Source organism: Haemaphysalis longicornis, unplaced genomic scaffold, assembly GCF_048455015.1.
Source record: "Haemaphysalis longicornis isolate Haplotype H1 unplaced genomic scaffold, Haemaphysalis longicornis Haplotype H1 scaffold_1, whole genome shotgun sequence".
NCBI classification, from domain to species: domain Eukaryota; kingdom Metazoa; phylum Arthropoda; class Arachnida; order Ixodida; family Ixodidae; genus Haemaphysalis; species Haemaphysalis longicornis.
In genome coordinates this window covers 403,406,995-403,479,083 of record NW_027526203.1, presented here as the reverse complement: position 1 = coordinate 403,479,083, position 72,089 = coordinate 403,406,995, and the positions used below count along the sequence as shown (strand labels likewise).

The window sequence follows — 72,089 nt, the reverse complement described above, 5'->3', positions numbered from 1 at the left end:
AATACCTTAGCCAAACATTACACGTGCACGTGCATCGGTGGGCGCGCAAATCGCTGTGAAAGACGCGGAAAAACCAAGCGCGCTCTCTTCAACTTTCCTCATTAAGCACCCCTGGCATGGCCTAAACGACGTCATTGAGGCCATGACTGTCCTATTGGCTGTCGCTGGTCATCTTCGCGGCTTATTTCTCACAATTCCGGTGACGATCCGCCGTCGTGGGCGCTGTGTACCAACCTCTTCTATATCTGAACCTGCACGCACAGTGTTGGCGTTTCTTTTGTGTTTTTTAGTGCGCGCGGAGTTTGAGTGACGAACTGAATACTCCCCTTTCAACGAGACTAATCAACAAGAAACGCTTATTGCTTCAAAAACGCCCCACCAGCCTGAGCGCTTGCTTGCGAGGAGGCAGCCATGCCTGCTTTTTTTGCGGCAAGGCCGGGAAGACACTCCACTTCGCGGCCTGTGATATATCGAAGGCCGGTTAAGAGAACGCCGCGAGCCGCCCCCCTCTCCGGGAGAGAGCGCGTCGTGTGGTCCGCGGTCGAGTTGAAAGGGCACAATTATGCGCGATTTCTTATCGCGCGTAGTTTCGGTGATAGTGAACGGATTTTTTTATTTTTGCGGGTGGAGATTGCTGGGACAATAGACTATACCCCAAAAACATGCCGAGTAGTCGATTGTAAGTGCTTCAGGGTCCCTTTAATTCAGGGCTGAAGCTAGTTGGGGTCCTTTGTAACGAACTTTGTGTTAGTAGAAGAACTCTTGAGGAAATATAACGCATTAAAGCTGCTTGACGTTGGGCTAGTTGGGTGCACATGACTTCTTCGAAAACAGCGCGGAGACTAGGACCAGCGCTCGTGTTGGCCACTTCTTTGGTCCTAATCTTCGCGCCGGAGCTCAGAGAACAAGTTGGTGCTTTGGTAGTAATTTCTAGTGAAATTTGCAACGACGTTCTCTAACATTTCATATCATGTAAATATTAGTGAGACAGGGCGGTAATTTTCCATTAGTAAACTGCAAGCTACTATGCGAGCAGCAACAATGCGAGCTATTCTACTCACTTCGCAAGGGTGCTGCAAATTTAAGTGTAAGGTGAAGCTAATATTTACTGAAATTATTGGTTCGCGAAAAAAATGATCCATTGTAATAGTTGATTGGTTCCTCCTATACCCTTCGGTATCCAGTATCTCTCGGCCTGTATTGTTGGTGCTTCTTCCGACGGCAGAATTGACGCACAAAATGGGAAATCGGGCGCAATGGGAACTTTATTGCGCGAATATCAACTCGCTTACAGGCTGTCCAATAGAACAGGACGCACATTTGTGTCATTGTTGACCAGGTAATACATCGGGCGTTAGGGCATTGAGGACCAGGTCCTCTCCTTCGACTCCAAGACAAGCTTCGTTCTTCAAGCTTGTTCCCGCCAGGTAAACTGCTCAATAGACGATTGTTACAGGGTTAATCTTCAGCTCAAAGCAACAGTGCGTGGTCGTTCCACCGTTTTTTCCCCAAGAACCGAGCGCTCACTCGTTTAGCGATGCCGCAGGCTGCGCTGGCGGCCTTATGGCGCAGCCTAGGATTCGATAGAGTCACCTTTTGCCTAGGAGCTGTTTAGCTGGAGCTGTACGCACACTGCTGACGGAAGTTTCCGCCGCTGCGCGCATTCAACGGAGCAAGCGGGTAGAGAAACGGAGCGCCGGGAACGAGTGCGGGCTTGGCGCGGCCCGTGGCAACCGAAGCGTCCGGACAGTGCCCGCCCCGCGCGCGGCCAATAACGTCGTGCAACGTCGTGCTCAATATCGCGTGCCGCGTGCCGGCGAATCCAATTTGCGAGGCCCTCGAGCGACGCTGGTGACCGAGCGCCTGGCGGGAAAGCGCGCGAGCGGAACGTGCCGCCTCCCGCTTTGAGGAGGCGCGGCGGCCAAAGCGCACCTTGGCTCGGCCCCGAGTCCGTTTGCCCGAACTTTGTAAGTGGCCGCGACGGCGAGCGCGCCCATCGCTGCACCCAAGTTGCTCCTGCAGCGAATGTGTTCGCACCGGCAACTGTGCTGACAGCGAGGCTATATACTCCACAGGGGCACCTGCTGTCGCGAGCCCTTTCAAAGACCCATTGCCGTACTCCGTCGTGCGCGTGCACTGCCTGCCTTTCGCCCACCAAAGCGAGTGTTGTAAATTGGAAAGCAGGACTGTGGGTTGGCGAGGGAGGGGCTGTGTGTCCGATTCACCGGAATTTCAGGAGAGACCCAGGCCACAAGGATGCTCTACTTTCCGAAATAGGCACGCCTGCCCTGCGCGGGTGTCTTCAATGCATGGCCGCGGTATTCTTGTTAGAGGCAAAATACATATGTAGCCCTGTGCTGAATTTTCGGCTTTACGTTGAGAACGCCAAAGCTGAGGAGGGAGGGGGTTATTTTTTGCTTTGAGAATTTATAGCAAATTAGTCGAGCGTTTTTTTTTTTTTTTACGTGGGCAAGGCATTTTTGATCTAAGAGTTCGCATATCGACTTCTGAATAAACGCTGTGTACTCTGACTGTTACATAGCTTACAAAAATTACTACGAAGGGCTATTTTTCGTGCAAAAAGTTAGCAACACTTGGTACGCGTGCTAAAAATAACGACAAAAGTTAAAGCTTTCAAAATAAGCTCATTTTTGTAGTAAAGGTTTGCGGCAGTAAAACTAATTCATGTGGTAACACTGGTCGAAGTGCGAGTGAACGGAGAGGGAAGACTCAGGGACATCACAAAATCTATTTATTGATCTTATTTTGTTTTTTCTTTTGTTTTGCCGGTTTTCTGGTGACTGCCTAGGCTGTCACCCGCAGCAATATGCTTAAATAATAACTTGCCAACTATGGTAACGTAAAAGCTTGGGCAAGTCGGTGCGACGTCATGAAAACAAAAAAAAAGATAGCGCGACATGCGAGGCACTAAAAAAGTGCTGGGCACAACTACAGCGCTGATTCAGAACAAAACTTTGTTCATCGTAATCGTGCTGTATGTGCTACAACATCTGACAACAAAAGAAGGAAACAGGATGAGCTTTAAAAATTAATTGAAAACCCCCCGACTTTTTCTGAGCTGTGTATTCTCCCCTCTGTCCCCTCTTCATTTCGGCCTTTTTTTTTTCGTCCACGTTGTCCACACTCCGCATCAGTGTAGTTGTATGTCAAAACAAAAATAAGAAAATTATAGATAAAATGAAAATGAAAGATGTTTTCTCGCAAGCTGCCTTTCCTTTTATGCTTTTTTTTGGCCGTGTCTAGAGTGCCGTCCGACGGTATTATGAGCACTCCACTATATCGACGTCCACCGGCGTTTTGTAACAAAATTGCCGCATGTGGCACTACGTCGCTTTAGATAACGTAAAGCTAGGCAACCCACATAACATGACCTAACGCACACAAAGAAATCATTTAAAACACCAAAACTAACCTGAGCCATAAAAATTATAATTCAATTTAAAGATGAAAAAAAAAAAATCAACCGAGGCAAAAGCCAGTCACGAATCACCGTCCTTGGGATCAAAAAGGCAAGGCGGATCCGCTACACTACAACGACTTCTTTTTCAACACGGTAATGATTGCACTACATGTCAATGTAGGAAACGATATGTACAACACAAATTTACAACTATGCACACATAGAGATGAGTTGATTACAAGCTGAACAACAAAACTAAACACAGTGAACAATTATTTACATACAGTTTAAAACGGTGTTAACATTTACAACTAATAATGAGGGGATACTAATCAGGGCGAGAATCATTTTGGTCATAGACGTCTTTAAGATTAATGATCATATGGCAGAAGTATTCTCTGGAAGAAACCATAGGCTCAACGTGCCTATCCAGCATTCGCGTTTTCCATAAACTATGCAGAGCGATTAGAGAGAAACAATCATATGGCACATCACCGTCTGCGGGTGATACAAGATACCGTATACCGTGGGGAGTCAGTTCAAAGTACTTGTTAAGAGTTCTTCGGAGGACATCCTAAAATAGTATGGCATCCTTCCAATTTATGAAGCAGTGCTCAATAGTTTTCGGTACATCGCACAGGTGACAGCTGACAGAAGACACAGAAATGTTCCGGTTGTGCAGCCACGTCTTAACAGGCGAAGTTTCGCTGTGTAGTTTGAGGAAAAACGGTTTTGTTGAGGGAGAAAGCGGCATTTTACGGACACGTAAGAGCACATCTTGTCCAGCCAAGTTAGAATAAACAGTTCTATGCAGTGGTGCTGGGAAAAGCATGTAAATTAAGTCCTTGTAGAGATTAACACGAGACACACTGAACATATAATCTTGGGAAAAACAAACCAGCAAAAACAGTATTGAAGTGTACCCTTCATACATAAACCCCCACAAGCAAAGTCTGGTCGAGAACAGTGATGAGACAAGAAGATTAGGCGAAACCTCGGCGAGGTTAACTTGCAGAAAAGCGCGAATAGCAGGGTGGGTGGAGTCCCGTAAAAAGAAGAACGGTGCAGCTATTTGCCGTACAAAGAGATGGGTTAAGCTCAGCCTGCCAGCGCCAACCGGTCTAAAAAGGTTGTCGCGCCTCATTGGCTCCATGGTAGACGACCACTAAAAGGTGTAGAAAACCGGATGGAACCGCTGTATGTGACTCCGAGCACAATGAAGAATTTGCATCACATAGACCAGTTTGGATGCCAAGAACATGTTACATGCCTCGGCCTTTCCAAAAATCGACAGGTTATGCGGAACGAAAGCCTGCGAATAACTGCGAAGGGACTCAGTGTGCCCCCGCCAATAGTGGGTGATTTGTCGGTGGGAGTCCAGCAGAGCGCCGAGATATTTAGGTGGTACACAGGGCCATTGGATGCCGGCATACTCGGCTGGTGTTGTTGCCCATGAGCCGACCCAAAGTCCAGAGCTCTTCTTGACTTTAGCACCAGAAACTAGTCCGAATTCGTTTGACACAGAAATAACCTTATCAATACTTGGTTTATCGCTACAGAAAAAAGGCCAAATCGTCAGCATACGCCAGTAGTTTGAGTTCGGTTCCGAGCATATGAAAACCCCGAATGCTACTGTATTGGAGCACGCTCCGACATAAAGGCACTAAGTAGAGTGCAAAAAGTAAAGGCGATTGCGGGCAACCTTGCTTTAATGACGAATGTGTAGGTACGTCACGGGCTTAGAAAGGTGACCATTAACAATTAGGCGGGTAGGGCAGTTACTATAACAGAGACGTTCTCCCTTGAAAACGACCGAACCAACGTTGTCCCGCTCTAACAAAGAAAACAAAAATGAGCAGGAAACACCATCAGACGCTTTTGAAAGAACTATCTACTCGCCGCGGTGGCTCAGGGGCTAAGGCGTTGTGCTGCTGAGCACGAGGACGCGGGTTCGATTCCCGGCCGCGGCGGCCGCTTTTCTGATGGAGGCGAACAGCAAAAACGCCCGTGTGTACGAGATTTCGGCTCACATTAAAGATCCCCAGGTGGTCGAAATTAATCTGGAGCCCTCCACTACGGCGCGCCTCATCGCCTGTGTTGCGTCGGCGCGTTAAACCCTAGAATCAAATCAATCAAGGATCTATATGCAGGAATGCGAGCTGCTCATAGGAATCTACAGAACTGAATGGCTGTTGGAGCAACGTGTAAATTGGTCTGTATTGATCGGTTGAGCAGCCCACGTGTTTGATGCTGGCCATTAAGTATGGACATGGTAGACTGCAGACGATTAGATAATATCTTCGCGAAAATTTTGTAGTCATCATTCGTCAGAGCTATCGGTCTGTAGATATATATATAGGTCGCAATTTTCCACGGTCTTTACCTTTGGGAATGAGCACTGTATGGCTTTTCGGGAGTGACGGCGGAAGAGAATTAAGATACAGATAGCAGTCAAAAACTCCCAAAAGAACCGGACATAAAATAGTCCTAAAAGCCTTGTAAAAAGCTCTCCGGGCAGTTCATCGGGGCCAGGGGTTTTGGAGACCGGAAGCTGATCGACTGCGGCCTCAATATTTTCTAGGGTAATAGGGCCACTTATAATGGAACTGTCGACATCTGTCAATAAGTCTACTATAGGGAGAGAAAATGTCCGAAAAGGTTACTATCAATGGGATCATAAGCACCGCTGAATAGTTCTTATAATAATTTTCAAATTCAGACGTAATCTCTTCCGTGCTAGTTAAAAGAACACCATTTGAATTTATATCCGGGATGAACTAAGTGGCAGACTGGCAGTGTGGTGGCGCTCGTCAAGTAAAGCCCATGGCGTGTCAGATTCTAACAGTGCATAGCATGATTGTTCCGGGACCGAACATGTGCTCTACGATATCGGTGCAAATAAAACTCCTGAAGCTGACATTTTACAGTAGCAATTTCTTCCACACAAGTGCCAGGCATTTCGCTTTCAATTTCATGGAGGTTATACAGTCTTTTAAGCAATGATATTTCCTGGTAATGCTTGTAGAAAGTATTAATCGACCCACACTCAACTGTTATACCCCGAACTTCCAACTTGAAGAGCTCCCGTGCTGCAAGGAAAGGCATGCCTGGAATGTTTCCCGAAAGCGGCCACAACAGCCCTCATCCCGTAAAAGAGACAAATTAAGTTTCCATAGAGCCCATTGGGGTCTGAAGGTACTGCGACCACCTCCGCCCAGGCTCACAACGACAAGCAATGATCCGAGAAAGAAAGGGGTTTGACGTCGCATACAGGACGGTCGGAAATAAGCGCATAGGAAATGTAACTCCTGTCAAGCCGAGCATGGGAGAACCCTGGAAAATGTGTGTATAAAGAAGCCGTTCGTCCTGTTAACCCCGTGTCCACTAGCCCGGAAGCCTCAATGACAGATGACAAAACCACAGTGCTCCTATCTTTAGATGATAGATGCTTGGCGCAATCATATTGTCACGAAGACAAGGACGATGCAGTTGTCTTGAATGAGAGACACGTTTATTGGAGCGAACTTGTTCTCCCCTAACAACTCAAAAGAATACAGAGGCGGCGAAGCAGCGGTCAACAAAGTGACTTGCGTCGGCGAGCGTCGCAGAATCGAATGCCCCGGCGTCCGCACTGCAGGCTTTTTATCTTTCGGCGCGCGTGGTTCTCGAAACGTCGATTCACATCGAGAACATAATAGATCCAAGAAGATTATTCTGGGCTGTTCACGTTAGATCGGAATGCTCTCCCTATCACAACAGATAACACATGCGGCACAGAAAGAAAGGAACACGCGCTTTCCTTGGCGCAGAGATAACACAGACCGGCGCAGCCGGGCGGTAAAAGCAAAACACAAATAAACAAACCCAATGTATGGTTCGCGGCATTACCCCCCCCCCCTCTAAGAGTGCATCGACCCGATGCTAACATAAGCGACAGTCCTCACAAATGAAAATAAAAGTTCGTCATCGTCCGTAGAAAGGTTTTAAGCGAACCACGTGGACGACTTCAGGCCGCGTGCGTTGTCGTGATGTGCCGGAGTCACCATCGGGGATCACTTCATAGGTAAGCTGGCCAACACGTCGTAGAATCTAGTAGGGTCCGAAATACCGTCGCAGGAGCTTCTCACTGAGTCCGCGTCGTCGGGTGGGAGTCCAAACCCACACACGATCCCCTGGTTGGTACTCGGCATCTCGGCGTCGGAGGTTGTAGCGGCCCGCATCCACCAGCTGCTGGTCCGTTATACGAACTTGAGCGAGCTGGCGGGCCTCCTCCGCACGTTGAAGATATCCGTGGACGTCGGCGTTGAGGTCGTCGTCTTCTACGTGCGGAAGCATGGCGTCGAGCATCGTAGTCGGCCTTCTACCGTAGACAAGCTCGAACGGCGTCAGCTGCGTCGTCTCCTGGATAGCCGTGTTGTACGCAAACGTGACATACGGGAGCACTTCGTCCCAAGTCTTATGTTCAACGTCAACGTACATTGACAGCATATCTGCGATTGTCTTGTTCAGACGTTCTGTTAGTCCGTTCGTTTGGGGTGGTACGCCGTCGTTCTTCGGTGATCCGTGTTGCTGTAGCGTAATACTCCTTGCATCAGCTCCGCAGTAAATGCCGTTCCGCGGTCTGTGATTAGGACTTCTGGGGCTCCATGTCGCAGCACAACTTGGCTTATAAAGAACTTCGCCACTTCTTGTGCAGTCCCCCTCGGAAAAGCGGCGGTCTCTGCGTAGCGCGTCATGTAGACTGTCGCTACGACAATCCACTTGTTCTGTGATCGTGACGTAGGGAACGGGCCTAAAAGGTCCATTCCAATCTGTTGAAATGGTCTCGATGGGACGGCGATCGGTTGCAGAAGCCCGGCGTGTCTTGTCGGCGGCGTTTTTCGTCGCTGGCAGTCACGGCAGCTCCGGACGTAGTGGGTGACGTCAGAGGTAAGGCCGGGCCAGTAGTACCTCGCCTTGATTTTTCCAATAGTGCGGGCTGTGCCCAGATGTCCGGAAGACGGGTCGTCGTGGCACGTTTCCAAAATTTCGTCACGAAGGTCCGCGGGGATGACGAGAAGGTAATTCGCTCTTGTTTCGGGGCTGAAATTCTTCTTCACGAGGACGGAGTTTCTCAGGCTGAATGCTGGTAAGCTGCGTTTGAAGGTCCTAGGAACGGCAACGTTGCATCCCTCGAGGTACTCGATTATGACGCGTAAGTCGGGGTCGGCACGCTGCTGGGCGGCTAGGTCGCTCTCCGTCACGATCCCGAAGAACGCGCTGTCTTCATCAGAGTCTTGTGGTGGTGGGTCGACGGGGGCGCGGGACAGGCAGTCGGCGTCGGAGTGTTTCCTGCCGGATTTATAAACGACTGTACGTCGAACTCCTGCAGGCGCAAGCTCCACCGCCCAAGACGGCCAGAGGGGTCCTACAAATTGGCGATCCAACACAGCGCATGGTGGTCTGTTACAACCTTGAATGACCTTCCATACACGTATGGGCGAAATTTTGAAATTGCCCATATAATAGCCAGGCATTCTTTCTCAGAGGCAGAATAGTTTTTCTCCTCCTTCGACAGACCACGGCTGGCATAGGCGATTACCCTTTCGCAGCCGCTTTGCTTTTGGACAAGGACGGCACCCAAGCCTATATCACTGGCGTCCGTGTGCATTTCCGTTTCGGCATTTTCGTCGAAATGAGCGAGCACGGGCGGGCTTTGCAGGCGTTTTTGCAGCTCGCAGAATGCTTTTTCTTGGTCGTTTTCCCAGCTGAAAGGGGTGCTATCTTTCGTCAAGCGCGTGAGTGGCTCTGCAATGCGTGCGAAGTTTGCGACGAAGCGCCGGTAGTATGCGCACAGCCCGAGAAATCTTCGCACGCCCTTCTTGTCTTTCGGCCTTGGGAAGTTCGCAATGGCTGAAGTTTTTGCCGGGTCAGGTAGGACTCCCGCGGCGTTGACGACGTGGCCCAAGAACTTGAGTTCCCCGTATGCGAAACGGCACTTTTCAGGCTTCAGCGTCAACCACGACGTACGAATGGCCTCGAGTACAGATTACCAACCTTGCAAGGTGTTCGTCGAAAGTCCGGGCGAATACCACTACGTCGTCGAGGTATACGAGGCAGGTGTGTCACTTAAGGCCAGCTAGCACAGTGTCCATGACTCTTTGAAACGTCGCTGGTGCTGTGCACAGCCCAAACGGCATCACCTTGAACTCGTATAGGCCGTCTGGGGTTATAAATGCAGTCTTCTCTCGGTCTCTCTCGTCCACTTCAATTTGCCAGTAGCCGGTCTTCAGGTCCATCGATGAGAAGTACTTCGCGTGGCAGAGGTGGTCGAGGGCGTTGTCGATTCGGGGGAGGGGGTACACGTCCTTTTTCGTCATTTTGTTCAGTCGCCGGTAGTCAACGCAAAACCTTAATGTGCCGTCTTTTTTCTTTACGAGTACGACGGGCGCAGCCCAGGGGCTTTTCGATGGCTGTATCATGTCGTCGCTGAGCATGTCGTCGACTTGAGTCCGGATGGCTTCCCGTTCGTGTGAAGAGACGCGGTACGGTGACTGTCGGGTAGGTGGGGCTCCATCTTCGGTTATTATTAGGTGCTTCGCTAGAGGGGTCTGACGTAGTTTTGCGCTCGACGAAAAACATTCGCTATAGCGACGAAGCAAAGCCAATAATTTGTTCCGTTGTTCTTGCGGTAGCGCCGGATTCACGTCGAAGGGCTGCGGGAGCTTGAAGGTTTCTACGGGTGTGCGTTCAAAGTCGGCGACCGCGATCACGTCACTTGCTTCTTGCGTTTCTTCGAGGAAGGCAAATGCCGCGCCCTTGTTTAAATGCTGGTACTCCTCGGTGAAATTAGTAACCAAAATGCGGGATTGGTGTTCCTTGAAGCGCGCAATGCCTCTTGCGACAGACACACCACGGTCGAGAAGCACCCTTTGATCAGTGTCTACGATAGCGTCGACGTCAGGAGCAGCATCTTCACAGTAGACTGCGACCATCAAGCTTGCGCGGGGTGGCAGGGTGACATGATCATCGGCAATCCTTACAGCAGCACGTCGTTCGGGGTTCGGTTCCGGCGTCATGGAGTGATGGGGAAAAAAAGTTATTGACTTAGTCTGCAGATCGATTATTGCACCGCTGTCCATCAAAAAGTCCATTCCAAGAATTACGTCGCGGGAGCAGTTAGGCAGAACGACGAACGCCGCAGGGTACGTTGTGCCGTCTATGGTGACGCGCGATGTGCACGTTCCACTTGGCGTCACGAGGTGGCCTCCTGCTGTGCGTATGTGCGGACCGTCCCATCTGGTCATAACTTTCTTCAGTTTAGACGCAAATGGTCCGCTCATTACCGAATAGTCAGCTCCCGTGTCTACGAGGGCGACTACGTCAAAGCCGTCGATGGACACCTTGACGTCAGATGCAGTCTTCCTCGAGTTCCGGGTTTCGGCGGGGCGTCGTATCTCTGCTTGTATGTGTTGACGGTCGGGCACTGTGCATCGTCGTTGTCGTCGTCTTCTCAACGGACGTCTCGGTCAGGTCGGGTACGCGTCGCGCCGTGTAGCTGTCGTCGTGTTCGGGAGTCTCGTCAGGGTTAGGTCGGGTCGTCGGGATGAGGGCATGTCGTGAATCAGCGCGTCCTTGCGTCGTTGGAGGGTTTCCAGTTTTTCGCCGTAGAGCAACTTCACCTCCAGAAGTTGCTGCTTTTAGTTTCCCCCGCGTGGGCTGGGGGACCTTCCACGTGCGAAATCAGCATTGCTACGGCGGTTAGGCGACTGGTATGGGTAGGGCGACGGCGATCGGTGTGAGCGGGCTGGTCCTCGGTTTGTGTTGGACAGGTATTCGTCGATCTCGGTAGGGCGCTGGCCGGGTCGGGGGCGTGGGGCGTGGGGCGTCGACGGAGAAAGTACGCAGTCCGAGTCTCCTGTACGGGCAGCGACGATAGATGTGATCGGCCTCTCCGCAATGGTAGCACAGCGGACGATGATCTGGCGTTCGCCAAACGTCAGTCTTCCTCTGCGTCTGGGTTTGGGCTGTGTACGGCGGTACGGTCGACGGCGGCGACAGTGGGGACGGCGGCGAGAGTGGACGGCGGTACGGTGGAGCTTCTTGTAGACGGGTTGGAGCAGGGCGGGGTCGACGAACAGCCGCGGAGTAGGTCATCGCCTGTGGCTCGCGGGGTGCCTCGGATGGCATAGAAGTGCCCAAAGCGTGTTGGACCTCTTCGCGGATGACGTCAGTCAGGGAAGCCACTTGAGGTTGCGGCGTCGTCGGAAAAAGCTTCCGAATCTCCTCCCTGACCACTGCTCGGATGGTCTCACGCAGTGTGTCGGAGCTTGTAGCCCCGGCACCGATCGTCTCGGAAACCAGCACGTTGACCGGGCGATCGTACTGCCTCGTTCGAACTTCCAGCGTCTTCTCCATCGCGGCCGCCTCAGACGAAAATTCGGCCACCGTCTTGGGAGGATTGCGGACAAGGCAAGCAAAAAGCTCCTGCTTTACCCCTCGCATGAGAAACCTTAGTTTCTTTTCTTCTGTCATCTTCGGATCCGTACGTCGAAACAACCTCTTAATCTCCTCAACAAAGATCACTACCCCTTCGTTGGGGAGCTGCGTTCGAATTTCAAGTAAAAGCGCTGCGCGTTCTTTTCTGACCACAGTAGTGAAGGTCTTAGTGAACTCGCTTTCGAACTGAGCCCAGTTTGTCAAGGAGCTCTCGTGGTTCTCGAACCAAGTGCGAGCCGAATCTTCCAAGTAAAAGAAAACGTGCCGGAACGTTTCTGCGTCGTCCCACCTGTTGAATTTCCGGACGCGCTCCAGTTTCTCCAGCCATTCTTCTGGGTCTTCTGCGGGGGCTCCTCGGAATGATGGCGGTTCCAGTGGCTGCTGCAGAACGACAGGAGGATTGGCTTGGTTGAGCATGGTGCTGGTTGCGACGTCTTTCTTCTTCGTCTTCTCCGGTAGTAGACCGGACTCGGGTGGTAAATCTTGCAGGCGGAGGCTGGCTCTTGTTGGACTGGCTTGGCGGCTTCCCGAGGTTTTAGTGGGCATGAAGGGTGCGTACCCCGCACCTTCACCAGATGTCACGAAGACAAGGACGATACAGTTGTCTTGAATGAGAGACACGTTTATTGGAGCGAACTTGTGCTCCCCTAACAACTCAAAAGAATACAGAGGCGGCGAAGTCGGCGAGCGTCGCAGAATCGAATGCCCGGGCGTCCGCACTGCAGGCTTTTCATCTTTCGGCGCGCGTGGTTCTCGAAACGTCGATTCACATCGAGAACATAGTAGATCCAAGAAGATTATTCTGGGCTGTTCACGTTAGATCGGAATGCTCTCGCTATCACAACGGATAACACATGCGGCACAGAAAGAAAGAATGGAACACGCGCTTCCTTTGGCGCAGAGATAACACAGACCGGCGCAGCCGGGCGGTAAAAGCAAAACACAAATAAACAAACCCAATGTATGGTTCGCGGCAATATGATTCACAGACGCCATTAAAGTCACCCATGAATACAACATCCCGGTCACACCTCAAAAACTGATCCAAATTTCTAAAAAAAACTACCTCGTTGGCTACTATCGTTGAATGCATAGACATTGATTAATCGCCACGGTACACCGTACAGCAACAAATCGCAACAGATGAACCGTCCTTCTACATCTACCTGATGTGTGAGGGCAGAGTACGGGAATTTCCTTTTTAGAAACAAGAGACAGCCTGCCAACAGGCCAACTGAATGCGTGACAATTACCTCGTAATTAGAAATGAAGGGCCATAAAGCTCTTTCGATCACGTCATCATTACCGAGTTTTGTCTCTTTTACACCAACGAGCCAAGACGGTAGTGCTGCGTGGCTGCCCCTACTTGTTGCCAGGAAAAACTAAAACAAGAAGCAAAATAACGGCTCGTCCGAGATTTGAACCCGGGACCTCTCGCACCCTAAGCGAGAATCAGGTATGATTCTCGCTTACCTAGTCTAGGTCTAGGTACCTAGGGGTACCTAGACCAACGAGCAAGGTCGGCAGTGCAGCGTAGTTGCCCCTATTTTTGGCGAGAAATAAACGAAAACAAGAAACAAAATATCTGGGCTAGTCCGGGATTTGAACCCGAGACCTCTCGCACCCCAAGCGAGAATCATACCTATAGACCAACGAGCCCGGTCGGCAGGGCAGCCTGGTTGCCCCTATTTTTGGCGATGAATAAACGAAAACAAGAGAAAAAAAATAACGACACGCCCGCGATTTGAACACGGGGCCTCTCGCACCCTGCGAGAATCATACCCCTAGACCAACCAGCCAAGACGGTAGTGCGGCGTGGCTTCCCCTATTTATGAGAAATAAAACGTCATCACTACCGAGTTTTGTCTCTTGTACTGCAATGAAGTGTAAGTCAGTTCGGAAAAGCAATCGGCGGAGTTGTATCTAATTCTGCCCGGACCGTAAACCGTTTATATTCAGTGTTGCGAAGCTTAATCTGTGGTAGATCACCATGGAGCAGATGGCTGTTTCATATGTCCATGGATTCTCTCACGGGACTTGAACGAGGTGAATCACTAGAACTGGTCCCGGACCGTGTCGAGCGCGATTGGGAACGCCGTCCCTTTTTCCTGGTCGCCTTCCGTCATGGGTGCTGATCCCGAGACCTTGAAAGCCCCCCATCTGCGGAGTTTCCCACGGTAAAGGTAGCCGGGCGCTTTGGTGCTGGGCTATGGCGGCAGAGGTCCGAACTTTGAGACATAGAAGGTGCCACTGTCTGCACAGCAGATTCCCCGTTCGCGGGCACTTCAACTTCAGTAACAGTAGTAGCAGCCGACTCCTCCGGCTCGTGCGAGGATGGGCACTCTGGAGTAGGTTGGACGATGGGCTCACAGGCTCTAAGGATGAAATGGACGTCTCGGATGTCACCTTGGGTACCACAGAGGCAGCAGTTACGTCCGGTGCAGCATTGCTCGAGGAACCATTAACTGCACACGTCGAAGGGTTTGGTAGGCCGCTGGTGCGGCCTACCAAAGCACTCGGAAGTTCGCCTGCCGCATCAAAAACCTCAGTGGCGTCCACTAAATGCTCCTGCAAGACTTCGTCAGGAGGACGCTGGCACCGCCGGAGTTTGTCTGCAAAAGTAACTACACATTCATCAGCCGAATGTCCGAACCGGTGGCAGTCCCCACACCTGGGCATGCGGCACTGGAGTCGAATGTGACTAACCCGGTTGCAGCGCAAACACAAAAGTGGTCTTCCGGGAATGAGAGCAAGAGACTGTACGCCGCTTACGAAGAGCTGGTGGGGAATATCGCCAATAGCCACTCTGTCAGCAAGAGCCAGTACAACGTCGCTGTTAAGTGTCTGCATATTTTTCATCCCAGGAACTCTCCACTTTTCTCCCGATATAGACAACTTTGCCGTAAGGCTGCAGTGTTTCACCCACTTGACATCTTCTAGGAGTTCAGGAAGCCAGAGAAGCTTCATGCGGACTTCTTTTAGTTCCGGGTCAATCACAACACAGCGGCGCTCATTCACAACCATTTCTCTGGTGGCCACAAGTTTCGCTTTTGCAGACGAAGAACGGCACGTGACTATCCAAACGTGAGACATCTGAAATTGTCCTATAGAGCTGATCTCATGGAGATCGATAGCTTCTCTGAGACCATCTCTGAAGTCTTGGGCCCGGTATGGGCGCCCTTCGAGGTCCGCGTGAAGGAAAACAGAATCTTGAACGAGCTTACCCGAAGGGAGGCGGGGCAGGACTGTACAACGGCAGACTCTTTGGCGGGTGCTAGCCTAGTCTTAAATATACGAATGTCGTAGGACGGCACTTCAGCTGATCGCTGCAGGCGTGGCTAGAGTACCGTCGGACGGTACTGTAGACACTGCGGTATTTTTTTTTCTTTTTTTTCCGGTGGTGTATATCACCTCCCGAAAAAATATTTCTGGCTACACCACTGGCCGTGCCTGTTGCGCCGTTTTTTTAACAACGGATGTGTTGTACAAGCTGTAAGTTCTGTGTTGCAGGAAAAACAATCGGAGAAAATTCGGAGCGCTCGTGAGCGCGTGCCTCGCGGAGACCGCCGAGCGTTCCCGGCACGCGCAGTGGCTTTAGCAAAAAAAAAAAAAAAAAAAACTCCAGCGTTGTCGTCAAGCGCTACCGCGCATGTAATGCTTGCCGTGAGCGACAGGACGATATCGATGTATATGACTATGACTACTATATATACTAGCACACTGCAAAGAAACGACGGAACATGTAAATAAACAATTTCAAACTTGTACAAATGCGTGTTGATGTGTCCGTCCGTGTTCACGTATATGTATGTATTCTTTCTTTCCACGGACAGTGTCTGATTGGCACAAATTGCATGAACCCCATTTATTGTGATTTACGTAGAAGGAAGTGTATTATGTATGGTGTATGTTCTTCCTGTTGTTTTTTTGTATCTGTTTTATGGCGCAAGGGCAACGATGGCCAAAGAGCGCCAACGCAATGGTTTATCATTTTGAATGATGTTCTAGAAAAAATGGTGCTGTAAATGTGACGATATTAAAAGAGGTTAGTGTGGGGGTGTATACAGCCCCTTATTTAAAACAACAATAAAATTGGGGAAACGGGAATGGCAGGGTAAGAATGTAAAGAATAAATAGACACTCATAGCTTCCTCCCACTCTGAGGGGCCCTGAGGTTACACGTGGTATGATATGCGGTTTAAAAAGCCAATGTCTCCCAGGTAAGCAAAAAGGCGTTTACTTGGAATTAAGGGTTGATCAGCTAAAAACATCGAGGGATGAAGTGGAATCATGTGAGTGTAGAGTTCCCGGAAGTGCTTTTTCGTTGCCTTGTGGAAGTACCCACACTCAACTAAGACATCGGATAGGCGATGTCCGCACCTGTCGCATTGTGGTGGTGGTTTTCCCTGCGGAAGGTGCGAGTGAGTAGTGTGTGTATGGCCTATTCGTAATCTACACATGTATACTTCCGTTGTTCCGTTGTGCTTTTCTGTGTAGTAGCTGCCTAATTGGGGTTTTATAGTGTGGAGTTTGTTATCTGTCTGAGTGTTCCAGTGTCGCTGCCAGCGTTGTCGGATTGCCTTTCGAATGAATGGTTTCCAGTCAAGAAAGGGAAGCTGCTCAACGTCGACGCTACAGCGAAGTGCTGCCACAGTGGCACTCTGGTCTGCGAGTTCATTACCAAGAATGCCACTGTGTCTAGGCACCCAACACACGACTATGACCTGTTTTAAAGCGTAGGCTGCCATTATCTCTTTAACTAACCTGTTCAGCACAATGTTCCTACTTGGTTTTCCATAATGCAATGCTGTCACAACATTCAATGAGTCTGTGTATATAATGGATTGTTGGTTCTTTGTTTGTATGATGTGTTCTAGCGTAATTAATATAGCACGTGCCTCAGCCGTAAATATACTTGTGTTTCTATTTAGTGTCCTTGTGCTGGCAAAGTTGGGACCGTGTGCAGCACATGCCACAGCAGTGGCAGCTTTGGAGGCATCTGTGTAAAAAGCCGTGTATGGGTATTTGTTTTGCAAGTGCAGGAAGTGTTGTCGGATGAGTTCTGTGGGTGAATGTTTTTTGTAAATTTTCTTGAACGACATGTCACAGGTGACAGGGCGCAGTTGCCAAGGTGGCATGAACTCAACGGAGTCGGTTTTGTAAGATTCAGATAAAATAACCCCAAGTTCCTCTGCCTCCACCTTCACTCGGATAGAGAAAGGCAGAGGAAGCGACGGACGGCTCAGAAACAGCCTTTCGGACGATTTGTTTTTAAGAATAGCATTTAGCAGATGACTAGTTAAGGATGTCGCCCTTACGCAGTACAAAAGTGCCATGTATGTACGCTGGTTCTCTAAGCACCACTGATCAGTTTCGACATAAGAGGTTTTCAATAGGACTCGTCCGGAAGGCCCCGGACGCCAGGCGGAGCCCCAAGTGCAGCACTGCGTCTAGGATTTTTAGAGCTGTTTTTGAGGCAGACCAATACACTACATTTCCGTAGTCCATACGGGACCTGACAAGACTGTTAAAAACACGTAAAAGGCATGTTGTATCTGCACCGTATGACTGGCGAGAAATGACTTTTAAGATGTTCATAGTCTTCATGCATTTCATTTTAAGTTGTTTAATATGTGGGATGAATGTAAGCTTATCATCTAAAACTACTCCAAGAAACTTGTGTTCTCTTTTTTCGGGTATGTCAACTCCCTTAAGTTGTATGGTCGGTTGCAGATGGATCCCACGCTTCCTGGAAAAGAGAACACAAGGGCTTTTCTGCGGATTTAGGATAAAACCATTTTTGTCTTCCCACTTGGCTAGTCTGTTCACAGCAACTTGGATCCGCCGTTCACAGATAGAGGAGTCATGACCTGAAGCTGATGTGAACATCGTCTACATAGATTGAATAAAAAATGGTGGGTGGCAGTGCTCTCCCTAACGTATTCATTTTTACAATGAAAAGTGTGCAGCTAAGTACTCCACCCTGGGGAACCCCCTTTTCTTGTGTATACGTCCTGGATAATGCTGCACCAACTCGTACCCGGAATGTTCTATCTGATAAGTAGCTTTCCAGTGTGTTTAACATGTTTCCACAAATGCCGACAGATTTAAGGTCATGCAGGGTGCCATACCGCCAAGCGGTGTCATAGGCCTCTTCAATGTCAAAAAATACAGATATACAGTGTTGTTTATGAGCAAAAGCATCTTTAACATAAGATTCAACAGCTATAAGATTGTCAGTTGTTGACCTGCCCAAGCGAAAGCCTGCCTGGCAGCTATCAAGGACACCATGGTATTCCAAGAAATAGATAAGCCGTCTATTGATCATCTTTTCAAAGAGCGTGCTCAAGCAGCTTGTCAAAGCAATAGGGCGATAGCTTGTCACAGAAGAGGCATCTTTTCCCTCTTTAAATTTAGCTAACACAATTGCCTCTTTCCAAGCATGAGGAAAGTACCCAGTACACCATATCTTGTTGTACAAGAAGAGAAGAGTATTGAGGGTATCTATGTGCAGGTGCTGAATCATTGTGTATGTTATTTTATCAACTCCTGGCGCCGAAGCACTCATGTGTTGAGGGCTACCATAAGATCCTGCTGCGAAAAATTAGAGTTATACCCGTCATTAGATTTCTTGTTGTCACGAATAGGCTTTCTTTCAACAGATTCTTTGTATCGCCGGAATATCTCGGTGTAGTGGGAGGAGCTGGAAATATGTTGTTCAAAGTGTTGTCCCACGGTGTTTGCTTGGTCTTCAAGTGTATCGCCAGTGGTGCTGACAAGAGGTGTGACATATGTTTTCTGCCCCTGCAGTTTCCGTATCCTGTTCCAAACTTTGCGCGCATCTGTATAGGAATTTATTGATGATAGAAAAGACCTCCAACCATCTGTTTTTGCCTGACGTCGGATTCGCCGTCCCATGGCTTTTGCGCGCTTGAAGGAAATTAGGTTTTCTGTAGTAGGATACCTGCGGACGACCCCCCAGGCCTTATTCTGAGCATTTCTGGCCTTCTTGCATTCGTCATTCCACCAGGGCCTCTGAAGATTAGGTGTGGTACCGGAGGTCTGGGGAATGGAAATGCTAGCAGCACCAAGTATATGTGCTGTGATGAAGGAGCATGCTTCATCAATACCTAAGTGTGTTATTGATGTGTAAGTAAGTTTCGACATCTCTTTAAACGTTGCCCAGTCGGCACCAGCTTCTTTAAACTTTGCATGTGAAGTGTAACTGTAGGGGCATTTTTCTAAATATCTAAGGGTGACTGGGAAGTGGTCGCTTCCGTAGGGATTTGTATCCACTTCCCATTCGATGGACGGAAAAAGAACGGGGGAGCCTATAGCCAGATCAATGTGTGAATATGTGTGGTGTGCTGTATTGTAGTATGTCGGCTGCTTTTTGTTAAAGAGACGAGCTCCGGATGACCGGATGACAAGAGAAAGTTTTCTATCAAGCGGCCCCGGGAATCTGTGCGTTCCGATCCCCATAGTGGGCTGTGCGCATTAAAAACAGTTCTGGCAGTAGATCTATAAGGGACTCAAATTCGTAACTGGACAGACGATATTCAGGGGGAATGTACAGTGAGCAAATTGTTGTTAACTTGTTGAAGATAATTGCCCGAACAGCAACCGCTTCTAGGCCGGTGCGCAAATGAATAGATTGACAAGGGACAGCTTTTCGCATAACGATTGCCACGCCACCCGAGCAGTGCGAGCATCTGTCTCTGTCTCTTCTAAATACTGAGTATTGGTTTAGGAAGTTGGTATGCTTAGGGTTCAAGTGAGTCTCTTGTAGACACAGGACGGTTGTTTTAGTTTTGTGTAGGATTTCATATATATCATCTAGAGAGAGAGAGAGAGCTCTTTATTAGATGAAAGCAGAGAGGTTTGCCGGCATGTTCCCGCCTGCATGCTACTCTGCGGGGATGGGGAGAAGGCCCTAAAAGAGGTAGGGATGAAGAAAGAGGGGAAAAGAAGAGATTAAAAGAAAAAGTGAACACGAGGCTTTGCGTGGTGACTTAAAAGTCCACACGATCTCACACGAAAGTTCTAAGTCTGATTTCCCTCCCTGGACTCTCTCACCCCTTTGCATAAACATTAGCATACCTGGTCTCGACTCCAAGAAAACTCTGCCACAATTTTGCCTCCTACAACTCGCGCTTGCCCACATCAATGCCCGATATTCACATATGGCCCACATTTTTACTGACGGCTCAACTACGCCTCACGGTAGTTCTTCCGGCGTCTTCATTTCGTCGACCGGCAAAACCTTGTCCTACCGCCTGGAACGAACAACCTCATCCACGTCTGCCGAGCTCCATGCACTTAAACAAGCCCTGCGCTACATTCTTCGTCAGCCACCAGCCGAATGGGCTATATTCACGGACTCGAAGGCGGCGTTCAAACCTTACGGCGTGCCAGCTGCTTCTGCCTTCACGAGCATGTATCCCGTGACGTCACGTACCTGCACCATCTCGTCTACGTCGCCGGTCACCGAGTGACCCTACAATGGATACCTGCACATTGCGGCATTCTCGGCAACGAGAAAGCAGATGAGGCAGCTCGCAGAGGCCTACAGCTGTGAAATGTAAGAAAGATTTTTTTCACAAAACACGAGGCCGCGGCGCTAGCGAAGGAGCTTGCCTTGAAGGAGCGAAACCGCCTCTGGTCTTGTTCTGAAACTCGGCACCCTTTCCTGCACCATATAGACCCTGGACTCAGAATGAGGCTACCAGAGCGGATTCCACATAAGCTTGAAACCTTTTTTACCACCGTTTGCGTCTCAACGCAGCGCTCACGAACTCTTACCGCCATCGCCTCGGTCTAACTGCAAACCCCTATTGTGATAATTGTGGATTGCCCGAAACAGTAGAGCACGTCCTTCTAGAGTGTCCCGCATACATCCGAGAAAGAAATCACCTGGCAGAAAAGATTGAGTGCCTCAACAACGCATCTATATCTTTGAAAGGTCTCCTTGGACCCTGGCCCTCTCCATCGTCCCAGAGAAAAGTGTTGGTTTCTTTATTTGACTATTTACGCGGAATCGGCCTCGCAGAGACAATTTATATATCATCTAGGTTTTTAATTAATCCCCTACAGTTCCACTGCATAACTATTTGTGCTACCATAAATGTTTAAAGAAGATTTTGGCTGGTGATGAGTAGGGATGGATGTATCACCTACCACACTCAGCTATGATTTGGGCCAGTGACACGGGGGGCTGCTGGCTTTTTTCCCCGCCCCGCCATGGAGCGCTGTTCTTTCACCGCCTTTGGCGCTGGCCGAGACGGTGTCATTTCCATGTCCTGGTCTGAGTGCTGGGACAGCGACGCGATGGAGTCCTTGCGGCCTCCGACACGGAATATGTTCGAACTGGAGGAAGGAATCCCTCCCACCAGAGTTTGTTGCGTGTTGGACGCAGAGGTGGTCGAAGGACCCGCCACATATACATCCATGGCCACCTGATGTCTGGTAGCCGGAGGAAGGGGACCGATGGCAGAGCCGTCACTCCTGGCATTCGTGGCCGACGCAACACTTGCGGGTGCCACAGGTGTTGTGTCAGCTGGTTGGGCTGGCTTAGGCAGCACCTCGGGGGGCTGGGGCGGCACCAAGTCTGCTTCGCAGTACTGGGTGGCCGCAGTGACTAGACGCCGCTCCGCCCCCCGGCGGGGTACGTCGGCATACTTCGCAGAACCAAAGGCGCTGAGCCTTTTACGCGCTTCTAGGTAAGAGATGTTCCCATTGACTTTAAGATTGATTATTTTCTTCTCAAGTTTGAATGCTTCACGCGTCCTTGAGTACGCTGTGTGCGGGCCACCGCAGTTCGGACATTTGATCAAAGTGCTGTTGCAATTCTCTTTGGGGTGGTCGTGCTCTGAGCACTTTGCACATGTTAAACGCCCACGGCAGTTGTTAGTACTGTGCCCATAACGTTGGCACTTAAAGCACCGACGCAGGTTGGGGACATATGGTCGGACGGTACAACGAAGAAAGCCTGCATTCACAAATTCAGGTAAGGTACTACGGTCAAAAGTGAGGACATGTTTGGTTTTGATTTCCTGATTTTCTCGACGCGTAGTGATCCTTACTGCAATGACGCCCTGGTCGCGCAGGCCCTCGAGGATGTCAGAGTCAGCTTCATTGTAGAGATCAGATTCGGATATGACACCTTGGGATGTATTTAGCGTTCGGTGGAGAGTGACTTTGATTTTCAGGTCGCCAATGAGGTTCAAGGAGCTTTTTTGATTGTGTCGGGTTGTTTACTTCTACAACGATTTCTCCAGAGGTCAGTTTCTTGGCTTTGTAGTGTTTTCCTACAACATGTTCAATGCACTTTGCTATTAAGAAAACGGATGTAGATGTCACTGGCTTTGTACTGTCTTCGGATGCGATGATCAAGAACCGTAGGAAGTTGTCAGGTATTTGGAACGATAGGGCAGGCAATGGGGGAAAGTTCGCTTCGGTGCGGCCCCTTTTGGGGGGCCGATCAGTGCGTTTAAAAAAAATTTGAAAGAACCATGCAGCATGGAAAAAAAGCAGGGAACGGGGGTACTTCCTTCGCTCGGTTTACCTTGATGCCGAAAGAGGTCCCGAAGCTCCCTGCCTGGTAAACAGACAGGGAGCCTATCCGCCGGAGCTTGACCACGGCTCCGACGGCCACCGTTTTAGGTTTCTACCCTTCACCTTAAAACTCCTAGCCACGGTAGGATACAGCATGAGTATGGGGGCTCGGGGTCCGCGGTGTCGCCAATACCGTCACCAAGATTACTCGAGGCGCCGCGTGCGGGGCTGTTTTCTTTTTTTTTGATGTGATGTGCCCTTCCTGCTTGAACCGCTTATGGTCCGCAGTATGTACTAAAATAAAAGCATAAATAAATAAAGGAATCATGAAGCTTCGCTATGGTTCAAGCCTTGCGCGACTTAGTGCAAGCTTCGCCAGAAGAGCTGGTGGAAGTCTACAATGTTGAGGATGACTTAGCATCCACCACTCGCCGCGAAGACGACGACCTCTTCGATGCTCATAACGACGATTACTAGCAACGCAACGATGCAAATAAACAATACTTAACTATGTGTCCGGCAACGCTCACCTACAACAGCTTGGCCATTCAAGTCCTGCGCGTGAGTGCAAGCCTCCCTGAATTTTCTCTTCTTTTTTTTTCTTAACTGCCAGGTGTGTTTGCATTATCACATTCTTGGACATTACCATCGCCAAGCTGTCATTACTTCAAGGCGCGCACTGTGCATGCCGCGGCCATCGGTTTTTAGAGGAGGTGGGAAGCGCTTTGTGCGATAAGAGAAAAGCATCAAGGCACTGCGAATAGGGTATACGTTTTCACGTGTCCGTCGCGGTGACAGAGGCCAAGGCTTTGTGCTGCTGAGCCCAAAGACGCGGGATCGATCCCGGCCGCGGCGGTCGTTTAGGCTAAAAACGAAAGCGCCCGTGTGCCGAGATTTCGGCGCACGTTAAAGATCCCCAAGTGATGTAAATTAATGTTGAGCACTCCACTATGGCCCTCGTGTTAACTCAGGTGTAGGTTCGTCGTGAACCTTAACTCAGGTGTAGGTTCGTCGTGAACCCCCCTTGCCCTCCCTGCCTCAATTCTAAGCGAAAAAAATAATCGCTTTTCGCGCTCACAACGATGAAAGCCTCCCGCACCCTCATCCATTTTTCTCCCTCGTCTGGGGGCGATGTAGGGGAAGCTGGCTACGGGATATATTTATGCAAATGTCCCACTTCCCAGTAATTTTGCTTGGGGAATGTTCGGACTTCTTATTACGGTATTCATATTTATAAACGACAACCCGTAAAGGGTGCGCTACGCCACCACACGGGAGTACGCAAGTTGCGCAGGGTTGCGTAAGTTTTGTGGGCGCCGGCGTGCGAGCTGCGGTGCTGCTCACGCTCTATCCTGCGGGGGCTGCTTGGGCGTGCCGGGGGATAAGACACGCTGGAACCAGCGCGATCTGGGAGCGATGATGGTGACGAGATAACTGTTTTGTCGAAACTGGCGGAGGGAAGGGGATGGAGGGGAGCGCTCGACAGTCCTTCCCCATCAGATGGCAGCCAGGAGCCCATGAGCTCTAGCGGCATCTTCGGCCAGTTAGACAAGGCTGCGTTTTGTCTCCTGGTCGGAGCTGAGCAACACGGCCTCTGATCACTTTTGTCTGTGATGTGTGCTGTGGTTTCTGGGGACAGACCCATACGATGTGCTGGAGGTTAGCTCGTTCTGAGGACCATCTACATTGCTTGTTGCAAAAGTATGGGTATAGGCTGCTATAAGCTACGGGGTTAGGAAAGGGTGTTGGACTGCAAGAGTAGCCACGCCGCAAATTGGCACCGACTGAGGGAGGGATGGGCCGCGGGGTAAGCCGTAAGCGATAGTGAGCGGTTATGTTCCTCTATGTCACAAGCCTTTCCCTGCCCCCCGTATGGAGCGACTACTTATCAAGATCGAGGCGATAGAGGGAGTGAGCCATCATTTCCCCCGTGCGTTCGTTGTTGGATGGCGTCGACGTCACTATCGGCATAGTGGAGCGAACGGGGAACACAGAAGAGGATAAAAGAGAGCGCGGAGCGCAGCTGGAAATGGATAACGGTGCCAGCGAATAGAGCCAGAAGATGAAAGCGGAGGAAAGTACAGCGGAAGCATGAGAAACAAAGGAGAGAAAGAGAGTGTGGGGAAAGAGTTTAGAGTGCAGCTCTTAAGCCCCGTTCTTTCGTTGTGCGGTGTCGGCGTCGGCTTCATCGGTAAGGTGTGCGGCCGCGCGAACGAGTTCACCGATTCCTTAATTGGAACCACAGTGCTGCATGAGCGGTGGTCTCTCTGAGGCGGCTAAGAGATTTCGTCAAAATGATCTTTACATACTCTGGCTCAATGTATCGCAAAATTAAAACACCCAAAGAACTACGCTCAAATTTCGCATTGGAGAATATCGTAATCTTCGGTTAGTTTTTTTTTTTCTTCCCCTCTGTGATTTTTCAAAAATGGCACTCTCAAGCCTAGGTGTCTGGGCAGGTGCAACACGCTGGCTTTGTAAGGAACAGGATATACGTACGTATATATGCCACCTAGAGATATATTGCTTCAACTATGACCAGAACAATTTTATAACATGTCAAAATCAAAACATCAACATCTCTTTACGCGTTCAAGCTTTTTTGGCTTTACTTTATTCTGCAGCTCGAGGAAAAACTGCCTGCGGCCAATTCCCTGTGAATTCACAGCATCAAAGGCCGATTGAATTTTTCTGCACATTTTGAGAATATGGCGACCACTGGCGGCTCGCTCTGACTCAAAACGAAGTTACATTTGCTGCGCAACCAATGCTTCCTAGCGTCTGACGCAATATTTCTCGCCAAAGGTATGAATACGCTACGACTGTTCAGCGAACCGTAAAGAGAGCGTGGGCGTTCATTGGCGTGGCCCACGCGGTAGTTTTTGTCGAAGAGAAGATCAAACCATGCTGTGGGCTGTGTTCTTTAGGCTTAAACCACGCGGTATTTCAAATTAAAGCGCAAAAAAAAAATCTGCATTGCGCCTTAGGTACCCTTTGCCAGTTTTTTTGACGATATGCAGCCATAAGTTTCGTACACTGACATTGCTGAATCGAGGCCGAGAAATAAAATATATGAACTTGCTGTTTGCTGTTTACTCAATCAATTTGTGTGAGCAGTTATTTTACCTTATGTGCTTTCGTTGTCCTTGTTCTGCCCTGTCATAGTTCTTGGCCTTTTCTTTCCTCCATTCCCCCGCCGAGTAGCATGTCGGTGTTGAGATTACGACAGACGTCTCGGCTTTCTCCTGTAATAAAGAGGTTTCGCTTTCTAATCAAACTACCTTCGCCTGTTCCACGCAACTTATAACAGGCTTCACCCAATGTAACATACAAGAAAAGGACGCCTTTAGGTCACCACAATTTTTGATAAGATAAAAGAAAGTGGAATATCTGCGTACCCACAAACAGAAGCTTCGGTATGGTCAGCAGGCGTTTATTGAACAGTTCAAGGTTGTTAGTTTGCGGATCATAATTCTGACTTGGAGATAGTAAGTATTCAATTTTTTTTTCTCCTTTTCCTTTTTTTTCATATTGGGACGGATGTCGACAGCCTGATAACGCTCAGGCGTGGCAAATAACTGCGACAGTAAAAAAAGTAATAAGTAAAGGTAGTTAGTAAATTGGGTTATTAGTATAGCGTGTGCAGTAACTTACAAGGGGGATCTCATTTTATGTTGATTTATCTATGTGTTTTTGCGGCAGATTATATAAGCGAGAGATCTGCCCCTTTTTTATATTTGCTGAATTTGTTTTGAATTTATACATTTTACGGAGTTTTCTAATGGCCTGATATCTTTGTGGTCTTTTTAATAAAATTTCCTGCTTGACTTCTGGCAAGTTCTGTTCGTATTTTCGATCTAATTTTGCGAATCCTTCTGTTGTGGTACTGGAGTTAACCAAGTAATGATCAAATTTACGTGCTGGGTTTTCGCGTTTACATTCCTCGTTATTAGTGATATTAAATTTGTACGATAAAACGGGGATCTTTCGGTTTTAATATCGATTGGGTGGTGCCGTAATTTAGAGTGTACAGGTCTGGGAATTATTTAATGTTCATGATTCAATTATAAGCTTCTGAAATACTGTTTTTTTTTTTCATACACTGTTGCACTCTTCATAAGTTGTAGATTTTAGTGGGTGTGCAATAAAATGTTTTGTTATTAGGGTGTTCAAAAACTGCCAATATATACGGCGTTTTCTTGGCTTTCTTTTTTTTTTTTCCTCCAAGTTCACCGGCGACTTTCCCGCCTATGATATACTATTTTGAGCACTTGCGGCGGCTTGTGCTACGTGGCATTTTAAATTTTGGATAAAATATTGAGCAAAGCAAGGGCACTTGCTCAGGGCGAGCACTGTCGGGTAGTCTTTCTGTTTTACATAAGTGACACAACACGATGAGGGCTAATCAGGAGCGCCACTCAGTTTGCGTTGCGAATATGCAAACTAAACGAATATGCTAATTCCACCAGGATTGCCGCGATTGACCCGAAACGGGAAGCCGCCACACCGGCTGTTGTAGGATCGCGAACCAGTGACGAGTTCTCGTGCTCGGCGCACGAAGCTCAGTCATGCAAACTGGGAGCGATATTTGCCACGGGCTACACGTGTCCTTTTTAGCTTCCTGTTTTTCTTTTTTTAAAGACGATAGTCTTTCTCGGGCTACTTAAACCCAGAAATTTTGGTCTGTCTGTCTGTCTGTCTGTGACTCAACCTCCTCTCAAAACATATTTTTCTCTGCGCTTCTCTAACTTCAAGGCTACAAAGCCGAACCACGCCGCTTCGCTGCGCACCTGGAAGTAGTTCAACAAAAATAATTGGCTGGCTGTAACCTAAGCAATTCAAAAATATGAAGTTATATTTTAGCCCTGGATTGATAATACCACTAAATTACTACCCGGAATATACAAAACACAGAACATTATTTTTGAGTTTTCGGATTTTTAGGGCGCAGCCCTTTGGCGCCCGTCTCAGGGCTGAGCCGCGTCGCCGTCCTAACCGAGTGAACGATTGCAAGACCGAATAGAGAAAGAAAGCACAGGAGGAGAGTGTCGCGAAATTGTGAGGGGAGGGCTGTTCGCCGTGGCGGCGCGAGCGCTCTCTGAAAGTGTGCGGTGGGGGAGGGTGGGGGCAGTATGCTGCAAGGAGGAGAGTGTCGCGAAATTGTGAAGGGAGGGTGGTTCGCCGTTGCGGCGCGAGCGCTCTCCGAAAGTGTGCGGTGGGGGAGGGGGGCAGTGTGCTGTGCCCACACGAGACGCTCGTCTGCGCGACGCTGGCGAAAACGTGAGGGGGGCGTGCACGTGACGATGGTGTGCGTTACCTGCCTAAGACGCGGGTCGCGATCCCTTCCTGGGACGCACTTCGCGCCGCCGACGCAGAGGCTCATCATCGCTGCCGTCGAGAGAACCCACGAGTGAATGCTGCCTCAGCGAACTGGTGCTGCGCCCAAATATCGCATTAGGGAGTATCGTAATCGCCAGCCATTTTTTTCTGGTTGCGAGTGCCCCCACTGGCGTCGCAGTGGTTCTCTTCCGAAAAAAACCTGCTGTCTTCGTCGACGGCCTTCGGCAGCTCGCGGCAGCTCGCCACTTCATTCTCCGCATAGGAGTTTTAAGAAGCTTGAGAAACAAAAGCTGTCAAATCAAACGAAGCACGTGGTTTTGCAAAGTGTACGCCCAAGTGAGAACGATGAAACCGGCACTCTGCGTCGTTGGACTCTGCGTCGTTTCCGCATTTGGTTAGCCAGTTTCCTGGCGTAAGCGAGCGGGTGTGTAAGCGTGTGTGCGTGCTGCCTTTTCGGTATACTGCGCCCACGCTATGTATGTAAGTCGGTAAAAGGCTTGTCTATAACAGCGGTTTCAACTTCAACCAGCTACATCCGAAAACGGCCGAAACATACTCGTTCCATATATGGCGAAGGCAAAAGCGAAGGGCTAAGACTTCAGAATTCCGCAGCAGTTTTATTCAAATCCCGCTCCGGCGGGACAGGATAGGGCTGATAGTACGAAAGCTGTGTTATAGACAAGCCTTTTACCGGCTGTACGTACGCTACACGTGTCGGCGGTGCTACCGAGTTTTGATCTCCAGAAGAGTTTACAAATTAGTTCATGCCGTCAATACTGCGAAATTCACTTCACTTCTGAACGATACAGAGTTGGGCGGTGTAGTTCACGGTCGGTCTGAGTTCTCCAGTCAAAGCGTTGGCTTGTGTTTACAAACGAACGAAGCGGAGGGAAGGAGACGCCAGTATGCCTGCATGCTCGGTGATAGTGGTTCAGCACACTCAACCACGGAGCTCATGCGAATAAATGAACTGGAGCAAATGCGCAACTGTCACGCCCAAACTTCAAACCGAAACCAGTTTATTGGGAACTACTTTGGCGCAGTAACACAGAGCAGTTAACTCCCCCTTCCCCATCCCCCCATAGCTTTCTCCCCATTGCCACAGAAGGCTGTCCCCGATCGTTCAGTCGTGTTCCTCGGCTGTGCCTTTGGTAAGTGGACGCCAATCGCACGAAGAAGATTCTCGTTTCCGGAAAGTGGCTGTGGTGTCGTCATTGCTTCATATGTCTTCTTTAATATTTAGATTATCTCTTTGAAGTTTGCGATAGCATGGTATCATTGTAGTCGGTACAGTCGTTTTAACGAGACAACTTTGTCTTCATGGCCCCTTTAAGGAAAAACACAGGTAGATAACGGAGTCTCGCAGTGGTATTTCATTTAAAGTTACCATTGAATTGGTTGTTAGGAACACAAGCTAGAAGAAGCGGCGACAGAAAGAGACGCGCTAAAGAAAAAAAAAAATTGGCCACGTATCTGCTTCTTTCGTTGCAAATGTCGTCAAAGGACGATAGTCTTTATCGACTTTTGCCAAGTAAATGCTCACCTCTCATGTTGTTGGTTTGCTTAAATCATTTTAAATTTCCCGCGTTCCACTGCTACAAACCGGGTGTCTCGATGCCAACGCTGCCGTACGGCGAAGACGCGCGTGAATCGAGGCGCCCTACTTCAACGTTTATAGAACCGCGTTTCCCTACTTCACGTGCGTTGCAAGCAGAACGTGCAACATATCTAGTGGAACCTTTCGTAACTGTTGCCGGTTGATTTCCTAAAATGGCGCCAGAAGCTATAGTGGCGCGGGCGACAGCAGGCGACGGCGGAGCGAATTCTTTTTCTGCAGTTGATGAAGTATTTAATTTCGCAAAAGTCAAGCATGTTTGAATTTTTGATAAAGGAACACTGCAAATATCACTTCTGTATTGATTTGTTGTCTCATATTTGCGTAATGTTGCGTAATGTTCGCGTAATGCGTAATGCGTAATTTGCGTAATGTTCTTCTTCAACAATGTCCGGTGTAATGTTCATACTTGTCAACATTGTTGAACAAGAACAAGACATTACGCAAACATAAGACAACAAATTGATACAGAAGTGATATTTGCAGTGTTCCTTTATAAAAAATCATACATGCTTGACTTTGGCGAAATTAAATACTTCATCAACTCCAGAAAAAAAAATTCACTTCGCCGTCGCCTGCTGTCGCCCGCGCCACTATAGCTTCTGGCGGCATTTTAAGGAATCAACTGGCAACAGTTACGAAATGTTCCACTAGATAGGTTCCTCGTTCTGCTTGCAACGCATGTGGAGTAGGGAAACGCGGTTCTATAAACGTTGAAGTAGGGCGCCTCGATTCACGCGCGTCTTCGCCGTACGGCAGCGTTGGCATCGAGACACCCGGTTTGGAGCAGTGGAACGCGGGAAATTTAATTTAAGCAAACCTTTGGCGTTTTTACCTTGGGAGGAGCGCTACGCAAGAGGAACAACATGAGAGGTGAGCGGGAAAGCGAAGGGAGGCATTTACTTAGCAAAAGTCGATAAAGACTATCGTCTTTTGACGACATTTGCAACGAAAGAAGCAGATACGCGGCCAATTTTTTATAAAGGAACACTGCAAACATCACTTATGTATTAATTTGTTGTCTTATATTTGCGTAATGTCTTGTTCTTCTTCAACAATGTTGACAGGTATGAACATTACACCGGACTTAGACGGGTAGATTTAGCTGTGACTATATAAGACTATTGCGCAGGCATTGTTTTACTTTGGCCGGGTGGCTGAATCGAGTCACAGACAGACAGACGGACAGACATACAGACAGACCAAAATTTCTGGGTTTAAGTAGCCCAAGAAAGACTATCGTTTTTAAAAGAAAACACGCTAGCTTTGCCACGTCAGGCGCAGCCCCGGATGTGGTTACGAGGCGAAAGGCACCGGCGCCGCGGCTAGCCGCAGCTTCGTCGGCTGGGTAATGTGCGTCTCCCTCGTAGGCGGGAGTTTGTATAGCCATCGCGCTATTTTGTTTCAGAGCGCACGACGCGTTCGCGTGTATGTAGAATGTAAGGTCGCACACCTGAAATTTTTTCTGGCCATTTTGTCGCCGTGTATTCAGGTAGAGCCCTGCAGCCCAGTACGAAAGAACAGCCTTAAAATGAAGAACAGAAAGCGCGTCGGAGACGATTAAACTATAAATAGTGATTTCGGTCCCTATTTTTATTGTCTTTTCTCTGTCTTCCGCATTGTTGAGGTCGCCTGCGCGAAACCTGTTTTGAATTATTGTGTGCTTGTCTGGTGTACCACCACGTCCGGGAATATACAAAAATTGTGTAGGTTACAGAGAAAAGCGGTTAGGATAATTACTCACTCTACATTTGATTTTCCTGTGCAAACTTTATCCGGAAAGCTTAAAATAATGAGCGCTGAACAGTTGTACAATTACTACCTTTGTTTAACATTAATTAAGTACTAAAAACAAATAAACGTTTTGAAAAAGCTTAGCCAACTGAACCAGAAGACACCGGCACAATATTATACACGTAATCCCGAACACTGGACCGTGCACGCATATCGAACCAATTACACCTTGCAAACCTTAAAGCACCGAATTCCCACCCTTCTAAACAATAATCTCCCAAGAAAACATTGATATTCTCCAGCTTACTGGTAGACAGTTGAAAAGCATCTTTTTTGACATCCGAATCCCTGTGATATTCTCCTGTAAGTTGTTCTAGATGCGTACCGACAATCCTCCATGTGTGTTATATGGCCATTGATATTTATCCGACGAATATGTGGATTTCTTTGCAGAAGCGTAGATTATATATATATATATAAATATAAATATATATATATATATATATATATATATATATATATATATATATATATATATATATATATATATATATATACACAGGGTGTCCCAGCTATCATGCACCAAGATTTAAAAAAAGAGTAAAGGCGCAACTCGAAAGACACCAGGTGCATAATGTTTGCAGTACTGTGAAGAAGTGGACAGTATTTTTTTGTTTAATGGGACTTAATTAACTAGTTGTAATTAATTATCTAACTCGAGAAATACTGTCCTAATCACTAAAGTGTCAATGAGGCGCTTGTAGGTAACCATGAGGGGCATCTAACTGCGGTATTTTCAGCGATGAACTAATTGCGTACACATTTATTCTGACTGATAAAGGAAACCCGCGAAATATGAAAAATACCACGTGACGGCGCCTCCGCGCGCACCGTAAAGCAACGCCCTCAAACAGGCTGCCTCTGAGTTATCCAGAATGAAATAGACAAAAGAAAGAAAGAAGAAATCGCGACCGAGTTTGTTCCTTATCTGCACGTGCGTCCCGCGAATCTTGCTGCTGCTGCTCCTTCCATGCATGCTATTATCAAGGTGATGCGCTGTCTCTTCGGGCGGGTAACACGTGAAGCAGTTGCTTTCAATCAGCTTTGTTTGGGGACGCTGCTTTACAATGCCCGCGTAAGCGTCGTCACGTGGTATTTTTCATATTTCGCGGGTTTCTTTTATCACTCAGAATAAATGAGTACGCAATTAGTTCGTCGCTGAAAATAGCGCAGTTAGATGCCCCTCGTGGTTACCTACAAGTGCCTCATTGACACTTTAGGGATAAGGACAGTATTTCTCGAGTTAGATAATTAATTGCAATTAATTAAAAATTAAAAATTAATTAATTAATTAATTAAAACTTACAATTATTAAAAAAAATACTCTCCGCTTCTTCACAGTACTGCGAACATTATGCACTAGGTTTTCTTCTAGTTACGCAATTTCTCTTTTTTTAAAGCTCGGTGCATGATAGCTGGGACACCCTGTATATATATATATATATATATATATATATATATATATATATATATATATATATATATATATATATATATATATATATATATATATATATATATATATATATATATATATATATATATGTGTGTGTGTGTGTGTGTGTGTGTGTGTGTGTGTGTGTGTGCGTATATATATATTGTATTCATTTGTTAGTACGTAGCCCATATACCTACCCCGGAACAATTCGTATCAAACTATTATTGCAATGCCTGCTATGCGTACGCCTTCTGTTTATTACGGCTCCGTAAGCCCACGATTTTCTGAAGGTTATACTATTATTAGTTATTTCTCTTTGTATACCGCATATTCAAAGTGGTCTTTATTACATGCTGTGTTGCGAGTGCTATGCAAATCGCTGTAGCCAGAAGGGGGGAGGGGACTTGTCAAGCTGTTCACACAGCTTTTTTCCTCTCCTCCTCCGTCGCGGATGGAAATTGAACCAATAAAAAAATAAAAGAGTGTTTGGACGTCGTATTCGGATGACTGAGGCCTGGGTGCATATTTGTAGGATGTGGGGGGAAAGTTTTGTGCGTTTTAATGCTGGGCATTCTCTGTTTCCCGTACCAGCTAAAAGGAACGGTGCTAAAAGGAACGGACCATTCATTTTCACATTTTATGGACTCTGCGACTTTCTCTGAGGAAAGCGAGCTCTCGTTTAACCACATGCAAAACCCGGAACCGGAGCGAACGATTTTTCTCAGCTGAATGCGTCAACAACAATGCCAGATGGAAGGTATTTTTATTGAAATGAAACCAAAAACGAAAACCTTAACACTAAAATGTTCTTCAAGACATTATCATAGCAACGTCTGTAGCTGGATTTTCAATTTTAAAATATAAAAACAGATTTTTTTTTTTCATATTTCAGAATTGTCTAAACTTCTTCATCCCTGCGTCCGACGAGGCGGGAGCATCGTTTTTAAAATTGTGCGGGCACAGTTTTGTTGTACCTCACTCACTCACTCACTCACTCACTCACTCACTCACTCACTCACTCACTCACTCACTCACTCACTCACTCACTCACTCACTCACTCACTCACTCACTCACTCACTCACTCACTCACTCACTCACTCACTCACGCACGCACGCACGCACGCACGCACATACGCACATACGCAAGCACGCAAATACAGCCTGTAGCGCCAGCGTTACCACTGCGAGGGGCGGGATCAATAGCTCCAGCTCCGTAGGATGCCAGCAGCCGTACGGCGCAACAGGTTAATATATGCCGCGGTGTCCTCTTCACATGCATCATTAATTTGCTAGTACTGCTCCTGTGTTTGTAAATGACAAAAAGGCCGGTTGCTTCTCCAGCTTCAGAGACTGCTGCTGTTACTAGTGTGAATACGAATGAGAGTGGCGAGTTAGTTTCTGAATTCCAAGAAAATGGCACAACTCCAAGCTATGCAGCCTCGTAGTATACAGCAGGGTTACGCCATCAGAAATGGAAAAAAACTAAAAGAATTGCCCTGAAGTTTGCATGCGGGCCTCTTTTTCTTTTCTTTTTTTTTTTTTGGTGCAAATGTGTGCGTGGGCGGATGATAGAATGTATAGCGGTGTTTTATCGCCCATGGTCGTACCCTACGTCTGGCTTACGACGCGGCAGCGTCGTACATAGAGCTTGGAATAGTTTGATCCGTTTTAACTACAGGCAAAGTTGCAGTATCCTGCTGACGATACGATACGTCATTAAAACGATGCCTTGTGCCAGATACATTTGTTAAGCATCGTTTAATTAACAAAATTTGCGTTGCATGATTGAGTATTACGTTGAGGCCGTTTAACGTTTGAAGGGTGCCATAAAAGATCCGAAATACCGAAGTGTCGTGACAGGTTGCAAGCCAACCGACGTCGGTATGCAGCCGGCATATGGGAGGAAGAAAAGCCTATCGTCCTGTTTTGGCTGTGGTGAAATTACGAAAGGAAATTACTGGGGAGCTTGCGTAACGAAACGAAATAGGTAAGCAACTAGTTCAGTGAAGCTCTTGTCTAGACGCAGTCGCCGAGCAGGCAGGGCGTCCTGGGAACTTGCAGCGGCTGAGTTTTCAAACGCAGCCCAAAATGTCTGAAAATCGCGGGATTTACGGGCGCTTTGTAATTGCACTGAAAAGCGCTTGAGAGCTGTAGTTGCGAGCATAAAAGAAAGCGGTGAATTTCTCTAACGAAGACAACTGGAGAGCGATGAGAATTAGAGAAAAGAAAACTGGGACTCTCGTAAGGGGGGGGGCAGGCCTTAGCAACAGCCTAACAAGGAGCCGGCGGCCGCTCGATGTCGCTGAGGCGCGTTGCGGCCGCGAGGGTCCATCTCATTACGGCTGCTCTTCGTCGCAAAGCTGCCGCCCCGCCGTCGTCCACTGGAGAAACACGCATCTTATTAGCTACCCTCCCTTGCCAAATTAAGAGAGCGGGATGAGGGAAAAAGCGCAGGACCACTTCGCTTGCGTTTTCCCGTGAGCCGCCGGCATTACCGCTTCGTTACCGCACGTTCTAGCATTTCGCGAGCGAGAATACACCACCACGCTGCTCAACGCTGGGCGATCAGTGCTGTCATTATTGATCCTCAAAGGTAGCAGCACCTGTCGAAGAAACGAACCGTGCTACTGCGAGTCGGTCTGGACCGCTGGCGGCACATTATCGCCTGCGAGAATCTCAATAAGCGGGCGTTGTTAACTCGAAACCAGTAGTTAACTCGGTAGGTCGAAAATACGGCGTTGTGGCCAAGAGATGAAGCACGAAACTGCCGACGCTTCACACGCAAAATGGCCGACTGTTCAGCGAATGAAAAACAGGTGAAAGAATGCTCGGCGGATTGACGCTAAATGTTTTGGGGAAGCTCCTGTGAACAAAGTAATTAAGTTTTAAAAAAGAGGGTAAATTTTGGTCTCGTTGGCAATCGAACCCAAGACGAGTTGAGCATGCATCCGCAACAATTCCACTGCTCCATGATTCTGGCCAACTAAAGGTAAACTTTGTGGATGCGTTGGGTGCCTTGGACTTGGAAACGTGTAGGGAAATGTACTGAGGTCTACGTGAGTAATATGAGCATGCCACCAAACCACTTATATTTACGACAGCACTGCGTAGAATTGGGCTAAGAGAATATTCAAAGTAACAAAAAAAAAAGATTACGGGTCTTCCGAAAAAAAAAAAAAAAGTAGCGTTGCTGGTGCTCGAACCCATGGGCCGTTTTTTTTTTTTTTTAAATGAGAAACTTTATTCATAAAAACACGAAGTATGTACAGACACTGTTTGGACCGATAGCTGCATAGGCTAGTGGCCGGTCCAATATAAAATTACAAGCAATTCACAAGCAATTCACAAGCACTTAAACGTCAGAGCGTAGAGGGCTCAAGAAAAATTGAGATGTACACAGGGCTACATGTCATACAACTGGAAAAGTACATATTCACAGATAGACACAACAAATACAACAGAAAAATATTGTCACTAAAAAGATGATTCACCTAGCAAGAGTTTCAGATAAAATTATACAAGACTTGTAATGCTGTTTAGCGGCCATCTTCAAATTTCTCGCTGTTTTCACCTCTATCGGAAGGTCGTTCCATATTTTGACTCCACTGAACTCGATCAGGCGTTCACCATATACATTGTTACATTTGGGAAGGTTGAAATTGAAATTCGAGGCTTGCCTTGTACTACGAGAGGGTAAGGTGAAAAGGCTTAATGGAAAGGGAGAATTGGTGTTTATTATATTGTTGATCACGAGCGAAATTTTGTAGTTACGCAAGGACCAAAACGACAGTACGTGATTATCATGGAAAACGTTGTTTCTGAAAAGACCTGAATCAGTTATCAACGCAGTCAATGCTCGTTTTTGCATACGAAGTAAAGGCGACAGGTAGGTTTTATACGTTTGCCCCCAAGATTCACAACAATAACTGATATGTGAATGACAGAATGCATAGTAGAGTGAGCGTCGTACATCGTACGGAAAATAATATCTCGCCTTAAAGAGCGCGTGGCAACCAAAAGCTAGTTTCTTGCATGTGCTATTTATTTGTTCTTTCCAGTGTAAATGACAGTCAAAAATTACTCCTAGGTATTTGAAATGCGATACTTGCTGTATTAATGAGCTGCCGAGAGTAAGTGTAAAATAATTGTGGGTGGTCTTGTACCTAGAGTGAAAAATGACGCACTTAGTTTTGTCTGCATTAAGTGTTAAGCGGTTTTCAAAAAACCAAGAAGATAGGTTTTTCAGCTCACTGGTTATTCTGGTTTGAATTTCCTGAAGAGATGTTCCGGAAACAACAAGAGCGGCATCATCTGCATACATTATTATTTGTGAAAAGGAAAGAGCCTTAGGGAGATCGTTTATATAAAGTGAAAACAATATGGGACCCATAACGGAGCCCTGTGGTACACCGCAAGTTATCTCTTTAACGTCTGACAAAAAACCATTAATAAGAACCCTTTGCTTCCGGGAGGATAAATAACTATGAAAGAATTTAAGTGTGCACTCTGTAAAGCCATAACTTTCTAATTTCTGCAGCAAGATTGGATGATAAACCGTGTCAAATGCCTTTTTAATATCCAGAAAAACAACGACAGCTATGTTATTCTGATGCATCGCGGAATTGAGAGCCTGTGATAAAGTAAGTACGGCTGTTGAAGTAGATCTATTTTCTACAAAACCATGCTGCTGGGGTGCAGTAATATTATTTTCTTTAAGAAATTTTTTAACCTGTTGCGCAATTAGTTTTTCGAAGAGAGTGTTGAGCGCACTCAGTACTGATATCGGCCTGTAACTACCTGGTTCGTTTGGATCTCCATCTTTGTATATGGGGACCACTTTTGCAACTTTGAGTATATCCGGGTAACAGCTATTTTCAAGGGAATGGTTGAACAGGTGGCATAAATAAGGACCAATGATATCAATGTTTTCTTTTATAACCCGCATCTGGATGCCATCAAGGCCCGATGCTTTATTTACTGCCATTTTACTGACACTGGCTCGCATATCCTCTATAGAAATGTTATGAAAACAGAAGTTATTATTTACAGTTCTAGGTGCAGGAGTAGTAGATAACTGTAAAGGAAATTTCCGGGTGAGGCCAGAACCAACATTAATGAAGTACTCGTTAAAATTATTAGCAACGTGTTGAGAGATATCTTTGGGTGTGACTTTGTTTTGTCGATCTATTCCAATTACGTTTTTGACAATCTTCCATAGTTGTTTCGTGTCACCTTTGTTTTGTGTAACCATTTTTGCGTAATACAGTTTCTTCGATTTTCTAATCATTGCTACTGACTTGTTTCTGTAGTACTTAAACTGCTTGCGGTAATACTCATTTGTTTTGTTTCTTTTCCATCTGTTGTAGTACGAATCCTTACTCTTCAGAACAGCAAGTATGTCTCGAGTTATCCACGGGCACACAGGGTCTTCATAATTATGTTTGACGCATTCGCGCGTAGATTGGGTAATTACATTTGTGATGTAAGAAACAAAATTTTCAAACTCAATGTTTACATTGTCACTACCCAGGTTTTCGTCCCAAAGCCCGAGATTCACCCCCTAGGCTGCTGAGGCCGAACAGTGGAGTCGTTTTAGCAGTTCTTCGAAAGTATAAAGCGAGTGTTTCAAGTGAACCGGTAGGCGGCGCTGGGTGCGCGCAGGAAATGCCTCTACCCACGAGGAAACGGAATGCCGCCCGCTAGATTTATCCGTTTTGTTCGCCGATGCGAACGCGGGTGTGCGCCGAGTCATTGTACTGGGGAGACGGGAAAAAATACGAACACGGAAACGTATGATGAAGATAATGAAAGGACACGCTCATCAATTTGAGTTTCATGCTTTCGCATTGCGACGTCATAAGGAATACTTGGGTGTTCTCATCATTTTTAAACCCTTTTAGAGCAATTTAGCTGACATGTGAATGGGTGAAATAGAACGCGCGCAGGAGAGCGGTATATACTGCTTCGGACTCCAACAGCTTCTCTGTAGTTCCCATCCTCACTTGCATATTGGCTGTAATGGGCCTAGCAAAATGAACTTTCGGCTGTCGTCATCATCCTCAGCAGCAGCCTGCTCAGGTCCACTGCAGGGCCTCCCCCATTGACCTCCAACAGCTCCTGTCCTGCGCCGCTCGAGTCCACTGATGGCCGCCGGATTTCCTTATTTCATCTTTCCATCGTGTTATTGGCCTCCCCCTTTTAGATGCGTCCCTGGGTGTCCATTCTGCTACCCTGGTGGTCGACCAGTTGTCATTTCTTCTCAATACATTGCCAACCGAAGTCCTTTTTTTTTTTTTTAACACGAAAGTGTTTTATGCCGGGGTCCAGCTAAGACCTAACTGACGTCATACCCGTCACGGAAATGACATCGCCAGAAAAACTTCGATTGAGGCGGCGGCGCCGGGATTCGAGCCACGAACTCTTTCGCCGCAATGGGAGGTACGAAACGCGCTCCCGACTGCGCTATGAACAGACGCGTGAATAGGACGACAAACGCGCCTTATAGCCTTCCTTTCAGATGGTACTGCCATCTAGGAGAGGCGAATCAAGTAGTGCATCATGACGCTAATGAGCGCTGACAGTTGGCGTCTTGATGCCAGCGCCTACGTGTATACGGGGGACGCGAGCGTAAGCTGCGGAGAAGCCGACTTGCGGATGTCGCGCTCGTGACACGGTCCGCTGCTCCGCGTGCTGCAGCGGACCGTGTGTTCACCATACGATTCGCTGACAACCGGTTTGGTTTCGTTCGCACGGGTGGTTTGCGAGCGCCTGTGGTTTCAGTGGGATTTACGCAATGCTCCCACGCGTGCAATCCAGTGTCTTACGTTGATGCGTCTAACGGTGCCATACCGACGAAATATAAATAGCGACGTGCAAGTTCATATCGATGCACAATAAACATTCAACTGATCCTGTGACGGCACATTTTACTTTCGTGTATTACCGGTTCCTATGGAAGAGGGATCAATCACATTTTTTCTTTACTTGAACTATGGTATCTTCTACTCTTGTTTGTTCCCTGATCCAGGAAGCTCGTTTCCTGTCCCTGAGTGTTACTCCTATCATTATTCTTTTCGTTGTATATTTTTCTTTTGAGTGATAGAGGTAGCTTAGTTTTTATTATTTGGGAGTGCTTGCCGAGTGCTCCCCAGCCCACACCTGTTCTGCGCCGGATTTCTCTCTCGTGATAGGAGTCAGCACTGCCGTCATGTTGTGTAATAAGTTACTGATAACAAGGTTTGGCGTCTCGTTGCGTATCTCAATGAGAAATTGCAAATAAATGTCCGCTGGGTAATATTTGCCCTTGTGAAGCATTTCCAAACATGGACTTAAAAAAAAGAACGCTAGTGATTAGTGTGGCTGAAATTGTAAAAAAAAAAAGTACTGAATGAACAGATGTGAAGTTTAATCTCGTCTGCCGTTTGGACGCAGCTTTCTACGTACTCTCGGCCTATTGAGTCTCCCATGAACAATATTAGCCACGGCGGGTGCTCCGCGCGCACTCGGTTGTTGACGCACCCGAAATGGTCTGGGCACGTATTCGCGTCGAGCAGACGGCGCTCAAGAACGGTGACGTTGCCGCAATGGCGCTGCAGCCACATATTTAGAAAGCCGCAATAATTATTGGCGCTGCTCTCCCGGCAAAGCAATGAGTCGCACTTGAATTTGTGAGAGTTGTCCCCGATTTTCAAATGGCGTAATAGGTGACCTAATTAACTGCTGTTTAGTATTTACCACCAACGTTGCCAAAAATGATAGTCCCCCCACACATGTAAAATCAAAATTCGGACGAGAGACGAAGGAGGTCGACACGAACAAGCGCTTCTCTGTGGCGTGCTCCTTTGCCTGTCGTCCAAATTTAGCGCTTTACACGTGTGGGACTGAGTACCAACTCGCCCAAAAGTCCGTCTTAATGACATTAATAGCGAAAGGAGAGGCGAGTAGGTCAATTCGTATTTGTCACTATAAGTGTGCCGTGGATGCATTACGGCTCTTGGGTAGAGCAAACAGGCGGGTAATAAAGTTTTGAGCTAAGTTCGAACTTCGATCTCAGTTTGAAGTAATCTTCTGTCGCGTGTGGTTGTAAAAAGCATTGCAAGCTTAAAGAAAATAAACAAGAGTTACAGCTGTTTTCTGTAACGACACTCCCTCCGTAGATGGCCATACATTGGCAGCAGACGGTAATTCTGGAACGTTTACAACTTAGCTGTGAAATAACTAATTATGACAAGAAAATGAAACTCGGCGAACGACAGCGGCGTCGTAGCGGCCAATTTCGATATGATTTTTTCAGAGATACTTACATTAGATAGAAAGCTACCGAGCATTCACCAGGAAGTTGGCTTTGCCGCAAATATTCAAAATTCTTTATCAACGCGATTCTATCTGCGCTCAGAAATGTTTAGAAACTATACATAGACAGCTTCGCTCTAAAAACGAAAAAAGAACATGGCAGCGCAAGCGCACGTTGCACCGGACAGAGCCCGCTGTGAGCGCAGCACTTTTCCTACTAAAGTTGTCTGTAGCGCACGCTAGGGCATCGGTAATAAGGGAGGGGCGATTCCTCGACCCGTTATCACCCACTGCCTGCCGCATGCCGTGCCAACGATCTACGGGGTTGACCCTGAGACACGGTGAAAAGAAAGACGGCCGTGATGAATGAATCGGCTCCTCCACCCTCCGCGGTGGCTCAGTGGCTAAGGCGTTGCGCTGCTGAGCACGAGGTCACGGGTTCGTTTCCCGGCCGCGGCGGCCGCTTTTCTGATGGAGGCGAAAAGCAAAAACACCCGTGTGTACGAGATTTCGGCGCACGTCAAAGATCCCCAGGTGGTCAAAATTAATCCGGAGCCCCCCGCTACGGCGCGCCTCATCGCCTGCGTTGCGTCGGTGCGTTAAACACTACAGTTATAAAGAATCGGTTCCTGCATGCCATTTGTATTATTTGCCATCTGACTGGTCGGCTACAATATCGACAGCTAACGTATTTTTGTCACGAAAATACGCAGGCTGCGCAACTTAAAACTGTTCCTTCTCCTCGGCCTTGTTATCATGACATTACCTTAGATGCCTTCTTTGTGTGGGCGCCCGTGCGTGACTCGCGATAATCCTGGCTGTTGCTGTCTAGGACAGGGCGCCGATACTTACGTAATATGAATGCTACGAACCGAGCCCATGATATGCGTGGCATCTTTCCTACAAGAAATGCCCCCCGGAACGAACAGGATATAGAAAACGGCGCTGCTGCTTGCGAGGCAAACATCAGCGGAACTAGCCTATACTGGCGCGCCTGTTACACTCCAGAGAGCATGTGATCAAACCGCGTGTATCAGTGATCAAAGAGTCTAAAAATAGAGCACGCCACGGTAATCTAAGAAGAGCAAATATCTGTATGCGCGTTGCGTGCTTATTGCGCCGGAACGCTGAACTGCGTCCCGAACTACGCCCACCGCGCACGCAGTTGGTTCATGGTTTACAACCCGAGACACGTCGGTAGCCGAGGTTTTATAGTAAGTAAATGCGCTTCGACGTGCACTTACACACAGTGCACTCGTAACGCGCTCCAAGCTTGGGTTGAGCGCTGGGTGGAGATGGATCTTCGACGCTGAGCATTCTCGCGGTGGTTGTCGAACTGCGACTGGAAATTAAGAAAGGCTTGTGAATAAAAGTCGTACATTGTATACAACGTTCGCCTTTTATTTAACAAAAAAAAATCTCGTCTTTTAGCGGTACTCAGATCCATTGCTAGAACCTGTGAAATTCGAGTGCTTACGTTTTAGGATGCTGTGCTTAGAATACATTCCTGATAATTTACATATATTTGCTTCGCACTGTGCACCTGGTTAACAAACCGCTGCGCCGAAGGGAGCGAATTTGAAAAATAAACGAGGCCAGACATACGACTTGAGCATGAAGTGATATACGCATTGAAAAAGCCCCAAGTTTGCATTAATCGTCGCATCAGAGTGCAAGCGATAATGTTTTAGCCAAACCGTATGATGAGCCTCGTCAATGGCCCCTTTCGCCCTCTTTACCGCGAGGATTGGGTATCCATCTGCGTTATCGTAAACCAGACTGCACGGGCATCTTTAAGAGTGTGTCGCTGTACACAGTCGCCATCAACTTCATTTTGTTTATTAGTGTAATTATTTGTGGCGAGGTTAGACAACTGCTTCAGCGCTTTAGAGCAAGCGCTGACAAAGTTTTTCATTCATCTTGATTTCAAGGCTTGTTTTGAAAACGACGCTTTTTATTTTTGAGAAAGGAAAATACTGAGTGTACACCTTTGTGAACGGTATAGAAGTTATTAAAGCGCGACCGTATACCGGAAGCAGTATATAAATGTGGTTGTTCGTTTTCGTGTAAAACCCTATTTACCCTATTTTTCCACCCCGAATATCTTTGAGGAGAATCGTGTGAAACCCGATTTCTCCCCGAATGAACCTTTTCAAAGTAGCGATCTGAACAATCGTTTCCTGGCGGTCCGCCGTTCTCAACCAGTACTTGCTGGAAGCAAGCCCCGCAAACATCGCTGTCGAAATCATTGAGCATTTGCATGACTCTGCCGCTCGCTACTGCAGGCTGGCAAATGCTGCACTGGTATTGCTCTGCCTATATAATGGAAGCCGTGATGTCGAGAGAACTTTCTCCCAGCTGATATATGTTCAACGAGCGGACAGGTCTCGAATGTAGACCGACATGCTGCGCATGCAGATGATAATGTGTAAAAAAATCGAAGACCATCTTTTTGTGAATAAAATGTTTCATTTCTTAGAAGTTATCAATGCTCTTTCTGCCAACATTAGTGATTCATTTCCAAACGAACGCCAAATTTCGGAATGTGTTTTCTACAAAACCTTGATATGCCCCCGATTACCAGCTCGAAACAAACAACCATTTTAATAAAGCCTTAGAGTTAAGAAACTCGTGGTACCTACTGATAAAATAAACGGAGTCTATTACTTAGTACATTTGCAGATTTGACTCGAAAAACCGTGTATTTTGGAATGGTTTTACAAAATAAAAACCCTGTTTCTCTCCGGTTATAAGTGTGAAAAATAGCATCCGATTTTTATCCTCCCCCCCCCCCCCCCCCGATTTAAACAAAAGTATAAAACCCGAAAACGAACAACCCTGTATATAAATCCAGCATTTCTGCGTTGAACACTACAATTTCTTATGTTAAGATAAAGTCAGTTTCGCTCTCGTGACATATTTGGGCTGGTTACGGCGTGTCACGGCGGTAAGGATGTTGCGTGGGCCAGAGTTGGCTGCCGTGGAAATAGCATCCTCCAGCCAAACGCACTCAGGTGTGCCCGTGGCTTTAGCAACTCGGTCATGTCGTGTTTTCCCGCTGCGCCATATGACCTGTGTTGCCTCGAAATCCCGCACCTTCACAGCCGCTAGGTTCGCTGCGTCCCGGACTTCGTGGCAAATTTCATGGCCCGTCGTCGCCTCTTATGCGTCCACGAGCTGGTATCGCGCTGTCGACTACAGTCTGAGCGCCTCGGGGGGAACGCCGTCTCGCGTGAATCGCTTTCGCGGTTTCCACATCCGTGAAGGCTTGTGCTTGGCGCCGCGAACTATCTGTTCCTCACGCGGTGCCGAAAGCGCGTGATGCCTCGACGGAGAGACTGGAAAAGCCAAGTTGCTTTCCCGGGGGATTATTCACCCCCGAACGTCCGCGCGCCGCTCTAGCTGTTCGTCGCGACGTTTTTGTGGTGACGGCGTTGAACACGCCGCGTTTTGTCGCTTCTAGCGAATGTGATTCCTTTGCCAAGGAACGTCTTCGTCCACCGTTCTTCATTCTGATGAAGCGAAGTAGATGGTGAAGACGGTTGGTGAGGAGGAACTTGATTGGGATTAGCCGTAGAGTGCGCTGTCCGGTGTTTCTGCAGTTCATGAGGGAAGCGGGTGAGCTCTTGGCAGGACCTTTCGTCCAGAAAGGCGCAGTTAAGGATACAAAAATGGATTTGATGGAGCAAGTGGTAGCAATTGAGTTAATCTACCAGATTTAAGGACAGGGTAAGTGAAGGACAGTAATCGACCAGATTTGGGGAAATCCCCAAGGTGGAGTCCAAATCTGTCCTTCACTTCGAGTTGTAGGTCAATTCGCTCTCGCGCTACAAATGACTAGCCTCCTGGTTAGCTCAGTTGGTAGAGCGACTGCCCTAGATAGGCGGTGGTCCTGGGTTCTAATCCTGGACCAGGACGAATTTTTCTTCAACTGCGAAGTTTCTGAGAAAGCTGTATAGCTTTCCTTTGAAGCCGTATGGCTGTAATGAGGTAGATGTCAAATTTTCCATCTCAGAAACAATTGAGTAGCGCTTATGTCGATGTTGTTAATAGCAGTAATTGTGGTGAATATGGTATTAGGGATGAAGGGGCTGCACATACCCCCGGACAGCTTGACGGGATCTTAGCGGCCACCGAAACGGTCTTAAAATGGCTACCGCGTGCTGTAAAGTTGATAATTGTTGCGTTCTCTCTTTCTATACCCATTGCTTGTCTGTGCGGGCGTTTCACGCACGCATGCACGCGCACGCGCACACGCACTCACTCGAGCCATTTCTTTTATTACTCCCCTTTGTCCTCGTCGTTTAACGTTTCTCCTGCTGTTCGTTTCGTCGGGACAAAGGGCCGACTCCTGTCTTCCGTCTTCACCCTCGTTATGCCTTTTATGCAAGACGTCCAGTTTCCGTCGCTCCCGAGGTGACGACGCCCATCTCCCACTTCCTTTTTTTGCTCTGCTCCTACCACTTTCTTCGCGTGAGAAGCTCGGGGAACACGGAAACCTGGCTGCCATTTGGGGCCCACAGGGTCGACCGCGCCCTGAACGATTTAGCTAGCCCGTGCATTCCTCCACCGGATCGTCGATGCGCCGTATCTGGCTGGTACGGATCATTAAATTAAGCCCGCCCCCGGTGTTTTTATTCGGCGTGACTGCGACGCCGGTCCTTAGCGTACTGCCTCCCCCCCCTCCCCCTCGGGAGGGGGGGGGGGGGGGGCTGTCGCATCGCTCATTGTTCGGGAGCGGAGCTCTCCGGGAGGGTGCGCTCGATAAATAAATACGGCAGACGAGAGACGTGCAGAAAACCAGAACTGCCATGATGGGTCCCCTGTTTCGGGTTGTCACCTGCGCTTGTATGCTGGCCGCTCTCTAGGTCAAACGGTAGGAGAAATGGAAAATGTTTCATAAAAAATAATAATGCCCAGTACTTTTCCTGAACGTTAGGATCCCTGATTGATTGATTGATTGAGGGGTTTAACGCGCCGACGCAACGCAGGCGATGAGGCGCGCCGTAGTGGAGGACTCCGGATTAATTTTGACCACCTGGGGATCTTTAACGTGCGCCGAAATCTCGAACACACGGGCGTTTTTGCTTTTCGCCTCCATCAGAAAAGCGGCCGCCGCGGCCGGGAATCGAACCCGCGACCTCGTGCTCATCAGCGCAACGCCTTAGCCACTGAGCGTTAGGATCCCTGATTCGAAGTGCAAGAACATGTTTCTGTCCGCTATGTACCGTTAAGAACGCGCGAATGTCTTCCTCTCCCTATCGAGGCCATGCTACGAAGTGCTTGGAAGCGCACTGACCACCACGGAAGATTTCAAAGTCATCCGAAGGTAAACACTACCGCGGAGGTCTTCGACGGAGATGCTGATTCCACCTGTTAAAAACACTGACTCAGATAACTCATGAATGACCGTGGCAGGAAAACGCTGGCCCAGCGACTTCCCGTCTCGAGAAACGCCGGGGGAGCGAGAAAGAGGAAAAGCGAAAGTTTTTTTGAATACGCTGACTGACTGACGAGGCTGTTCCCGCTGTGCGCAGGAACGGGCAATTGACGGCTTGGAGAAATCAAACCAAATAACGTCACGCGGGATAGAAGAACGGCAACCCTCATTGGGCCGTACGCTCGCTACTTTGCCCCCGTCTCCGTAAGGCGCCAGAAAACATGCTCGTTGAACGCTAGTAAGCCCATGTGTCCTCCCTGTGGGGATAAGGGATCAAATTGGCGCCCGCGGCAAAAAGTAAAGCAGTCGACGGTTTCCCGATAGAGGCGTCGGGCGAGTGAAATGTGAAGCTGAACCTTTTTTTTTTTTTGCAGCTATGTGAACGGCATAACGCCATGACACATGTGGGTATAGACATGGGGCAGCTATCTTTTCGTGTCAGGTGATTGCCCTTTGTATCTATTTCGGCAAATCTTACAAACCAGGATGAATTATTTTTCCACCTCCATAGAACTCATAGGAATTGTCCGTTGAACCGCGTCATATTGGCAAAGAAAGCGGTGAAAGTGTAGGCACTCACGCCGCAACATTGCCTGTAGTTTTGGAGACGCGGGAATGAGATAATTCTACGTCGTTTCTAGAACTATAATACATTTTATGTTATTGCGTTTTGATTTTGTTATAGCACACGTGTTTGCTTTTGTGTTGCTCGCTTTTGTTATTTTGACTGCAGTCGCTACAGAAGCCACAGGCTCAATATATCTTCTGAATCCGACTTCAGCTCTTCAAACCGCAGATAACGAAAACATTTTAGTAAAATGTGAACTGTGAATGGAAAGAACATAAGTTTTAATACATAATTCTACACATAAGCGTCACTGAAACAAAAAAGAAACGTCGAAAAAGAAACGTCGAACACGTTTAAGGCAAAACAAATACATATGCGCAACAATGCTGCGCGAAATTGTTTTATGAAGTATAGTCGCGAAGCACAGAGGTTTTGTCTCTGCGTTGCAGCAAGACGCCGTCCACACGCGATCAATGACGTTCAGTGCGCCAGTGAATCCTGTAGTTTCAGGGGTGTGGAGCAGCACGGTTGTAATGCTTCCAGTCGAAAGACTCTGCCTTCATTTCGGAGTTGTTTTCTCAGTCGATGCGCACTTCGCGCACCTGCATACGCTCGAGGTGTCTTTCTCAGGCGCCGCCGCTCGGGAGGCTCCAGTTACCGGAGACGGTGCCTGTATCGTATTCTTATTTTCACCGGCGCTCTTTTTGAGAAACATCGACTCGGTCGCCACAGAGGCATAGTCTCAGTCAGTAGCTTGCGTGGAGTTGTCGATGCAGTGGTCGGTAGCCTGCAAATATTGCCGGGCAGATTGTTGCAAAAATAGCGGGATAATTGCTTCTAGGGAACCTACTCCGAGAGTTATGGCGTCTCGCGTCTTGCCGACAGAAATGATCCTTTAGCATGCCAAATTTTATTGAGCCTAGTACGTTAGAAATTACTTCAGTTGCGGTTCGAAAACTACTTTTGCTTTATGGGGGAACGTTAACGTTCTCTTGACATGTTCGCGCAGAGGAGCAGCGCATGTGAGGTACCGCTATTTATGCCACTCGTAACTACCTCTTCTGGGTTTTTACCTCTTTTGTTTTGTCGCTGCTCTGTCCTGTGTTCGGTTATGTACCAAGTGGCCTGTCTGCACCATTGGCCTCCTGCTGTTTGAAACAACGTGTCTTCTTGCCTATCTGGAAGATCAAAGGGCCTTATTTCCCCCACTTTACAAAATATACAAATAGAAACGCCGTCCACGCTCAGAGGAATTGATCGAAAAGTAATGAGAACAGCTCTACTGGCCGCCTATGCTTCAGACGGTGTGACACAAGCGACGAAAATCAGTGGGGTCTAACATGCTGGGCGAGCTCACCAACGTCGCTGCCATCTGTAGCATACCGAAAAATGCATCTATCTCGGCGACGCCCCAGTTGCCGCTATTCTAAGAATCGGAATTTCTTGGGCTTTGTCTGCACGAATGCATTGTCCCCACTAAGCACTGCCCAATGAACGCACAGACGAAATAAACGCTGTGCCTGTTAGGGTAAACAATACCTCAACCGCGCTCTCTTGATTCCGGTGACTACCTGGCCGTATTAAGCCTCTTTCGAGCTCATTGTTGCGTGCGCCGCTGGAGTTTGACGCGAAGAGCCGCGCTTAAGGTAACGCATGAAGAAACTTCTCGCTGTTTTCTAGAACGGGTTATAAGCGACACTGTATGTAGATGAAGTGCCTCGCGTATCCCTGAACTCCAGCGCTGTCAGCTCAGTAGCGCAAAGTTTGGTTGATCTGAATTCCTGGACATGATAGGTTTCCTGGGAAATCCAGCGAGTGCGTGTGGAGGACCAAGGCATCGAAAAGCCACAAACCATGCCGTTTCTTATCATCGCAGCCGACTCGATCCAATTGGAATAGGACCGACCCACCTGTAATACCAGCCATTCTAAACAAAGGCCTCAAGGATGCAGTGGCTACAATTATGTGAGAGTGGGTCCTGACCCAGCGACTTCATTCGTTTCTCAGGAAATCCGTTTAGAGGATCCTAACCATCAGCATTTATAGCGCACTACGTCTGCCTTGATGCCGAATTTTCCCGTGAATACTGCAACTGCTGAAGCTGGCAATAGGCACGCAGTGGAGGCTATGTTAACCGGTCAAATCAAACATGGCAATAGCATTCTAGCTGGAAATCACGGTTCCTGTGTTAAGAGCCACATCTGGGCGCCCGTCTATGGTTCTCTGACACTTACCGCCAACATCTGCTGCAGTGCGGACAAACCCGAGCACAGTGCCTGGGTTCGAGGACATCACAATACACCCCTCCCCGTTTTCCTTCGCAACTCCTTTGCGTATGGTTCACTGACTCTGTGCCGTGCAAAAACTCTAAAAAATGCCTAGCGTCAAATATTTCTTTCGCATTATCAGTATGACGAGCTGCAGGACCGATGCATTCTTAGTTTTGTTGTCGCTGGCATTTTTTATCACTCACGTACTGCTCATTATTTCATTGCTTAAAATTTATAACTATTTTGTTTCTTCTTTATGTACAATTGGCTCATACTTTTATGCAGCATGGCTGGCTTTAGTACGTGGACGTTCGCCTTTTTCTTTATTTGTTCCCGTCAGTTCCAGGGAGGAAGTCGGCACGGTTGCATTTAGTCGGAGGACCAAAGCCGCAGCATTTTATTATTTTTTTTTTCAAAAGGTGTTGCAAGATGTGAAACTCGGTCACTGTGGCCCTTTCGTGCAGGCTCTCTTATTCGGTCCACGTGTAAGCTTTCCCAGATGACAACTGGCCGCTTGCCCAGACGTCGATATTCTCCGCAGAGAAGCAATCGCGGCCAGACGAACTGCTTGCACCTATTCGATCGCCCTGGCTTCCCGGTCAACCGCAAATAGTTTTCCCGTTTTCAAGCAGGTGCAGCTCGATAGGCCACGGGTTAGTTGTACTGGAACTGGCCGACAGATCTGGGTTTTCTTTTCTCACGCTTTCTGCAGGAACCAGTGGGACGTTTCTATTTAAGTGTACCTGTGGGAAGGTACACGTGTCGGCATGAAATCACATGAAAACACATCTGATGATGATTTATAGCTTTCGGTCTGAAACCAAGTGCTCTTAAGTTGACCACTACCTTGGACGTGAAGGATGGGAAAAAATGTGAAGAAATTAGTACGTTTAGGTCAATAATGTTAACCTCTTTTGAATATGTTAGTTACGATTGCTGTAGAAATGGATTAGTCGGGCATTTCGTAGTAAGAAATTACGATGAAGAGTTTGCTACTCATTGGAAAAAATAAACATGTACAGTAATCGTCATTTATTGCCTTTAAAATTGTCAGAAAGAAAAGCGTGGCGCCAACTTCCCCCTCAAAGACAGCAGAGCAGTTAGCAGCAGCTGGGAGTACGTAGCAGCTCTCAGTGCAGGGTATTGCTGGACAGGTTACACAGTGGAATGACATCCACAACGGATCTTACTCGATATAATTTCTTCGTAACAACCATCGCACGCACCCATTCATTTTTTAAACAAGTGTGAGTTAGTTCGAAAAAGGATTTCCGTATTTAAGAGTCCTCTTTCTCCCATAATCGAAAAGCGGCAGCCGGGTAATGAGCGAGCTTGTTCAAGTGATCGATCGATCGATCGATCGATCGATCGATCGATCGATTGATTGATTGATTGATTGATTGATTGATTGATTGATTGATTGATTGATTGATTGATTGATTGATTGATTGATTGCGGGGTTTAACGCGCGCGGACGCTACACCTGGGATATGAGGCGCGCCGTAGCCTACGACTCCGGATTAATTTTGACAACCTGGGAATCCTTAACGGGCCCGGAAATCTCGACACGCGGGCGTTGTTGCTTTTGGCCTCCATCAGGAAAGCGGTCGCCGCGGAGCTGTACAAGCAATACGTCTTATAATCTTCGGTATCGTTAGTGGGTAATCGGCCATCCTGTGAATTGTTTGGGAGACTTTGGTGCTTTAATGCGTAGCTTTCTTTGCCGAGCACCCCCCAGTCAGGGCCGTGTAACGCCCTGAATTTCCACAAAAGCGCAGATTTGGCGGAAGTTCCACCTGTGATCGTTATAATAGCGTAAATTCAGATAATTGGTCGAACAGAATTATAAAAACCAAAAAATAAGAAAAATAGAAGAAATAGCGAAAAGTGGCGAACCGTGTAACGCCCTGAATTTCCACAAAAATGCAGATTTGGCGAAAGTTCTATCTGTAATCATTATAATAACATAAGCGGAGATACTTGGTGGGATAGAATTTAGAAAAACCAAAACATTTAGCTGTAAGAAACTCACACTCTATACAAGCGTCACAAGAATGCTATGCATTAGCAGACAATTCTCTGAATTTCTGAATATGTTTTTAATGCGACAGCCTTAAATGGCCTACTGAGCGGGAAAGCCGCCGTACGGCGGCGGTGTCACTCGTCCTCACGTTTGTGATGAATGGGTGACATGGCATGGTATCTCTGCGGGGACTGGACGAGACGTGGTTCCCAATCTCAAGAATAGGGGAGCAGGAACGGCGTTAGCGAGGAGCTGGGCGACCGTCTTTCGGTGCAGGTGCAGATGATGTGCGTCAGTGTGCAGGTTCTGCGCATAATGTGCATATTGGGATATAAATTGCAGGGGTTGGACATTGTTACTTTCGGACTCACAACATATGAGAAGTGCTTAGTTTTTTTATTATTATTATTGCCACTGTGCCACTAGAACAACGTAGCGTCACCGTAGAAATGCTCGTGACCGGTTAAGTCCGAGAAACAAAATCAGATTAATTTACGTGTTTCGATTTGGCTCTATTCTAGTGAAAAAAAAAAAAAAAGCTTCGTAGTGTTTTTTTCTGCTTTATTGAACAAACATGACACCATTTGTTTAAGTCGGCATTACGAATCGCTTTAGGGCAATTTTTTGGCTGCGGGAAAGGTGGAGTCATGCCATTCGCATTAAAACAGCGATTAGCAATTTTCGGCAGAAATTAACCAGACTAAACTAAGCAAGATTTTAGGGTCGCTGTAGTTGACAAACGTTCTATAATATTTATCATAGTGTGAGTTGTCGCCGTTTTGCAGGGTAATTGGAACCTGTAGAAGCCTACGCAGCTAAAAATTCGAATGGGTGAGAATGATGATTTTCTAGAGTTTATAAACTCAGCATCGCGATGGCGTCATGTTGGCACGGCAGCGTAGCGTAATTTATCTGGGGAAATCCTGACATCATGTTAGGAAAGTATAGCCGGTCTGCATTCACTCGGAGGCTCCGCAACAACTCACCTCGGACCAGTGGCGTGTAAGTTCGAATCGCTAAACTATACATTTGGGTTGCAAACGGTGTTTTACGGGCAGGTACTGCTTGGTGCTCATTGTTCCGCGCCTGTTGCCGTTCCAGTCCGTGATCCGCGTCCCAGCGAGAGCTATACTTCATGCAGCGACCAGCGACCACCTTTCCAATCCTGTAGCCTAGAGGGATACAGAAGAAAGCCCGCGGCATCGTTGTGTACATGCGCCGTGACTTGGGATCGAGTTTTCGTCGCTTGACACAAGCTGAGCACCCGCAACTTGTTCAGCTCATTATTTCAGTGCCGACAACAGTGCGCGTGCCTCAATATTGCACGGAAGCTCCTCTTCCTCTGTGAAGGCCGGAACTGCACTGCGTAGCCTTTTCAGCTTTTTCAAGTTTTTTTCTTACAGGTGTTTTGTGGAGTTGTCAGCATGCAGGGGGGCTTAATGAGGTGTTAAAGGGACTCTGAAAACCCTTCCGATGAACGCTTTCCCTCTTCCATTCGCGTCTGGAAGTACAGCGAAAGCTATAGTTATCGCCAGCACGGAGCGGCACTGCGTGGTTTGCTCGTCGCAGCCGATGCGTTTTCTGTTTTTTCTGTACTTTAGTGGATTTCTTTTTAAAGTGGCTATCGACTGTGTTCATTGCTGCAACTGAAGGAAAGCCGGCCAATAGACGCTACACCGCTGTAATGACGCAATTCCCGCGGTAGAAGAACGGCAAGACTGGGAAAGAGAGAAAAATCTTTTGAGCAAGTTTTTAAGTTATCTGATGGGCACAGAATCGTAATTTTTGACTGAGGTACTTTGCGACCTCCTAATCTAAGTACGGGATGTATTGGTTGACTATGTTCTGCGAGCATTCAAGATTTCGAAAACGGTTGAAAAAGATGTTACAGGGTCCCTTTAATCGGGAAGTATCTAAGGGTGAAAAAGAACTTCGGCTGCTTGCGACGTGATTCGTCTGCATATATCCTCGCCAGCCGAGGAGCGAACTCGCAACACCAATGAGAACGGGAAAAGCTTCTGGTGTGTGGCATCCGAATAGAAGCAGTATAAATTAATTATAGCTAATGACGTACGCGTTGACGTGTCTGATGACGCAGGCGGGCTTCTCAGCTTGCGCGCGACTAACTCTAAAAAAGGCACTTTGGTTCCACTTGCCAGCTTCGAATCATCAACCTCTTCATCATCAAGCAAGCACGCTGTCCGCTGGGCCACGGAAGCAGGTTGTTTTCTGTATGCGAAGAATTGGGATGGATAGCTGCGCGTTGTTGTGGACGCAGCGGTTGCTGGGACGCATTGTCCGCTGGGGGATGACTGTGTAGTTTTTGTATCGGATCAAATTGGCGTGGTGTTGCTGTAGGCACCGTCACTGCAGGCTGATGTCTGTGTGTCGTGCGTTCCTGGGGAAGCACTGGACTTTATGAAATGAGCGCGCATTTTTGTTGGGTGGAGGTGGCTTGGATTGGGATAGCAGGTGGTATGACGTCACGGAGAAGATGGAAGTTACAAATGGTTTAGGCTTCGTGCGCTGTCGTGGTTGGTGTCTGTTGCATATGTTTTAGGTTTTCGATACACTCGCCCAGCGACAGATTTACCCTAATTCTGTTATATTTGAATCGGCCTGGAATAGGCAGATGAGATTAACCTACTACTCTTCCTTTGGTTGCGTTGCTTTTGTTCGATTTTCTTTTTCTTTCTTTCTCTCAATGCCGCTGGTCAGGTTTTACCTCCACGTACAGGGTGAGGCAGGAGCTGGCGGAATGCTTCGTGGGCGTAAGATGCGCAGAAAGTAAAGCTTCATGGTCTTACAAAACTTTTTCCAGAGCATGTGGTGTTTCTCGAGGAATACTTTGAGCTGTGAGCTTCGTACAGAAGTGCGTGCCGGATTTAGAGATGGGGGACCTCGCTAACAAAGGCTTTTCTGCTTAGAAAGAACGTAAGCCCCGAGTTTCGCCTACGTTCTTACTTCTTGGAGTGTACGGTGCAGTTTCCTCATATTACCGTTCACGAGAGCTTGTCTGCAAGTCGCAGATCTGCTCTTGGGGCGCCGTATTCTTTTGCGGCATCGCTTTTTCCCTCCTACCTTTGTATTGATTTCTTCGGGTTTTACTTTCTATCCTATCCACAGACATTTAGAAGGTACGAATAGCCTTGCAGCCTTGCTAGACCTATGAAAGCGTGAACGAAGCAATAATGAGGTAGTTAGTGGAACAGTCGAAGTAGGCTAATGCTCGAATGGCAGGTACCACTATTACATTCGTGTATCTGAACAGGAGCAAAATTGAGCATCGTTCCATGTTTAAATTAGGTATCGGCTTACAGGTGGAGTGCCTCCAGATGCCATCGGGCTTGCCCAAACCGTCTAAACTCGCACCATTAGACCTTCGGGACAAGCGCGCAAAAAAAACAGGGCCGCCCGAGAGGGGATAAATACAGTGCTCGATTTCATCGTCTCAGCCTCAGATAAGAGATTTTATCTAACGACGTTGGACATGAAGGCGTTCATGGCTGACAGCCGCATGAAGACTTTTGCATAAAGGGATTCATAACTTTCGGGGCCCGCAGCCGAGAGTCTCGTGAGAGGTTGGGCGTCCCTCACAACGACACCTGGGTGGTCGGCGGAGATGGAGAGCAGCGCAAGGGCGCCGTTGTGTGGCAGGAAACAGGAGCTTTGGCCCAGCCCAGGCGGAACTGGCAGCTTGCTGGGTGCGGCAGCAGTGCGTGCCGAGTGCTGCTGCGGAAGCCTGCAGCGTACGCGGCCCTCTTGGCTCCTTTCTGCAGCGCTCTCTCCACGCAGCGCCCCGCATCCGGCGGGGCTTCTTGATCGTGATTCCACGCCGGCTTCATTGTCTGGCCCCAAGCGGAGGGCTTCGACGTGGACTCGCTCGATGTGCTCCAGGCTTTGCGTGTCGACCGATGGCACGGGGGAGCCCGCGGCGAAGCGCTGCCAGCCGTCATGTTCATTAGGATCCATCGCGCATTCGGCACAGTCGCAGCCTAGATCTAGATTTTCTCTGTTCTCTCCGTAAGCCGCCGCGCCCCCCCCCCATCTCTCTCCCCCCATCTGTCCCCCCCCCCCGCATCTCTCTCTCTCTCTCTCTCTCTCTCTCTCTCTCTCTCTCTCTCTCTCTCTCTCTCTCTCTCTCTCTCTCTCTCTCTCTCTCTCTCTCTCTCTCTCTCTCTCTCTCTCTCTCTCTCTCTCTCTCTGTCGATTTGTGTTTTCGTTTTTTTTTAGATTTCTTTGTCGCTGCTGCGCAACCTCTGCTGAATTCGTCGTCAGCTCTGCCAGTGGCCGCCAACTCGGATCCGCTGGTTGCGATTTACGCCTCCCCGATCCGTTTCCAGCCATCCATTGCGACCGGAGAGCGCCAGAGGTGCCTCAAGGGGGGCCAGCGCTCGTGAGCCAAGGAGCAACCGAGAAGGAGGAAACGTTGAGCGGGCACAGTTTAAATGTAAATTGAATTCTCGAAGGCAGTAAAGCAGTTTACTTTACGGGACGGCTGCTCGTTCCGTCCCGTTTTCATCCTTTTGCTTCTATTTTGTTAGTAGCTTTCAGTTGCAAAGCGTGTTTATCGCCTCGAAAAGACGAATGAAGTCCTCAGAGTGATAGAGGTTTATGTTTGAGACGAAGTTACGTCCATTTCAGCTTATTCCTTAATCGATATTTTCTCCGTTGGAGCTCAGGCTAGGTGTTTGACCTGGACTGCGTTTGTATCTGCAGGTTTTAAGCTTTTTAAACCCCGCTAGATGCAGCCCAGGTTCAGTGTGCTTTAGTTGTAGCGTCTGCTGTCAAAAAGAGGATTTATACCACTCGTGTATTTTTTCCGGCTTATTTTATACCACCCCTTTTTGTCCTTTTTTTTTTTGTGTGGCTGTGTCAGTCGGAATTTCCCCCCTTCAATTTTACTCAGTTTTATCTTCATGCTTTTTCGGCAAACTCTAAACTGTGTCTTTGCCGCAAATGGGAACACACGGAGTTCAAAAAAGAGTGACATAAATATGGAAATATGCCATATTCTGTCTGAAATGCACCACCTGGCAATTTTCTTTTCTCTTAAAGTGGAATAAGGTTTGGCCGGAAAAGGGCCAGAAAAAGTGCGCCCGCTCGGGCGAGTACTCACTCACTCACTCACTCACTCACTCACTCACTCACTCACTCACTCACTCACTCACTCACTCACTCACTCACTCACTCACTCACTCACTCACTCACTCACTCACTCACTCACTCAGTCATGCACGCACGCACGCACGCACGCACGCACTTAAAAGCGTTCCATAAATACTAGGAAAGCCAACAGTCATGCAGACCAACTGAAGCCCAATGAAAACGTGTTGGTTTTGTGGGAGGTATGGAACGAAGATTAGGAATATAGCCAGTGTTAAAAGACAGAAAAACAGTATAGCTCAGATTCGCTAACTTCTTATATGTATACTGTAGTGCGTTTTTCACCACAGGCTGAACAAAAATCTTTTAGCTGAGGATCTGCCTTAAAAGATTACATTCCTCTGGACTAGTATTTGGACTCAAGATTTTCGCATGCCATTTTCTCTTTTACTGAATCGGGAGGTGATTTGCAAGGAATTCTGCACGAACCAGGTTTTGAAAGGTCAGCCGTATTGTTAAAAATAATTCCGAATACACTGAAAGCAGTCCAAGGGCAAAAGGCAAGTAAAGGCAAAGAATGAACCCAGGCATCGCAGCTCACGAGTGGTAGGGGGTCGATGGCAGGACCACATAGGACAATGCCATAGGCTGACCGTTATCATTATTAATTGCGGAACACTTTAGGGGCCCGGCTTGTCGTCGTGGCTCGTCCGGGGTCGTGGTGTTTAATAGCAGCGTAGTAACGCGGCGTCACGCAGTCAAACAGGAGCTTCGAAAAGTCCACCACTTCCCCTAGTCGGGATTGAACCCGGGTTCCGCGCGTTACGAAGATGTTGTCTATATGACTGCGTCAAACAGGCACACGTTAGTCATATGCAAAGCGTTGGGGGTGTTCTTAGCGCTGCGCCGTAGCCACGGCGGCTGCCGTTGCTAGGCCTCCGAAAAGTAAACATACAAAAAATTAGAAAAGAAAAATGAATTAGCGCATTAATTACCCAAAATTAATGATAACTCAGTCTAGTGTAAGGCCATTTAAGGAGTTGCGGCGCCATCTTCTGGCTACTTTTAATACCAACGCCACGCTGATACTAAAACTAGTCCAGAGGAGGCACCACGCCCCTTCGGTGAATCACTGCTCCGCACTTGACAGCTTTCACGTTGAGTGTAACTTTTTAATTATTATTATTATTATTATTATTATTATTATTATTATTATTATTATTATTATTATTATTATTATTATTATTATTATTATTATTATTATTATTATTATTATAATAAGGCGACTGAATTTTTTGGTAATGTTCTGGCTTCTTGCTTTCCGTTAATAGCTATATCTGAAACTTGGTTGTGCCCTGATATTCTATCCAATGACTATTTTCCTCAAAATTACCATGTATATCGTAATGATCGTGCCTTAACTGGATGCAAACAAAAGGGGGGCGGGGTACTTCTCGCAGTTAACAAATCTCTCCCGTGTGTGCTACGTAGCGATATTGAAAACGCAGGTGAGTCTTTATGGGTCGAAATTCATATCTCTAAAACTGAAAAACTTCTAGTTGGTGTTTTTTACGTTCCTCCTGATGTAGTTCCTGACGCGTTCAATAAGTTAGTCTCCTCCATTGAACAGGTGCTCACTACTCATTGCGACCTCAAGGTCCTCCTCCTTGGAGATTTTAACGCTCCTGGCGTTCAGTGGAGCCACCTCACCTGTTCCCACTACAACCACCACTTTCAACAGAAGGGTAATAGGTTACTAGATTTTTCGTCTTTCACTTCCATGGCACAGCGTAATCACATAAAAAACTGCAGTGGAAACATTCTGGACCTGTGCTTTTCAAACTTCGATGGCGTTAATGTGTCGCGCTCTGATTGTGCTTTAGTAATACCCGACAAATATCATCCTCCTCTTTCTATTTCCTGTTGCCTTCCTACAATGCTCCACCGTTCTGTAATTTCAAGCAATGCGCAACCTCGCTACGCTTTCGCCCGGGGAGATTACGTTGGGCTGTATGGCTACTTTTCTGCTGCCCCTTGGTCAACAGTCATTGACCACTCTGATGTCAATGAACAAGTTGACCGTTTTACTGAGATTGTGCTTTTGGGTATGAAGAAATACATCCCGCAATATTTACCAAAGAAGTTCAAGTTCCCACACTGGTTTTCTTCTGAATTGCGGGATGCCCTGAAACTCAAAGAACGCGCGCACAGAAAGATGAAGCGCTCTGGTGCGAATCAGTTCGTTCAGGAGTTCCGGCGCCTACGTGCCCTATGCAAAATATTGCACAAACGTGATCATGCTTTGTACCTGGCGTCAGTTGAAGCTAAAGCAACTCATCAGCCGGGAGCCTTCTGGAAGTACATTCATTCTAGATCTAGTACAACGAAAGAATCTATTCGTCTACTGGATTCCAACGGCGATGAGGTTGCAGATGCGGCCGACTGCTTTGCTCGTCAGTTTTCTTCTTTGTTTGGGCTTAGTGGTGGTAGTGATGACGGCAGCGTCTCTTGTCACCAGGATGGTTACTCCGCTTGTTTCCAATTGGATGAGAACATCGTGCGGGCCAGCATCAAGCGGCTAAAGCCCTCGTTTTCTTCTGGGCCAGATGGTATTCCTGCTGCAATTCTAAAAACGTATGCAAATATATTTGTTCCTGTGTTCACCTCAATATTTAATAACTGTCTCCGGTCTGGTACGTTCCCTCGATCATGGAAAATCTGTCGTGTATTCCCTGTTTTCAAGTCAGGCCCAAAAACTGACCCCATGAACTATAGGCCAGTGTCGCTTCTTTGTTCTGCCTCTAAATTATTCGAGTTATCTCTTCATAAGGTCTTGTCTTTCTCACTTAAACACGTCCTCATTCCTAATCAACATGGCTTCATGCGTGGTCGCTCAACTTCCACAAACCTCGCATGCTTCATGGAGCAGGCTGTCCCAGCAGTCATTGGTAGAAGCCAGCTTGATGCGGTCTACTGTGACATGAGCAAGGCCTTTGATGTAGTCAACCACTCGTTATTGCTTGCCAAGCTCATTCTGTTAGATGTTCACGCTTCCTTAGTGGGTCTTATACGTTGCTATCTCCAGGAGCGATATTGCTATGTAAGTGTTAATGGTCAAACATCATTTAGGTACAAAGCAACCAGTGGTGTACCCCAGGGCTCCGTTCTGGGCCCCCTTCTTTTTTCCATTTTCATTAACGATGTTGCTTCTGCCATTAAAAATTCTTCTTTTTTGTTGTATGCTGATGATGTGAAAATCTTCAGAGAAGTGCGTAATGTTCAGGACTGTAATTCTCTTCAGGCTGATATCGTGTCATTCCATCGTTGGTGCACCAAAAACGACTTAATTTTGAACCCCTCAAAAACGAAAGTTGTTTCCTATAGTAGGAAAACTCAACAGCTGCAATACTCCTATAAAATAGCAAGCACTGCACTGCCGAGGGTGACCGAAATTCGGGACTTGGGAGTACTATTTGATTCTTCTCTGACTTTCTCTTCCCACGTTACACAAATTACCGGACGCTCTCTTCGATGTCTGGGTGCTGTCTGCAGGTATTCTAGAGAGTTTAAAAGTCCTCTTCCTTTCTTAAAGTTGTATTCGGCTCTGTGCTTACCTCTTCTCGAATACGGGTCTGTTGTTTGGAATGGAACTTGCAAGTCCAATAGTGACCGCATCGAAAGGGTTCAAAATAAGTTCCTTTCTATCTTTAGGCACCGTTTCCGTCATGTACAAGAAGACGCAAACGGCAGCATGTCTTGTCTCAAAAGTATTCCTTCCCTTTGGTGTCGACGAATGAGAGCTGACATTATCTTTCTTTATAAACTTCTTCATGGTGATATTTTGTGTGATGACTTGGTTGCACTTATCAATGTCAACTTGCCGAACAAACTTTTCCGAAGATTTCGAACTTTCAGAACAGATGCTTTAAGTAAACGATGCTCGTCCATCTGCAGAATACAATGTGCATATAATGAATATTCCGATCGTCTTGATATATTCCAGAGCTCTTTGTCTTTGTTCTCTAATGAATTGAAAACTGTTGTAGCTTAAGTGCCTTTATGTCATTTATGTGCCGTATTTCTGTTCCGTATTTATTTTATGCAAATCATCATCTTGCTTGTTTGTTTTTCACTTTTCCTGATTTTGTGTTGCTTGAATTTCTGTCGGTTTAGGTGTCAGTGCTTGTAACGCTGAACTTCGTTTTTCCATTTTGAAACTTCCTAACATTTTGTTACAAAACCTTTGTTTTATGTGTATAATCTATCTCCGTCATGTGCATTGAGTATTTGCTTGTGTATTTTCAATTTTTCACGTGCCTTCAACGTTTTGCTGGCCGGGTGTCATGGCTTCTAACACTAGGGTTCCTTTTCTTTTTTTTTTTTTTTTGCTGTTTTGCTTTCTGGGATCTCTGTAACTATTTTTATCTTATTGTTTCTTTCATATATATGGTTTTCTGTGTTGTGTTGTCTTGATTTTAGTTTGTTTTTATGAATGCTTGTATATGGTGTACCAGTACCAAGACCCTAGGGTTGTTCCTGGGCACGAAAAATAAAGATTGATTGATTGATTGATTATTATTATTATTATTATTATTATTATTATTATTATTATTATTATTATTATTATTATCATCTGTTTATAATAACTGTTTGCTTTTCGGTAAATTTCCTCGTGCATGGAAGATTGCTCGAATTTTTCCAATATTTAAGTCTGGTGATAAGTCAGCCGTTACCAACTATCGCCCAATCTCACTCCTTTGTGTCGCCTCAAAACTCTTTGAGTCAGCTCTGCACAACATTCTTGCTGCCTGCGTCAAGAACGTTCTGATACCAAATCAGCACGGCTTTTTCTCGGGTCGATCGACGGTTACAAATCTTGCAAGCTTCATGACTCAGGCTTCGGCTGCAGTTTGTGAAAACGGCCAGTTGGATGTAATTTATTTTGACCTCAGTAAGGCGTTTGATGTAGTGAACCATAAATTATTAATTAACAAGCTTACTATGTCCGGTGTTGATGCAAGTCTTGTTGCCTTGTTGTCCAACTATCTCCTTGACCGGTCCTTTTACGTAGATGTAAACTTCAAAAGGTCTAGTGTTTACACTGCAACGAGTGGTGTACCTCAGGGTTCTGTGCTGGGTCCACTATTGTTTTCTATCTTTATCAATGATGTGTCAACAGTGTTAACAAAATCTTCATTTCTTCTCTATGCTGATGATGTCAAACTATTTAGGCACATTAGCAGTTTTCAGGACTGCTGTGCCTTGCAGAGGGATGTGTCGGAATTATCGGTCTGGTGCAGCAAAAACTGTCTAATTTTAAATCCAGCTAAAACAAAGGTTGTCACGTACAGCCGGAAAACCCATCGTCTACTGTTTTCCTACAGTATAGCGGGAGCTCCGTTGCAAAGGGTTGAGGAGATTAGGGACCTCGGGGTTCTTTTCGACAGTACCCTCTCTTTTTCTTCTCATATTAGGCTCATCACCCGGCGAGCGCTCCGAAGTCTTGGAAATGTGTGTCGGATTACAAAGGAATTCTCTTCTCCAGATCCATTTCTAATGCTATACAATGCAATATGTATCCCCCAGTTAGAATATGCTTCTGTTGCCTGGAACGGCATCTCCAAATCTAGTAGTGAATTAATAGAACGTGTGCAGAAGAAGTTTTTATCCATATTTAAGCACCGTCATCACAATCACAGTTCGGGTCCTGATTCTGACTTACCCATAGTTCCTTCCATTCCTTCGTTGACCTGCAGACGTATGCGTGCAGACCTTACATTTCTTCACAAAATTGTTCATGGTGACCTTTCTTGCGCAGACCTGCTTAACTGTTTAGAGTTTAGTGTTCCACAGAGGCCCACCAGGTCGCATCGCCCTTTCTTGACCGCTGCGCGCAACTCCAATCATTCTCCTGTGCGCAGAATACAGAATTGCTACAACCGCTTCTCTGAACGCCTTGACATCTTTCAAAGCTCCTTTACAATTTACCGTACTGCTTTGTTGAACACAGTATGTTAAACATCTATGATATCTCTGTCGTTCGTTTTTCTTTTTTTTATTGCTGAAATTTGGTTTCTCTGTGGTTCTGTTTAACCACTATAGTTGCCTGTTTTTGAAACTGTTTACTTATCATGGTTGTCTTATCATTTGTCTCTATACTTTGTCATTGTTCTTGTCGTCTTACTGTTAAACTTTGTTCTCTGCTTGTTGTGTATTCATTACAATAAGCTGAGCCACAAAGGCATCTTCTTTTTCTTTTTTACCTGTACCCAGGCTCCGCCTGTGCTTTATTTCTGTAATTTTCGCTACTTCAATTTGCGTGTGTTGTCGCTTGTTTATTTCTTTCAATATGTTTCTTGTATTTTGTTTTCATGTAACTATCCGTGCGCCAGCACCCAGGCCTCTGGCTGTTCCTGGGCACGTAAATAAACATGATTGATTGATTGATTGATTGATTGATTGATCTCTGTAACTATTTTTATCTTATTGTTTCTTTCATATATACGGTTTTCTGTGTTGTGTTGTCTTGATTTTAGTTTGTTTTTATGAATGCTTGTATATGGTGTACCAGTACCAAGACCCTAGGGTTGTTCCTGGGCACCAAAAATAAAGGTTGATTGATTGATTGATTGATCACTTGCCTTGTTTGCATATGTGCGCGGGTCATGTGCGTGTGTCGGCGTGTGTGTATCTCAAAGTGTCTCATTCTCGTTCAGACTAAGCAATGCTATTTTCTATATTTTTCTGAGAGCACTTTTCTTTCCGCACCAGCACATCGTTCCTGGACACACTATTAAACAATTAATTGGTTGATTCATTCGTCATTTTTATTATCTCTGCGATTTGTTGGTCTGATCATTTATGTCTATACTCCTGCCATTGTTTTTTCGCTATTTTTCTGTCAAACGTGTTGCTATGTTTTTTGTGTGTCTCGACAAGATGGGACATTGCAAAGGCATCGCTCGTTTTACGCTAATACTTTATTGCAGTGTAACTTTTCAGAAATCTAAACTCTCGTTTTATATGTACACTCTGTCTCTTATCATATGCGCTGTGTATTTTGTTGTATATTTCCTTTTCTCAAGTGCCTTGAACGTTTCGCTGGCCGAGGGCCATAGCTTGCAACACTGTTTTTTTTTTTTTGCTTTTTTTTCTGAATTCCTGTAAGTATTTTTACTTTATTTTTTCTGTCATATCGAGGATTTTGTGTCGTGTGCCGTGCTGTTCTACGTTTCTTTTATTAATGTTTTGTATATGGTGTGCCAGCACCAAGACCGTAGGGTTGTTCCTGGGCACCGAAAATAAGTTGATTGATTATTATTATTATTATTATTATTATTATTATTATTATTATTATTATTATTATTATTATTATTATTATTATTATTATTATTACTTCAGCTCGAGTTTTCGCACACCTGTGCGGTGTGGGAGCCGTCCCGATTATGTGCAAACGTCTACAGACGAGACATGTCTCTTGCTTCGTTTTACGTCGCCGTGGACGACGCTTGTTTTGAGCGACTGAAAGACCCTGCGCTCTGGCCTCGGCGCTGTCTCTTTCAGCCTTTCCACGGAGATTTGTATGAGAAAATGATTCATGCCGAGGAGCAGGGTCCTGATGATGATGGCAAGTAATAAGAGCTTTGATTGTTTTTATCGGAATGTCCGGGGACTTCGCCCTAAGTCAGCGGAATTTTTCGCAAATTTTATTTCTTCTCGCTTCCCTGTCATTATTTTGACCGATACTTGGTTGTGCCCGGACAAATGTTCTAATTCCTTGTTTCCTCCGTATTACCAGGTTCTCCGGCACCACCGCGACCCTCTGCGCGGTAAACAACGGGGCGGTGGTGTGCTTGTTGCCCTACATGACTCCATTAAGTGTAAACGCTGCCTCGACTTTGAATTAGAGAGTGAGTGTATTTGGTTAGGGGGGCTTTGTTCTGGAGTTGAACGCCTCTTAGTGTGTACTTACTACATTTCACGCGAGACACTTGCCCCTGAGTTTCAAAATATCACAAACACAATCGGAACTACTGTGATATCCCACAGTGATCACCGTTTCCTGATCATCGGGGACTTTACCGCACCGGGACTTCCAGGGGAATCTCAGCTGGCGAATCAGGCGTCTCATCCAATATCTCAGAAGTGTGTCTTCTTACTAGATTTCATTTCTTTCACTTTTTTGGAGCAGTACAACTTCATTAGGAATTCATGTGGGAACGTTGTAGACTTGTGTCTGACTAGCTTGGAAGCTGTCGAGGTCTCGCGCAGTAGTGTTGGCATTGTGAAGCCTGACCAGTTCCATCCTCCATTACACATTTCATTACATAACATAACGTAATGTTTGAACACGAGGAAGCAGTAGTTAAGATTTTGCTCGTGGGGACTACATTGGTTTACACCACTTTCTGAATAACGCTGACTGGTCGCCAATAGCTAACCTGAATCACGTTGATGAGCAGACTGATTTTTTACTGAAGTGCTCCACGACGGCTTCACTAAAAAAATCGAAAAGAAAGGTAATTTCCCGCGCTGGTTTTCTGCTGAACTGAAACGAGCTTTGGGGAGGAAAAATCGAGCTCACAAGCAAGCTAAGAAAACAGGGCAAGAAAGGTGGCAGAATGAGTTTCGTCAACTTATATCTCTTGGTAAGTATTTGGTGAAGTGCGATAGGTCTAGTTACATTGCAGTGGTTGAGGGTGCTGCAACACGCAATGCCAAAACTCTCTAGGGCATGCACGTCCTTTCACAAACCTCTAAAAATTCACCTGGAAACGTGAACTTCCCCGATGAACGAGGAGATAGCGTATCGGACATGGCGAATACCTTTGCGCAACAATTCCGTTCAGTGTACGGCAACAAAAGTGCAGCTTTCCCCCCACAACTGTCTCCGGGTTACGAGAAATTCTCAGAAGTGTTGATTTCCGAAAATCTCGTTTCCGAATGTCTTGAACAATTAAAATCGACATTTTCGTGCGGTCCTGACGGCATTCCTTCTGCAGTGCTGAAAGCTTTTGGTGATATCCTTGTTCCAGTTTTGAAGTGTATATTTCAAACTTGTCTCAAAAGCGGAAAGTTCCCCGCTCGTTGGCAAACTGCAAGGATTCTTCCTGTATTTAAATTCAGGTTCAAAATTAGACCCCGCGAACTACCGACCGATATCTATTCTATGTGCTGCTTCTAAACTGTTTGAGTCCATACTGCACAAACTGCTCACGTTCAGTATAAAAACAATATTAATACCTGAACAGCATGGCTTTTTGACGGGGCGATCGACCACTACCAATATCGTCAACTGAATGCTACATGCTTCGGAAGCTGTGCAAGGGAGAGACCAATTTGATGTCGTCTACTTTGATTTGAGCAAGGCTTTTGATGTCGTCTGCCGCGAGCTCTTAGTAAAAAAACTGTCTCAGCTTGATATACAACCATATTTCATATCCGTTACATGCAATTATTTATGTGATAGGTTATGTTTCGTGCGTTAGATGGGCAGTTTTCTCTTTCCTATGCGACCACCAGTGGTGTCCATCACAGCTCAGTTCTCGGGCCACTTATCTTCTCAATCTTTATAAATGATGTCTCATCAGTATTTAATGATTGCAAATTTCTTTTATATGCCGATGATTTAAAAATGTTTAAATCTGTTTCGAACACTACCAGCTGTTCCGCTCTCCAGTGAGCAATCTCGTCCTTTTCGCATTGGTGATCATACAACAAACTCCTCATTTATCCATCTAAAACTAAGGCAATGACATACACAAGCAAAACTGACAACTTCTTGTCCTCGTATAACATAAACGGTGAATTGCTACCACGTGTGGCAGAGGCTAATGACCTAGGCGTCAATTTCGGCAGTAAACTGAGCTTCTCTTCACATATCCAGGTAATTACTCGTAGAGCTCTTCGATCGCTTGGCGCTGTGTGTCGCGTGTCGGAGGAGTTCAAGGAGCCGAATTCTCTTCTCAAGCTCTACACAACAATATCGTTCTCTGCTTGAGTATGTATCTGCAGTCTGGAATAGCACGTGGAAAACAAACCGCATGCTTATCGAAAAGGTGCAAAATAAGTTTATATCTATCTTCAACCATCGCTTCGGTGATAGTAGTAATGATAACCCTGGATTGCCCTCGTCATTGACGCTATCATGCTTAACCTCCAGGCGGAATGAGGCTGATATTGTCTTCCTCTTTAAAATTATTCAAGGCGCAGTGTCTTGTGGTGAGCTGCTACAACATGTTCCTCTTTACGTGCCGCAAAAGTTGACCAGGAAACATGATACCTTTTACAATCCCAAATGCCTGCGTGTCTTGTGCCCTAAGTTCCGACTGCAATGCACGCACAATTGGTACTCGGATTACCTGGATATATTTAATGATTGCCCTAGAATGTTTCTCAAACATGTCTGCGAGTTTGTATTGGCGTAACTGTCAAATTTACTTATTCTGTATTTGTCTTTAACTACCTCTTTGTTCATGAAATTGATTGACTCTCATTTTGTGACTTTAGCATAAGCTATCCTTTCGTTCTTTTCTTTTTAATTGTCTCGTCTTACTTCAGTCAGATATGCGTCACTGTTAGGCATTACTTGTGTGTATCAGTGGGTGCTTGTAGGTGTGTGTGTTTGTGTGTGTTTATGTCAAAATGCGTAGTTTTATTCCTGTGTAACCACTACTATTACCCTCATATTTTTTTCTTTTCGAGGTATGTACATAATGTTTCGTGTGGTCTTGTTTCCGTGCGCCAGCACAAAGGCCCCCCGGCTGTTCCTGGGCACGCAAATAAATAAATAAATAAATAAATAAATAAATAAATAAATAATTGATTGATTGATTGATTGATTGATTGATTGATTGATTGATTGATTGATTGATTGATTGATTGATTGATTGATTGATTGATTGATTGATTGATTGATTGATTGATTGATTATTCTGTCCTTTAACGCCCGGAGGGCTCTTGTTCATCTCATGACACTAGGAGCACTCATTTTGTGTATCCAAAGTGTTCCTTAGAGGAAAGGCCAGCCTAAATTTTTTGCTGAATGTATCTTCAGGCGTAAAGCATGTTTTAACGAGGTTTCGGCACACGTGAAATATCCCTAGCTAGTCTAAATCCGCAGCCTTCCACTACGGCGCGCCTCATAGTCATGTTTAGCTTCGTCGCGTAAAAACCACGCATTGAAGAGGATAGTTATGGCCAAATCAATTTTCAACTGGCTGTTTGATTAGAGGGCATCTTCTTCTATTGCGCAAGCACTTACCATATTTGCACGATCCTAACGCGCCCCGGATTGTAACGCGCAGTAAAATGCAACACCCGGAAACCACAAAAATAACTTGCGCCGATTCTACCGTGCACAGAAAATAAGGCCCTTAACAGACACCTCAGAACTGCACAAAACCTTTAATTGAACATAAAACGGCTTTCGCTTCATTTGTTTCCAAACACACTGGAGAACTTTAATAGACTTCAGGGTGAACCTCCGCCTTGATTCGTGGAACAGTATGCTCGCTTACTCTGGAAAGTTGGCCAACCGCGTGAAATGCGGAAACGACGGAGAGTTTCGATTGCGTCAGTCTCACTTGGGCCTACATGTTGCAGACCACTTGCTTCATTTTTTTTTGACAGCGCTTTTGGTGCTCAAATTTCTTCAAAATCCTATGCGGCGAATGAAATGGCGAGCTACCGAAGGGAAAAAAAGGTGCCGTGTTTCTTTTTTCTTTTTGAAGACAACCAATGCGACGCCAGTGCCGAACACCGCAACCAAGAAATACGAAAATATAAAAAATAGTGCCGTCTTTTTCACATATTCTGACTAATAATTTAGTGGTGCTGTCAATGCAAGGCTCAGATATAAGAACTATATATTTTTGAATTGCTTAGGTTACACCCTACAGATTATGTTTGTTGGACTACTTTCAGCTGAGCAGCAAAACGGCATGGTTCGACTTTGTAGCCTTGACTGCAGCGCTAGTATTAAACGAAGAGTATGAAACATAAATATGTTAGTTTTTTTTTTGGTACGATGATACGGCATTACCCCGTTATAAAGGGGATACAACTAGCAGTCATCATCATCATCATCATGCGTTGCCACAGAATGTTGTCCCCGGGTGTAGGAGCGTAGACTACTAGAAATCTGTGCGTGTGTCTGAACTCTCTGCTGAACCCAGATTCTGCGGGCGGGCTCTTTCCCTTGGTGTTTTTCACTACGGTGACCCAGCATTTCTTTGTCGAGAAGGAAAAATCCAAACACGACAGAAGAGAAGGAATCCACGCCGAGTCTGATGCACATACGCTAAAAAGAACAAGCAAGATCCATTCGGGCCTGCTTTGGGAAGCAATCGCGCAGAATTAGGCGTGGTTGCACTCCTAGAACGAATCTGCTCAGATCATCGTGCGAATGGTTTTGTTGACATCCGGGAGCACGGGCTTCCTTATCAATGCTGCGAAGCTTCACGTGTTTCTGCGCGCCAGCAGCCCGACTGCATCGCTTGGTGTTACCAGTGCCCGCTGTGGTGTTCGCGCCTCCTTTCTGCTCTGTCATGTGCTCATCTGGGACCCATTACAGTTCTGCCTTCCAGCCTTGGGGTTAGTGTGGCTGTTGCGGATGGCCCCGTGTTTTCGTACCCGTATCCTCTGCGTGTTTCTTGTTCGGCACTCGACTATATTCGTGCGTAGCCGGCATTGGGTGCCCTGACTCTTGTCTTGGTTTTGAAGCGTTAGCTTGCGTGGGGAAGGGCGGTTGCGGGTTTACCACTAACTGAGGATTACTCGTCCTCCGTGGCTGAGATAGTGCGGGCCGCATGGGAATAAAACGTAGCAACCGTCGTGCGTCAAGCGCTCCTTTCCCCGTTTCGCTGAGGTTGGCGTGCTAGCGAGAGCTTGCCTGGCGTGAAGACATTTTGCTCCACTTGCTGGCAGTGCGCCAAATAACCATAGCCCCTATGGGAACCGAATGCCAGCGCCACAGGCGCGCGGCCGTTTTCCCTTCCTTGACCTGCACCTGTTGGTCTTACTTGACCACGTTGCGCTCGTTCCCAGAAATGAATGCGGGTTCGGGAGGGAATGTCGTGTTATTTGGGTTGTTTTTATTTGCTGGAGGGTTTGCGCGGTATTGCACTTTTGGTTGCCTTCTTTCGTGCGTTTATTTGTAAAGCGTTGACAGGTTCTCCATTTCCTATCCCCAAGCCCTTCCTGCCGCACTTTTTTTTTTCATGGCGCGAGGTTACGCGTTTAATCGCATCTGGACGAATGACGCGCGGCTCTTTTGTGTTTCGTAAACAAGTTGTAGGCTAGGCCAAGCGGCGGAACCAGACCGAGCCTATTTGTACCAATGAGCTACGGCTAAGTTTGGCACCGGCAGATCGACTTCGCCTTTCCGAAAATCAGAAGGAGAGGCACAAGCAAAAATTAAGATAAAGTGGGGCTGGCAGCTGCCACTCCGTTGTCGTTACAGCTTACTTCCGGCCTGCTCAGTGCCACCGCAATGCTTATTTTCGCTGTCAATTTTATCGCGCTCTTTTCGTGTGGCCAGAATTACGCGACATGAGTGCAGCGCGCGCCTTTTCGGAGTCGGCGCGGCAAGACACAGGGAGGTCCTGAAGTGCTACCAACGGAGTTGTCGTATGTTCCTAGCAACATATGGATATTCGAATAAAATAGATTGCCCCGGAGTTCAAATCTTATGCCGTGAGTGCTTGCACGATACACGATCCTTCTGTCGTGCGCGTATGTGCTGCAATACGTGCAAGCTTACCTGGCCGTCGCCCTCGTGAAGTTTTATTTTTGACCCCCTTCACATAGGCGACACGAGTTATAACCCGGAAATAACTACAGTTAAACCTGGACGTAACGAAGTTGACAAAATTTCGCAATTTTTCGTTACATTCAGGTTTTCGTTACATGCACGTTTAGAGTTGAGGCTCGCGGGAATAAAGTAGAAATGAAGCCAAAATACTGGACATCAGAGAAGGTGAACCCACCCTTCATGGATTTATTTCACAGCGAAAAACTGAATGAGTTTCGCCTCCTGCTTTCGCACGAGCTTAGGCACTACACGGCGCCCCAGCGAAGCAGGGTCGCTTACCCCAGCATTAACAAACGTAACTGAAGTATCACTTTTGCCTTTTGACACTTATCGGCGCCTTAACGCGTTACAAGAACCATAGTTATGTTGAAAGGGTGCCTTTTTGTGAAGCTGATGCTCTTTACCGCACTCAAGATTGTTGAGAGGGGGCTGGCCGGGATACTATACCAGGCGGCAGCATTCTTCTTTCTCGCCAGCGGAGACAGCATTGGAAATTGTGAGATTTCTTGAAAAGACACAACTTCTCATCTTCTAGCAGCAGCACTCATCACCGACGAATCGTTGCCACAGATAGAACTGGAGACGCGCGGCTACACGCCGACAGGACGGCCTAGCACCTCAATACTCAAGTCTGGAACCGAAACCGCACTGGCACGTGGAAACGCACGGTGTTTTGCGGTGCGGGCGAAAAAAAAACAAGGGAAGAGTAGTTACTCTTGCTACCTAATGTGGTGTCACGCGCACAAGCAAAACCAGAAGTGGGTGCTACGTTAGCCACGGGATGGCGCGAGCCTCTCCACCCGTCATCATCATCATCGTCGTCGTCGTAATATTAATAATAATAATAATAATCAATCAATCAATCAATCAATCATGTTTATTTACGTGCCCAGGAACAGCCAGAGGCCTGAGTGCTGGCGCACGGGTAGTTACATGAAAAGAAAATACAAGAAACATATAGCAAGAAACAAACAAGCGACAAGACACACACAAGTTGAAGTAGTGAAGATGACAGAAATAAAGCACAGGCGGAGCCTGGGTACAGGTAAAAAAAAAAAAAAAAAAAAAGATGCCTATGTTGTTCTGCCTGTCGTAAAGGCCACACGACAGGCAGAGCAACAAAGTTTGACAGTAATACACCAAAAACAACGGCAAGAGTGTAAAGACAAATGATAAAACGAACAAATGACAGTTAACAGTTTCAAAAATAGGCAACTATCAGTTGGATAGACAACCGCAGAGAAACCAAATTCCAGAAAAAAGAATGACAGACATATATATCATAGGTGTTAACATACTGTATTCAATACCGCTGTACGGTAAATTGTAAAGGATTTCTGAAAGATGTCAAGGCGTTCAAAGAAGCGGTTGTAACAATTCTGTATTCTGCGCACAGGAGAATGATTGGAGTTGCGCGCAGCGGTCAAGAACGGGCGATGCGACCTGGTGGGCTTTTGTGGTACACTAAAATTTAAACAGTTAAGCAGGTCTGCGCAAGAAAGGTCACCATGAACAATTTTGTGAAGAAATGTAAGGTCTGCACGCATACGTCTGCAGTTCAAGGAGGGGATGGAAGGGACTATGGGTAAGTCAGAATCAGGATGAAAACTCTGATTGTGATGACGGTGCTTAAATATGGATAAAAACTTCTTCTGCACACGTTCTATTAATTCACTACTAGATTTGGAGATGCCGTTCCAGGCAACAGAAGCATATTCTAACTGTGGTATACATATTGCATTGTATAGCATTAGAAATGGATCTGGAGAAGAGAATTCCTTTGTAATCCGACACACATTTCCAAGGCTTCGGAGTGCTCGCCGGGTGATGAGCCTAATATGAGGAGAATAATAATAATAATAATAATAATAATAATAATAATAATAATAATAATAATAATAATAATAATAATAATAATAATAATAATAATAATAAT

General features: G+C 46.8%; 1 protein-coding gene across 1 annotated transcript; it reads right to left on the bottom strand.

Moving 5' to 3' along the window:
- Nucleotides 1–13,953: 13,953 nt before the first annotated feature.
- LOC144137582 (uncharacterized) lies at nucleotides 13,954–55,206 on the bottom strand. The gene is made up of 4 exons (XM_077669507.1): nucleotides 54,725–55,206; nucleotides 54,553–54,614; nucleotides 14,129–15,144; nucleotides 13,954–14,043 (listed from the first exon to the last, which is right to left on the bottom strand). The coding sequence occupies exons 1-4, from the start codon at nucleotides 55,204–55,206 to the stop codon at nucleotides 13,954–13,956; spliced, it is 1,650 nt and encodes a 549-aa protein (XP_077525633.1).
- Between the last annotated feature and the right edge of the window lie 16,883 nt (nucleotides 55,207–72,089).

Coding starts and splice junctions, on each gene's coding strand:
- LOC144137582 (XM_077669507.1), bottom strand. CDS start 55,206: ATGGATCCTAATGAACATGACGGCTGGCAGCGCTTCGCCGCGGGCTCC. Junction 54,615..54,724: donor TCAGCCATGAACGCCTTCAT/GTCCAACGTCGT, acceptor CTTGTCCCGAAG/GTCTAATGGTGCGAGTTTAG. Junction 14,044..14,128: donor GGCACCTTCTATGTCTCAAA/GTTCGGACCTCT, acceptor GGGGCTTTCAAG/GTCTCGGGATCAGCACCCAT.